Consider the following 70,651-nt stretch of genomic DNA (forward strand, 5'->3'; position numbering starts at 1 on the left):
AAATAATCATGGAAAAAATCTAAGAGCTGAAAACTTATGAGTATAAGAGAGCCAATACTCATAAAAGTATAGTAACCGGACTATATATATACATAGGCCATGGCTACTATACTATTATGAGTATCAGAGCCCTTTGTACTCACAAGTTGTTTTCAATGATGGAGCTTCCGAATCGACGATCCATTTCATTAAATATGATCGAGGGTATTTGAAACTTTTAAAGAATAAATTTCATAATTTTTCAAAATCATAATAAAAGTTATCAAGCGTGCATAAAATAAATAGTCAAAATTGAACGATGTCCTAAAATGGATGATCGGGGTTATTGATCTTTTATCTACATAGTAAATAAAATTTTCTATCAAAAATTCAATCAATTTTGATTTTTTACATAGTTAAACTAACAAGTGTCCCATATCGGCTGTTAAAAATTGTCAATTTTGAGATCTTTTGATTGTAAGGTAAATAATGTCAAAAAATTATAAAATTTGATTTCTAAAAGTTTAAAATGCATGCTCTAGATAACGTTTAACGGTATGGATCGTTGATTCGAAAGCTTTATCATCGAAAACGACTTATTAGTACGAAGGCGATCGTACTCATAAGAGTATAGTATCCGGACTGAGTTACAATATTGCATTGAGATATATGTATACACCGGGTGCGCGGGTGTGTGCGAAGCCACGGGAAAGACGAGGTGGCCCGCTTCCGCCTCCGCCTCCGCCTCGTCTCTGCCGGTCCTCTTGAAGGAGAATAAAAAAGAGAACGAGAGAAAAAAAAAAAAAAAAAAGAAGAGAAGAAAGGAAATTATAATAGTTAAAACAGTTTCTCTTAAAAAATATTCGGACCGAATTTGGCAATTCAGAATGAGGCCTATTTTTGATAAAATTCCCAACTAATCATTTTTTTTATGGCAATGGCTAAAAATGAAAAAAATATAAGGACTTGGTAAGCAATGTATTGGGATAATCAGGGACTACCCATCAAATTTACCCGTTTTCTTCGTTTCCCAAGCCTAATTGAGGTCATACACTGCCTCTATTAAGTCAACCAACACTCCTCTAAGGACTCATTATTAGTCAGGAACTCTCCGAGTCAAATTTCAGAAAAGTAATTAGAGGATGTCCGCGCCTTCCGTGTGCATTTGCAGAGGAACTCTTCGATCTACAAGTAATAAGGTGAGGATCTGATCACAATTCTTCTTTTTTTTTTTAATCTAGGAAAAAAGTACGAGTTGGCTGTTTATTCAAGTATAAAGAAAAAAAAAAAAGAAAAAGAACTACCGAAGAGAAGGAGAGAGAAGAGAGAGAGATTAGAGAAGGGGGGGGGGGGGGGGGGGGGAAGGAGCTAAAAGGCGATGATCACTTGTTAAACACCCAAAGTTTTAATGCCAACCGCTTAAGTTAGGGTATGGCATTTTCTTTTAAGAAGTGCATGCTGTTGATATTTTCGGCGTAATTCAAAAATTCCTAATTAACTAGTTGCAGAGTAAAGTAAGAAGAGATCAGGGAGAGAGTTTAAAAGAGTTAACGCAAATTGCGTGTGTGCTCCTGTTATGGATTTACGGGGGGCTGGTTTCTATTTTCTATTGTAATTTAGAATTGATTCCTATCAATATACTATAGCGGGGCTGCTATCAGTAATATAAAAATTCCTATATTTTCGATGTTAGAGCTAGCTACCAAAACGATGTTCGGTACCGTTGAATATGATATAGATCATTTAAACTATTTAGAAATTATATTTTATACTTTTTTAGCATCATTAACCAAACGATAAAAGTATCACAAAAGTTGCAGTCTTGATAACTAATATGGTGTGTTTGCTCGTTTAACGGTATAGAAGTGTTTAAATCAATTAATTTTTTATTAATTTTTTTAAAAAACTTTAAAATAAGATCTATACTTTAGATTTTGAATACAAAAATTGTTTCATCACTTTTTGAAAGATATTTATTATCAACTATTCTTTTTTGTCAACTCGACGGAAAAGAAACAACATCAAAAAAATATAAAATTTGAAAAATGGATAGTAAACTAAACTGTTAACTACAAATAGTGTGTGTGTGTATATATATTGTCACGTCCAGGATTATCATATTTTTCGGGGCAAGTCAACAGACCCGCCGTATATATAGAAATTATCCGTGTATACGAAGTGATAACTGTACCTGTAAACAAGTTATACCTACAACCAAGAGTATAGAGCTACTAGAACTGAAATATATATATAAAACAAAAACCATCCACTGTACACACAAAACCAACAGCACAATCTCGCTCCAGCGAATACAACTAACCATAACAGTGTGTACATGGCAAAATCTATCTACCTCTATAAGGGTACTTCGCTAGCAAAAGACCAGAGAAGGAAAGACTCTAGCTCGCAACTCCCTTGCCTCGGTCAGAATCCACAGCAGCAGCAGCAATAGACGGCTCTGCAAAAAGGTAGCAATAACTGGGTGTGAGAACTACTGCAAAACAGAGTAGTCCTCAGTGGGTACCGTCACCGACCTCAACGGCCCACCCACTTAGTCTACAGTAAGGTATACAAAGGTAGTAAAGCTGGAAGAAACTTTACAACTACATGCTACAATACTACCATTATCCAAACCAAGCTCACTGTAAATAAAGGAATGCATCACTAGCTACAACTCAACCTCACTGACCCAATCTCAAGGGACTGCCAAATGGCCCGTCCAGCCTGTATCCAAACTACACGGCACACCACCCACGGGGGTGGTTGGTCCAAGAAACTGTCCAAACGGGACTGCTGCGACATCAACGCAAGAAAAGCCTCACTCCGGAGCGTCACTCGTGGGCGCGACCCAATCGAGTATGCAAGCGTGTCTCTGCCGAGCTCAATCAGGCTCACACAGGCTATAGTCAATGCAAATGGGTCCAACTGGTCTAACAATTAAGACTCACGTGCCCTCGGCACTATCTAATACAAGATGTAAACATATGGGTCCACCGTCAGTCTCGACGACATCCGACAATACAAACAGCCTAACCCTGCTGTAAAATGAGCTCGACCCTTCAGCACAAGCGTAACCTCAAGCTACACAAATATAAGTATCCACGACGTGCTAACAGCGGTGATACAAAAGAAAAAAAGCTCCTAAAGCTAAATTCGTTAACATTTCAAAAATGGCAGTGTAGGTTTAGATTATTTTCTTCTAAGTCAAATCCCAGTTCAGCATGTAAAAATTTATCTAAAATCATTAACTTATGCTCCAAATTCAGATTCCATAAAGAACAAGCAAATCCATAAATTCGAGCTACTATACATTATAATTGAACAATAAACTACATGCTGACATTCTACGACTTAGAAGGAATTCCGACGATTTCGGTAAAAATTAACACACCTCGAACGCTCGTCCAACACCGGCTAGAAGTCGAAAGGAGAATTCCGCGCGCTCGCTCGACCTCCAACGGCTCAACCGGGACAACCCACGCACTTGAACGACCCTCCTACGATCGACTCCAATTAACTAAAGAGAGAGGAAGAAGAAGAGCAGTATACTGCCTCTCCAAGCTCCTTACGCAAATAAATAAGCTGAGCGTCGGTTGGAATGAACGATGTAGCGAAATGACCAAAAGGCCCCTTACCAACTCAAATCTGCCGACTGGGTACCGGTACTCAATTTGGGCACCGGTACCCGGCACTCAGCCAGCAAATCCCGCAGGCTAGGTACCGGTACTAGCCCGATGCAGTACCGGTACACAAGCTCGGTACGGGTACTTGCCAACAGGTATCGTTACTCAACAAAGAAAAATACAAACCCGAGAGCACCTAAATATGTAATTCCTCTGGGGTATCGGTACTCCTCTCAAGTACCGTTACACAACACTCGAAATCCTGCTTTTTATAGATTTCAGTGTTCGAACTCCAACTCTCACAGCTCTGAGTCCGTTTTCACGTCTATTTCGCGCCAAAAAGACTCCGACTCATCCCGACACTCTACAGATGTGTCGTCAAGCCACAAATGCTATAGTCAGTCCGACAGCTAAACCCTAGAGACACTACATTCTCCCCCACTATAAAAAATTTTGTCCTCGAAACTTAAAGTCATATCTCAACACGGTACCTCAAACAAGTAGGGGTAGGACTCCCGCATCACAGCCTCCGGCTCCCAAGTTGCCTCACACTCCTCGTGATTACTCCACTGCACTTTCATGTACAGTATGACCCGGTTGCGCAATTCTTTCGTCTCACGATTCAGAATTCGCACCGGTCGCTCCTCGTACCTCAGGTCCTCGCCTATCTCCAGTGGAGTGAAGTTAATCACGTGTGAGAGGTCAAACACGTATCTCCTCAAAGCCAAGACGTGGAACACATCATGACTACTGGCAAGTCGCGGGGGCAATGCAATGCTGTATGCCATTGGCCTAACTTGCTCCAAAACCTCGAAAGGGCCAACAAATCGTAAATTAAGCTTTTCACGAACTCCAAATCTGCGAATCCCTCTGGACGATAAGACTTTCAGGAAAACATGGTATCCAATCTGAAACTCTAAGTCTTGTCTCCTGGTATCAGGATAGCTCCTCTGTCGACTCTGGGCGGTCTCAATATGTCATCGCACAACTTTGACCTTTTCTTCTGCTTCCAACATAATATCAGGACTCAAAGTCTCTTCTCACCTACATCACTCCAAAGCAAAGGTGATCGACACTTGCGTCCATACAATGCTTCAAACGGAGCCATTCGAATACTCGCTTGATAACTGTTGTTGTACGCAAACTTAACCAATCTTAGGTGTCGATGCCACCTTCCTCCAAAGTCCAGGACACAAGCTCTCAATATGTCCTCTATAGTCTGAATGGTTCGCTCTGACTAACCACCTGTCTGTAGATAAAATGCCGTGCTGAAATGAAATTGCGTATCCAAAGCCGTCTGAAGGCTCCTCAGGAAATGCGAGACAAACCTCGGGTCTTTATCAGATACAATCGAGGTAGGTACACCATGCAATTTGACTATCTCATCCAAGTATAACCGAGCAAGTCGCTCCCTGAACCAAGTGGTCTGTACCGGTAGGAAGTGAGCAGACTTGGTCAGCCTGTTCAGTATCACCCAAATAGCATCAAATCCACCCTGAGCTCTCGATAAGCCCATGACAAAATCCATCGTAATTTGATCTCATTTCCATTCAGGCATTGGAAGATTCTAAAGCTTGTCAGTAGATACCCGATACTCTGCCTTCACTTGTTCGCAAGTCAGACACTGAGCCACATGTCTTCCTATGTCTCTCTTCATCCCATTCCACCAGAAGTGTGCCTTCAAATTCTTATATATCTTGGTTCTATCAGGGTGAACAGTATAAGGCGAGTAGTGTCTCTTTCTCAAAATCTCCTCTCGGACTCCTGAATCCATAGGTACACACAGTCGGTCCCTATATTGCAGTACTCCCGAACTGTCAACAAAGAAGTTCTCTACCGGTCCCCTCTCTAACTGCTCTCGGATCCTCAACAAATAAGGATCTTCACTCTGTTACTCCCTAATCCTATCCAACAGAATGGGCTGCAAGATCATAGACATCAGTCTCGCAGTGGTCCTAGGGGACACTACCTCAAGTCTTAATCACTGTAACTCCTCAAGTAAAGGCCTATGCTGGGTGATCATCATACTGAGTCTCTGCACTGACTTCCTGCTCAACGCATCTGCCACCACATTCGCCCTGCCGGGGTAATACTGAATGCTGATATCATAATCCTTCAACAACTCCAATCACTAGCGCTGTCTCAAATTCAATTCTTTCTGGGTGAACATGATACTTGAGGCTTTTGTGGTCAGTGAAAATCTCACAGTGCTCACCATACAGATAATGCCGCCACAATTTCAGAGCAAATACCACAGCGGCAAGCTCCAAGTCATACGTAGGGTAATTTTTTTCATAATCCTTTAGCTGCCGGAAAGTATAAGCAATCACCCTAACATACTGCATCAACACACAACCCAAACCATTGTGAAACGCATAGCTATAGATCACAAATTCTTTCCCCATAACTGGAAGGATAAGGATAGGAGCCGATATCAACCTCTGCCTCAGCTTATTGAAACTCCTCTAACAATCCTTACTCCAGATGAACTTAATTCCTTTACGAGTCAATCGAGTGAGGAGCGTGGAAAGCTTCGTAAAACCTTCCATGAACCGACGGTAATAACCAGCCAATCCAAGGAAACTCCTCACCTTGGTAACTGTCGTCGATCTGGGCCAATCTCGAATCGCATCAAAATTCCGTCCTAGCATGCTTAACTCTCTTAACCTTTTGGGCCAAGCCACCACCCAAAATACTTAAGCCACGTTAACAATTTAACCCTATTGTATCTTACATATAGGACTACCTGGGGTCTCACAACGGAGGCCTTCGTGCTCCTAAGCTGATTTTGACAATGAAGCTTCCGAATCGACGATTGGCTCCGTTAGACTTGATCTAACGTATTTGAAGTGTTTAGAAGATAAATTTTGCGATTTTTCGATATCATTTAACTAGCGATCAAAAGGGTTCAAAATTAACGACTAAAAATATAAATCTCACAAAAAGTGGTGATATAACACTAAAATTTTTTATCAAAGATATTGATCTTGCAGTAAATAGTATAAAGAATTTTTTATCAAAATTTCACCTGATTTGAATACTTCTACACCATTAAACTTGCAAACGACATATATCAGCCATTAAAAATATTGATTTTGAACCCTTTCGATCACTAGGTACATGATATTGAAAAATCATAAAGTTTATTTTCTAAATAATTCAAATATGCTAGATCAAGTCTAATAGAGCTGATCGTCGATTCGGAAGCTCTATTGTCGAAAACGGCTTAGAAACACGGAGGCCTTTGTGCTCCTAATAGCACACAAGACCTACTCTATATGTATTTATATACATGTATATATATATATGCAGTCCAACTGTGGTGCTTTTTGAAGCATCACTCTAATTTTTTAACCCTTAGATTAACCTTTTTGATCATTTTTAATCTTTGGTTTAATTTTATTATCCTAGAGGGACCCTGAAACCTAAGGAGAATATTTAATCCTCGGAGGATTACTTTCATTGTAATCCTACAATCCTTGATCTAAGGGGTAAAAAGTTAGAAATACCAACTTCTTTATGCTTTCGAAAGCATAGTAGGTTTACACTATATTCGTTTACACCGTTAAACTAGCAAGTATTTCATCGTTTATTAAAAATTATTAATTTTGAGGTCTTTTAATCGTAAGGTATAAAATGTCAAAAAATTATAAATTTTAATTTTTAGATATTTCAAATACTTTAAATTATGTTTAATAGTATAGATCGTTAAGTTAAAAATTTTATCATTAAAAATAATTTATGAGTACAAAAACAATCGCGCCCTTAAGAGGGCTCTCTCTCCCCCTCTCGCCGTACTCTCTAATAAGCAGCTCTTTGTGTTGTCATCGCCTTGGTCAAAAGTTCTCGTGACTATTTTTCTCTGACCATTCAGGAGGGTAAATGTCAAATTGCCCCCCATGGTAAAGCACTTTGTCACTTTGATTACCGGGTAGTACTATAATGTTATACTTTGCCTTCATATGGTTTAGATTATTTTTATTTCGTCGTTCCGTAGTTCAAAAAATTATACTTAACTATCTTGTAATTTAGTGTGTATTTCATTTTACTATCCTACGATTTTAAAATTTTTTTACTTTGCTATTCTATTTGACATGGAATTTTTTTTAAGAGATATTCTATTTGACATGGAATTTTTTTTAAGAGATATTCTATTTGACATGGAATTTTTTTTGAGAGATATTCTATTTGGCATGGAATTTTTTTTGAGAGATAAAAATTAAAGGGAGAATATTTAATATGGCTCTGAAAACTTTTAAACTATTTAATTTATACTTTTTTTTTTCAAATATACCCCTTGTATAGTTTTCCGTTATTCAAAAATATCTCCACTGTTAGTAACCGTTAACTTATCTCAGATTAAATCTCAGTTAAATTTCTAACTGAGTTTAAAAAAAATCAAAATATCCTTTTTGCCCCTAACTTAAGGGCAAATAAAAAAAGCTGATGATGGTAAATGAATATATTTGAAAAGATAAAAAATTAAAATATTTCTTTTGCCCCTATATTAAGGGCAAAAAGAAAAGTACGTGACGGTAAAAGGGTATATTTGAAAGGACAAAATAGTAATTTTACAGAGATAATGATTGTTGCTAACAGTTCACTAACAGAATTTTACTCTAGAGGTATATTTGAAATAACTTGAACGCTAAAAAGTTTTTTTAACATGCAATAGTAAAGTAAAAATACGCTGTACAGGGGGAATCAATTTGAAGTTTACCCTATTCAAAGACATTCAATATTTATCTCTTTTTTTTTCTTTTTTTTTTTAGAGAGATAGATAGCACGCTATCCGTTTCGTTTATTTCATTTAGAAATAAACTTAGCTAGAAATGTGAATCAGCTAGGATTCAAACTTGGAATCTCGGGTACCAACCACCAAACCCTTTGCCACTTGCTCTAGGGACGGTCGGTATTCAATATTTATCTTATTTGTACACATTGTATGATTGAACAAGCCGCATCAGGGCTAAAAGTTTATCTCTGATCACTTCAGCTCACTTCACCTCTGATGCACATTAAGGCCTAGTTTTTTTTTTTATTATTATTTTTTTAACCTTACAAACTTTACCTTTTCTTTAATCCTCGAATATACTTGACGATTATAGAATAAAATTCATTATATACTTTTAAGGCCATAAGTGCGTATTCTTTAGCAAATCCATTTAATGTTTGTGGCGTTTTCTGTTGGTACAAAAAGCAATATTCGATTGCATTTTGAGCTCATTGTAATTTAACGCCTACAATTACCAAGCCCTTGAATAATATATCCTTGTTTTTCTCTTTTCAATCTGATAACAATGCATTAATTGCCTAATCCAATATACATTGATCAGCAGCGTTTCAATTTAGGAGCACGATGGATGTTGCACGTAAGAATGCTCCTGCGTCGAACGGCGAATCCTCACATAGAAAAGGTATTACTCCAACCCAAAAACAATGATTCAAAAACCGGGTCAAGCCAGCCAGCTCAACCGGTCCGACCACGATCTAGTCTATAAAACGGTTCGATTCAATCCTTTGAGCCGAATAAGTCAAAAAAATTATTTTGAGCCATTCGAACTGGCAATTCAACCATTGACCTAGTGAATCACCGACCGTCCCTAGCGTTAAGTGGTAAAGAGCTTGATGGTTGGTATCCGAGATTCCAAATTCGAAACCTAATTGTTTCATATTTTCAGCTAAATTTATCTTTGAAAAAAATAAACGAAACGGATAGCATACTCCTTTCTCTCAAAAAAAACCATCGTACTAGTGAATCCGTCCGATTTTAATTGAACCGGTTGGATTTTTTTAATCAAGTCAAACTATCCAACGGCTTAAAGTCAACTTAGCTGATTTTATTTTCTATTAGCAAATATTAGTCTTATAAAAAGTATTAAAAACTTATATCTACTTGTATAAAAATCAGTATTTTATAATTAAGTACGATACTAAAATAAATAAATAAATAAGTATATATATTATATAATAAAATTAAAAATAATAATTAAATATTTTGACGTTATGCCGGTGTCATTGATTCATCCAATGGTTGATCCACTGGCGAACCAATTATCCTTGACCCAGTAACATTTCCGGTAGCTATTCAAGCCAGTTTTTAAAACATTTCCCAAAAAAGTGACCCGTCTCATTCGCAATGTGTTTGGTGATGCTGTTAGTGATCCTAATTCTGCAGGTGCTAAGTACATGATGAAGGTCCACAATGGACAACGGGTGGAAAAAGCTGAGAAGTATGAAATCAAAGAGAACAGGTACAAAGACAAGCACGAAAAACAAGCACATGTTGAGAAGCATGAAATCAAAGAGAACAGGTACAAAGACAGGCACGAAAAACAAGCACATGCTGAGAAGCATGAAATCAAAGAGATCAGGTACAAAGACAGGCACGAAAAACAAGCACATGCTGAGAAGTATGAAATCAAAGAGATCAGGTACAAAGACAGGCACGAAAAACATGCACATGCTGAGAAGCATGAAATCAAAGAGATCAGGTACAAAGACTGGCACGAAAAACATGCACATGCTGAGAAGCATGAAATCCAAGAGATCAGGTACAAAGACAGGCACGAAAAACAAGCACATGCTGAGAAGCATGAAATCCAAGAGATCAGGTACAAAGAGATCAGGTACAAAACTGCGATTGAGAAAAACAAGCACGAAGCCAAGCATGGAAATGAAAATTTGCACATTAAACTGCGTCTAAATTTGGAAATGCCAAAAAACACAAGGGATGCAAAAGTGGAAATACATGTACAACCCGAAGCAGCAATGCAGAAAGACAAGGCACAGAAAAAGAAGCTGATGGGCAACTGAGGCCAGCAAAATGTACGAACTCTGCAGGATGAATCATGAACTTTTTTCGTGCGGTTTAAATGGTTTAAATGTTGTGTAATAATTGAAGAGAGTTTGAACTTCTTGTGGTTTGTGGGGTAATATTTGGAGAGCTTGAATTGAACTTCATGTGGTTGCATTTCAAATAAGTTTCGAGTCGCTTGTAGAGCGCAGTGTGAACAATCAATGTACTGTGTGTTATGTCAGTGTTTGCAAAACAATGATGCTGTCAATGTACTGTGTGTTATCTCGTGTTCGCAAAAAGTGATGGTCTGTTTGGTTTGCATGATATAGTTGGTTCTTGTGTGGAGAGATATCTGGCAATCTTACGATCTCTTTATTAATTCGCTGTATTTTGGAAGTCTAGTTGATACGGCATGCCGACTTGTCAACTTTGAGAATATTAGGATATAGGGACGAACTTAATAAGTATAAAATTTATAGAAGAAAAAGATCTGTCTAAATGCATTTTCAGTTTATATCTTTTTAGATGCATTTTCAGTTTATATCTTTTTAGATGCATTTTCATTGTACATATACCTAGCCTCTTTTTAATGTTTCTTCTATCTTTTCTTTCTCAGTAAGTCATAATAGGTCTGAGGGTCTTCACTTGTAGCCCTAGCATCTTTAGAACAGTTCTTTGTCACCATGGTAGGTTAGATTGTAATGCTAGAGTTAAAATTGCAGTGTTCATACATGGTAATGAAAATTTGGGTGTTTTATACTCAGAGACGCGTGATTCATCGTATTTTAACAATGGGGATGTACCCTAGACTACTTATACATGCATATTTATGGTTCTTATTCTGCTACAAGATCAATAAGCACATTGATTTTCCAACTCTATATTCAATGAAGAGAACAAGGAAAGGAGGCAAGAAGATAGGTAGGCACCTTCTAAATCTATATTTCCATTGTACCCTACATTATAGAAGAAAAAGCATATTATACCAAATTCTATATCAGTTATCCATGATTTCTAGTTAAGTAACTTCAGACCTGATGAGGACAACGTCATTAACGTGGAACTGAGAGGGTACAACCAACTCCCTGTTTCACTATTTCACCCTACTTTCACCAAAACCAAAAGACAGAACTTGCGACTTACACCGAATGTCTATTTCATCATCCCCATCACCAACTACATCAAAACCAACACCCTGTTCGCGACGCGTTACAAGATATGGTTAGGACCCTCACTAGTGTATGGTTATTGGCTGGTTGATTGGGTGGTTCACTACAAAATGTGCATTACAGATTAAATTGCGAAGCAACATCTCTATATGCAGGGATAAGTTGGCTAAACCTGTCCGCATTTGACCTTTCCTAGACACCACAGAGCTGTATATGTCACGCCCGGATACCAGCGGAAGCATATCCGGCACGTGCACAGACCCGCCATACACCTGCAGTATATAAGGCGTCTACAAGAAGCAAGTCGATAGGAAGTAAAACAAGAAGTCCTATCCTGATATCAGAGCAAAATACAAGTCGATATACAACGAGTATCAAATCCAAGTCAAAATACAAAGAGTATACAATCCAGGATCTCAACAAAAAGGAGAAGTAACACTACTATAATCTCAACCCCGAAAGTAAATATACATCACGGGTGTACAAAAAGAATAGATACAATGGTGGTCTCTCTATATATATATGGACATCACCCTCGGCCGTAGCCCGAGTAGCAAGGTGATCGACTAGCACGCTCCTAGTAGTCCCTAGCTAGGCGCGACTTCCTTGCCACGATCCCTAGCCTCTCCTGTAACAGGCTCTGTAAAAACAACCACCAAAAGGGCGTGAGAACTATTAACAATAGTTCCCAGTGGGTAAGCCGCCAGCCTCGGCGAATTACACCACTAGGCTCGAGATGTACAGAATGGAAATAAAAGCAGTAATTTGCATGATATATTTTCAATGCTAACAATTCATAAGCCAATGTTAACAAATAATGAACATGTAAACAACATGTGATCATAGCATCAACAGTAATGAATCAACTGAATGATAGAAGCATGGCTACTACTATAAGCATAAACGTAGCATAAGTGTGTAAGTAACTACTGTACACTGTAACTGGTAATTATTCGTTACTGTCCAATTTTCCTTTAGCACTTTCCTTTCATTCACAGGGATCTACTCAAGGTAGTCCAGCTTGCGCCGCGCCTAATGGCCCCGTGGTAGTATACACTCCCCACGGCAATCCACTTCGGCACCCAATCCCGCACGGGCGAGCAACTGTCGCGTAGGCCAACTCCGGAGTGCCGGCTTGTAGGGAGCTACCCTCACAAGCGTGTGCGAATGAGCACGATGGCAAGCAAGCAAAGTCCATTATCCACATGTCTCAATTTTCATATTTTCACATACAAAGTTCAGAACCCTCGATCCTCTGATCGGAATATCAATACACAAATAGTAACAAAAGCTAGTATCCACTAGATTGTAAACATGTAAGGGTAAAGCTAAATCACATAGCATTATAATCTTTCCACTAGTATGGCACTATCAACATAGTCATGAGCATGTCATAGTTCCCTATGTTAGAGTCAAGAGAATGTCATGGTTCTCTACAAAGTCACGAGAATATCATTGTTCTCTACTCTACTAAAGCATCATTAGTATGTCCATTAGTTATCTTAACTAAATATGAACATAAACATAGGCATAAAGACACTTATGCATGAGTACTCTCTACTTCATAGAGGTTCTATTCAATCAATGTATACATATCAACACTATAATATAGTGACTCGTCTCAAATTCTGTATCAATCACAAAAACATACAACTGTATCAATTCTATAGTACATATAGAACATAGGGGAGCTTCACTTGCTCTGGTTAGGTCCGACCCACCTAGTACTAGGCTCCGATTATCCACAAGAAGTCCCACAACGGCTCAACGAAGCCCCAATGCTGCTGAAAAACGAACGTCAAGATCGGATTAAATCTACGGCCGAAATGTCCGATTTCGACCTAAATTCCACTTAGTACAAAGTAACTCTTTAAATCCCTGTTTTGGGACTAGTGTAATACCTCAAGAGACGCCTCCAAGAGCTCTCACAAGTCAGCTCACGACGATCCAAAGCTCGTTCGCACTCTCGCTGCGAACAACATCGAGACGGCATCAATATCAACATATATAGCAAATATAGTCGGAATCTTGCAAATTCAGTTTTCTAACTGAAATTCCTGCTTACCTCAGGTTAGAATACCTCCCAAACCAGCTTCAAAAGGTACAAGTTCAGCTCAACGAGGCTCGAAGACCTGCTGCGAAGAAAAAATCCCAATTTGCATCAATTCGCACAACTTAGTGCATTAAGTTCCGATTTTAGCTTCATAAATGGCTAAATATTCCAATTAAGCTTCAAAGTAGCTTATCCCAGGTCTAAGAAGGTTAATTCACAGCTAAATAATCCAATTTTAATTGCTGAAATCTCAGATTAAAGCAACTAGAAGCAATAGCTCAAAAGCAACACATAAACGTCTACTCGAACGTCGATAATGGAGAAAATCGAGTCGTTTACCTTCTCAAGCTTCCAACCAGCACCCTACTGGTTCAGGACAGCAAAGAGCCTTCCAAAACACTCCCTCACACGTGCACAAAGGTGCTGCAACACTCGCAACCAGCGAAGAATGCGCGCGACGACGAAAACGAGCGAAATCGGCGAATTCTTTGTAGAGAGAGAAAAACCCTAGAGAGAGAGAGAGAAAATGGTGCAAGGTTGCTTCTCTGGGCTCTAGCACACTCCAGCAAGCTCCAAGAGTCGTGCTGGGATCAAATAGGTAGGTGTCAAATGTGAAATTACGAAAAAGCCCAAGCTGCCACGTTTCTGCATTGTGTACCGGTACACCATAATGGCTGTACCGGTACACCAAGCAGAAAAGGCTGATTTCGCCCAATCAATACACTGTCTTGCTTTTAGCATTCCAATCATCCTCTAACTTATCCAAAAACTTGTTCTAACCTTTTAGAACATGTAGGAGTGATCCACACACCATTCCACACACTCGAACTTCGCAATTTGCGAAAGTCCAGTGTATTACATTCACCCATCCTAAAAAGAAGTTTCGTCCGCGAAACTTGTAATCACTTACCTCAAGATTCCATCGAGAATAAATAGGGATAATGCTCTTGCATTGCACTCTCCAGTTCCCAAGTGGCTTCTCGTTCCTCGTGATTGCTCCAAAGGATTTTCACGTAGGGTATCTCGCGATTACGAAGCCGTTTCACTTCTCGAGCTAGTATTCTCACTGGATGCTCCTCAAAGCTCAAATCTTCTTGTAAATCCACTGGAGTACTCTCCAATATGTGAGTGGGATCAAAAACATACTTTCGAAGTGTCGATACATGAAACACATTATGCACTCCGGATAGGTTCGGCGGCAAGGCAAGCCGATATGCTACGGGGCCTATCCGCTCTAACACCTCGTAGGGTCCAATAAATCGAGGGCTTAACTTTCCTCGAATGCCAAATCTTTTAACTCCTTTTGTCGGTGAAACCTTCAAAAATACATGATCGCCGACTTGAAATTCCAATTCTCGCCGACGTTTATCCGCATAACTCTTTTGTCGACTTTGAGCTGTCAGTAGACGTTCTCGCGCCAGTCGCACTTTAGCTTCAGCCTCTTGCAGTACATCTGGACCCAACACTAACCTCTCACCCACTTCACTCCAATGAAGTGGTGATCTACACTTTCTACCATACAGGGCTTCAAACGGTGCCATCTGAATACTTGCGTGATAACTGTTGTTATAAGCAAATTCAGCCATCGGGAGGAACTGTGGCCAACTGCCCTGGTAGTCAATCACACAGGCCCTCAACATATCCTCAAGGGTCTGGATGGTACGCTCAGACTGCCCATCACTCTGGGGGTGGAAAGCAGTACTAAAATCCAATCGGGTACCCAAGGCCTCCTGTAAACTTCTCCAAAAATGTGAAACGAATCGGGTGTCTCGGTCCGAAACAATAGAAGCAGGTACTCCATGTAATCGCATAATTTCATCAAGGTACACTTGTGCGAGTTTCTCTCCTGACCAAGTCGTGTGGATTGGAATAAAGTGGGCAGATTTGGTTAATCTATCCACAATTACCCAAATCGCGTCATGACCTGCTTGTGAGCGAGGTAATCCAACGATAAAATCCATAGTAATCCTCTCCCACTTCCACACTGGTATGGGTAAACTCTGAAGTTTTCCCGCAGGAAGTCGATGTTCAGCTTTAACTTGCTGACATGTTAAGCACTTAGCTACAAAGTCTGCAACTTCTGACTTTAAGCACTTAGCACAAAGTTCAACTTCCTTTTTCATTCCAGGCCACCAGTAGGTTAACTTCAAATCTTTATACATCTTTGTACTTCCAGGGTGTACAGTATACGGCGCCCGGTGTGCTTCTTTCAAGATTTCTTCTTTAATATCTGGATTGGCAGGCACACAAATTCTATCACCGAATTTTAGCAATCCCTGATCATCCACTCGAAAATCGCCAATTGGATCAACAGTGATCTTTGCTCGAATCTTTTGCAGGGATTCATCTTGAGCTTGCTTTTCTTTAATTCGATCGATCAGGGTAGGCCGCACCACTAATGACATAAGTCTCCAAGGCGTATTAGGAGCTACAACTTCCAAATTTAATTGCTCCATTTCCTTTACCAACAGGGATTGCATTGTTATCGACATCGCCAAATTTTCCGTCGATTTTCGACTTAAAGCATCTGCTACAACATTAGCTTTTCCCGGATGATAGAGAATGGTCAAATCATAATCCTTGAGCAACTCCAACCATCTACGTTGCCTCAAGTTTAATTCCTTCTGAGTAAACAGATACTTTAAGCTCTTATGATCGGTGTAAACCTCGCAACGCTCGCCGTAGAGGTAGTGGCGCCAAAGCTTTAAGGCAAATACCACCGCTGCTAACTCCAGATCATGTGTAGGGTAGTTCTTTTCATAATCCTTTAATTGGCGTGACGCATAAGCAATCACCTGGCCATTCTGCATTAGAACACACCCTAAGCCATTCAACGACGCATCGCTGTAAATCACATAGTCCACTCCAGTAACAGGCAGTGCCAGAATTGGGGCGGTAGTCAATCGTTCCTTCAGTTCTTGAAAGCTTCTTTCACAGGCTTCGTTCCACAGAAACTTAGCTCCTTTATGTGTGAGTCGAGTGAGAGGAGTAGACATCTTTGCAAATCCCTCTACAAATCTTCGGTAGTATCCCGCCAAACCAAGGAAACTCCGAATCTCTGTGACACTGGTCGGCCTAGGCCAATCTTTAATCGCTTCAATCTTCTGTGGATCCACAGCTATCCCAGTTTCTGAAATCACATGGCCCAGAAATGCCACTTCTCGAAGCCAAAATTCGCATTTCTTTAACTTGGCAAACAGTTTCTTTTTCTCGAAGTACTTGCAACACCACTCTCAAATGGTCTTCATGCTCTTTGTCACTTCGAGAATAGATCAAGATATCGTCAATAAACACTACTACGAATCTATCCAAATAGGGCTTAAAGACACGGTTCATTAAATCCATAAAGGCTGCTGGCGCATTAGTCAATCCAAAAGGCATGACTGTAAATTCATAATGCCCATACCGTGTTCTAAAAGCAGTCTTAGACACATCTTCAGGCTTAATCTTGAGCTGATGATAGCCCGATTGCAAATCGATTTTGGAGTATACTTTCGATCCTTGCAGTTGATCGAATAAGTCATCAATTCTGGGCAACGGATATTTGTTCTTGATTGTGACTTTGTTGATTTCTCGATAATCCACGCACAATCGAAGAGATCCATCTTTCTTCTTGACAAACAACACCGGTGCTCCCCAAGGCGATACACTCGGTCGAATAAATCCTTTGTCTAAAAGATCTTGTAATTGTGCCTTCAGCTCTTTTAACTCAGCGGGTGCCATTCTATAGGGTGCTTTAGAAATAGGAGTTGTCCCAGGGACAAGATCAATCACAAACTCCACTTCCCTATCAGGTGGCATGCCCGGCAACTCAGCTGGAAACACATCCCCGAATTCTCGCACAACTGGAATATCATCAATCTTGACGGTTTTTCCGTCGCTCACAGAAATGCTAGCCAAATAGGCTACACAACCTCTCCGAATCAACTGTCGTGCTCGCGAAGAGCTAATGGTCATTGCGAACAATGAACTCTGGCACCCTTTATAAACAAACTCCTGTTGACCCGGTTCCTGAAAGGTCACCGTTCTGTTCGTGCAATCTATGGTGGCATAATACTGTGTCAACCAATCCATACCCAATACTACATCAAACTCACCTAGTTTGTGTAGTGCCAATAAATCCACTGGCATGATCCAGTCGCCTACCCTAACTGGGCAGCGAGGGCAATACTCACAAATATCCAGGGTATGGTCAGGTACAATCACTCGTCCTAAATGCAAAGTGGGTACCAACTGTATGCTATGCAACTCGGCGAACTGCCGATCAATAAAAGAATGCGAAGCACCAGTATCAAATAATGCACGAACACGAATATCATAAAGCATAATAATACCTGCTACGACCTCCTGTGCTGCTGTGGCGCCCTCAGTCTGGGTGGCATACATCCGCCCACTCGAACCCTGCTGCGAACTCTCCGACTGCCGCTGTCCTGGTGGTCGCCTAGACTGATAAGGCGCTGTCGGGGTGCCCTGGCTCGGAGCTGAAGATGCAGGTGCAGAAGCTGACGAGGGTGCAGGCAAAGAACCTCTCGGGCACTCTGAACGAAAGTGGCCCTCCTGGCCGCAAAGAAAGCACCTGCCCCCACGCTGTGGACACTGTGGCGGTACGTGAGGCCCACCACAGATAACACAACGCGGCGGTCGTCGACGCTCGGGTGCTCCACGGGGTGCTGAAGATCCTCGACCCCTCGACTGTCCTGACTGTCCCCTCGGATACTTTGGCGGTCTCCTGAAGGCCTGCTGACCACTGCTCTCAGCTGCTGGTCTCTTGCCTTTGCTTCGATCCACAACATCTCTTTCCTTCATGATTTCTGCCCCCTTCTCAACAATCAAAGCCCGGTTCACGACGTCCCGGTAAGTGGAGAGGTTTGACGCCTGGACCAATCTGAAGATCGCAGGTCGCAAACCCACCTCAAAAATACGAGCCTTGTCCTCATCGTCTCGGACTACAAAAGGAACACAGTGCAGTAATCGAGAGAACTCTCGCTCGTACTCAGCCACTGTCCTGTCCCCCTGTCTCAAGTTCCTCAGATCCCTTTCCATCTGCCTCTTCACACTCTGTGGAAAATAGGTAGTCAACAACAACTCCTTGAACCTGTTCCACGTGATAGCAGACAAATCAGCACGGGGATCCTCCCGGATGTCCACCCACCACCTATAAGCCTCGCCATCAAGGTGGTGTGTCGCAAACCAAACTCGGTACCGCTCCTCAACAAAAGTGTCATAGAATAGTTTCTCCATATGCATTAACCATTTTTCAACCACCCAATGATCTGCTTTCTCCCCATCAAAGACACGAGGGTTGCAGCGACGGAATTCATTCAGTCGTTCCATCATCCGCTCTCGCTCCTCAACCCCCACCATCTCGGGTAACACTGTCCCAACTGCTGCTACAGGTACTGGTGGTGGTACTACTGTCTCCTGTCGGGTCTCTGCCCTCGGAGCTACTGGGGGTGTATCGGGTACCGGTGACTGTGCTCTCACTGTGGTGCCCCTCTCTGGTACTATAGGTACAGAATCCGGAGGTACAGAACCTGGAATCTCTCTATCGGTCGTCTGCCGCAGTAATAGATCCTCTAACCTCTTCATCCTGTCCTCCTGCCGACGCGCAGCGTCTATCTGCTGTCGTGCTGCCGCGGCCTGCTGAGTAACCAACTCTGTCAACGTCGCAAGCTGATCCTGCAACTCATGAAGCTCACTGGACCCCGACGTGACGGAAGTCTCTACCTCTTCCGCAGCGGCCGCCTCAGCCGCCCCGGCGGTTCCAGAACGAGTCGTAGGCATCTTGAACTGCAACACAAAAACAAACATAGGTCAATAAACCCTATACTACTGAACCCTCATTGAGGATATAAACCAGCTAATCAAGCGAAAGTAATGAAATGTAACGCCTACTAACTTCCGATGTCACGTTGTCGGCCGCCAACGTGACCCTCTGCAAAGTTAGTAGTTGCACATCCCGATCAAACTCCTACTATTCGGAGTTTATAAGTACCCAATCAAAGTACTTTCGCTAACAACAACCTCGACTAGACATCGTCTCTCACGAGCCTATCCTTATAGTCCAACCAGCCTAAGGTTTACAAGGTCTACTAAGACTCAACCCTAGGCTTCGTACTCAGCCACTGTCCTGTCCCCCTGTCTCAAGTTCCTCAGATCCCTTTCCATCTGCCTCTTCACACTCTGTGGAAAATAGGTAGTCAACAACAACTCCTTGAACCTGTTCCACGTGATAGCAGACAAATCAGCACGGGGATCCTCCCGGATGTCCACCTACCACCTGTAAGCCTCGCCATCAAGGTGGTGTGTCGCAAACCAAACTCGGTACCGCTCCTCAACAAAAGTGTCATAGAATAGTTTCTCCATATGCATTAACCATTTTTCAACCACCCAATGATCTGCTTTCTCCCCATCAAAGACACGAGGGTTGCAGCGACGGAATTCATTCAGTCGTTCCATCATCCGCTCTCGCTCCTCAACCCCCACCATCTCGGGTAACACTGTCCCAACTGCTGCTACAGGTACTGGTGGTGGTACTACTGTCTCCTGTCGGGTCTCTGCCCTCGGAGCTACTGGGGGTGTATCGGGTACCGGTGACTGTGCTCTCACTGTGGTGCCCCTCTCTGGTACTATAGGTACAGAATCCGGAGGTACAGAACCTGGAATCTCTCTATCGGTCGTCTGCCGCAGTAATAGATCCTCTAACCTCTTCATCCTGTCCTCCTGCCGACGCGCAGCGTCTATCTGCTGTCGTGCTGCCGCGGCCTGCTGAGTAACCAACTCTGTCAACGTCGCAAGCTGATCCTGCAACTCATGAAGCTCACTGGACCCCGACGTGACGGAAGTCTCTACCTCTTCCGCAGCGGCCGCCTCAGCCGCCCCGGCGGTTCCAGAACGAGTCGTAGGCATCTTGAACTGCAACACAAAAACAAACATAGGTCAATAAACCCTATACTACTGAACCCTCATTGAGGATATAAACCAGCTAATCAAGCGAAAGTAATGAAATGTAACGCCTACTAACTTCCGATGTCACGTTGTCGGCCGCCAACGTGACCCTCTGCAAAGTTAGTACTTGCACATCCCGATCAAACTCCTACTATTCGGAGTTTATAAGTACCCAATCAAAGTACTTTCGCTAACAACAACCTCGACTAGACATCGTCTCTCACGAGCCTATCCTTATAGTCCAACCAGCCTAAGGTTTACAAGGTCTACTAAGACTCAACCCTAGGCTCTGATACCACTATAATCTGTCACGCCCGGGTACCAGCGGAAGCATATCCGGCACGTGCACAGACCCGCCATACACCTGCAGTATATAAGGCGTCTACAAGAAGCAAGTCGATAGGAAGTAAAACAAGAAGTCCTATCCTGATATCAGAGCAAAATACAAGTCGATATACAACGAGTATCAAATCCAAGTCAAAATACAAAGAGTATACAATCCAGGATCTCAACAAAAAGGAGAAGTAACACTACTATAATCTCAACCCCGAAAGTAAATATACATCACGGGTGTACAAAAAGAATAGATACAATGGTGGTCTCTCTATATATATATGGACATCACCCTCGGCCGTAGCCCGAGTAGCAAGGTGATCGACTAGCACGCTCCTAGTAGTCCCTAGCTAGGCGCGACTCCCTTGCCACGATCCCTAGCCTCTCCTGTAACAGGCTCTGTAAAAACAACCACCAAAAGGGCGTGAGAACTATTAACAATAGTTCCCAGTGGGTAAGCCGCCAGCCTCGGCGAATTACACCACTAGGCTCGAGATGTACAGAATGGAAATAAAAGCAGTAATTTGCATGATATATTTTCAATGCTAACAATTCATAAGCCAATGTTAACAAATAATGAACATGTAAACAACATGTGATCATAGCATCAACAGTAATGAATCAACTGAATGATAGAAGCATGGCTACTACTATAAGCATAAACATAGCATAAGTGTGTAAGTAACTACTGTACACTGTAACTGGTAATTATTCATTACTGTCCAATTTCCTTTAGCATTTTTCTTTCATTCACAGGGATCTACTCAAGGTAGTCCAGCTTGCGCCGCGCCTAATGGCCCCGTGGTAGTATACACTCCCCACGGCAATCCACTTCGGCACCCAATCCCGCACGGGCGAGCAACTGTCGCGTAGGCCAACTCCGGAGTGCCGGCTTGTAGGGAGCTACCCTCACAAGCGTGTGCGAATGAGCACGATGGCAAGCAAGCAAAGTCCATTATCCACATGTCTCAATTTTCATAATTTTCACATACAAAGTTCAGAACCCTCGATCCTCTGATCGGAATATCAATACACAAATAGTAACAAAAGCTAGTATCCACTAGATTGTAAACATGTAAGGGTAAAGCTAAATCACATAGCATTATAATCTTTCCACTAGTATGGCACTATCAACATAGTCATGAGCATGTCATAGTTCCCTATGTTAGAGTCAAGAGAATGTCATGGTTCTCTACAAAGTCACGAGAATATCATTGTTCTCTACTCTACTAAAGCATCATTAGTATGTCCATTAGTTATCTTAACTAAATATGAACATAAACATAGGCATAAAGACACTTATGCATGAGTACTCTCTACTTCATAGAGGTTCTATTCAATCAATGTATACATATCAACACTATAATATAGTGACTCGTCTCAAATTCTGTATCAATCACAAAAACATACAACTGTATCAATTCTATAGTACATATAGAACATAGGGGAGCTTCACTTGCTCTGGTTAGGTCCGACCCACCTAGTACTAGGCTCCGATTATCCACAAGAAGTCCCACAACGGCTCAACGAAGCCCCAATGCTGCTGAAAAACGAACGTCAAGATCGGATTAAATCTACGGCCGAAATGTCCGATTTCGACCTAAATTCCACTTAGTACAAAGTAACTCTTTAAATCCCTGTTTTGGGACTAGTGTAATACCTCAAGAGACGCCTCCAAGAGCTCTCACAAGTCAGCTCACGACGATCCAAAGCTCGTTCGCACTCTCGCTGCGAACAACATCGAGACGGCATCAATATCAACATATATAGCAAATATAGTCGGAATCTTGCAAATTCAGTTTTCTAACTGAAATTCCTGCTTACCTCAGGTTAGAATACCTCCCAAACCAGCTTCAAAAGGTACAAGTTCAGCTCAACGAGGCTCGAAGACCTGCTGCGAAGAAAAAATCCCAATTTGCATCAATTCGCACAACTTAGTGCATTAAGTTCCGATTTTAGCTTCATAAATGGCTAAATATTCCAATTAAGCTTCAAAATAGCTTATCCCAGGTCTAAGAAGGTTAATTCACAGCTAAATAATCCAATTTTAATTGCTGAAATCTCAGATTAAAGCAACTAGAAGCAATAGCTCAAAAGCAACACATAAACGTCTACTCGAACGTCGATAATGGAGAAAATCGAGTCGTTTACCTTCTCAAGCTTCCAACCAGCACCCTACTGGTTCAGGACAGCAAAGAGCCTTCCAAAACACTCCCTCACACGTGCACAAAGGTGCTGCAACACTCGCAACCAGCGAAGAATGCGCGCGACGACGAAAACGAGCGAAATCGGCGAATTCTTTGTAGAGAGAGAAAAACCCTAGAGAGAGAGAGAGAAAATGGTGCAAGGTTGCTTCTCTGGGCTCTAGCACACTCCAGCAAGCTCCAAGAGTCGTGCTGGGATCAAATAGGTAGGTGTCAAATGTGAAATTACGAAAAAGCCCAAGCTGCCACGTTTCTGCATTGTGTACCGGTACACCATAATGGCTGTACCGGTACACCAAGCAGAAAAGGCTGATTTCGCCCAATCAATACACTTTCTTGCTTTTAGCATTCCAATCACCCTCTAACTTATCCAAAAACTTGTTCTAACCTTTTAGAACATGTAGGAGTGATCCACACACCATTCCACACACTCGAACTTCGCAATTTGCGAAAGTCCAGTGTATTACAGCAAGTTCCTTTTATCAGTTGATTGGAAAGTGGAGAAGATCCTTCAGATTTTGGGAGAAAGACTCTGCTTGGATTTGCCTTCACTATGACATGGCATTAAATTCACTAATATTACACTTCAGTTAACTGAGATTATAATCACAGGCTTGTTTGACATGTGTTTGGGGAAAACTTAAGAAGGAATTCACTTTGGGTAATAAGTTCCTTTTACCAGTTGATGAGAAAGTAAAACTGACTTCAAAGTTTTTGTGAGAAAACTCTCATTTGGTTTTGCTTTCATTATGAATTGTCATTAAATTCTATTTGTTCCATTCCTTTCGAGCCATTTGATTGCTTTTACCACTTTCAATTACTTGATTAAAAATACTATGGCAGGAGATGTTATCAATTAGATTTCAAAATTTTCAGGATGCGCCCAGAATCCAAGATGAAATTTCTGATCTTAATGACAGATTACAAAACAGGATGTGTAATTTCCACAATTACATGTATTTGCTATAGATCTTCTCTTAGGCGAAATATGTTATAACGATTAGTTCAAATTTTGCCAGGGTTGTGAAGAAGTATGACCACGACTTTCTTTTAACTTTTTTCCTTTTTTTTAAAAGTTGCTTTTGCATTATTTTTGTTTAGAGCTCTCTTAATAGCCATGATTGTATGAATTCTAGATATATTTTCTGTTCCACTGACAATAATGGATGTCAAATCATCCAGTTTGATGGCTTTATTGACCTTGATGCGTACGATACTATAGCCATGAGGCTTAGAGGTGATGGAAGATGTTATATATCAACTGTAAGTCTCGCTCATCATGACAAAAAGGACTTCTCATCACTTCTTTTCAATCTACTTTCTACATATATAAATTTAAATTGTCCTTTTGTTGCATTTTTTATTTGTTTTTTTGGTATAGATATACACGGAGAACTGGGTTAATTCGCCCGGACAGCAGGAAGATAATTCATGGCAAGCTTTCATTCTCGCACCCAAGGATACATGGCATATCGCAAAGGCTAGTTTTTATTCCCTGTCAAGACTTCCTATGTTTCTTGTCCAATACTGGAATGGAATCATTATGGAATTTCTTTTGCAATTTATGTGATTTCCAGTGCCAAAGGGAGAAGACACATGCATTCTAACATAGAGAACAAATTACTTATTTCAGATTCCTTTAGATCGATATTTGCCGACGTGGAGAGGAAACGTGATCGATGCCAAGTTAGAGATGAACCCATCCCGCATCGTCGGGATGTCTCTCTCCGTAAATGCAGAGGGTGGTGTTCCCGGTGCCAGGACCGGACCTGGAGACTTCAAACTAGGGATTGATTGGATTAAAGCTTTGAGAACTTAGATATCACGTTTTCAAATGCAGCTTTTTGTTTAAACTCGATTTTAGTTTGACCAACGAAAGATCTTTTCAGTAGAGGTGGCATGCCGGCAGGTTGGCTTGGTGTTTTTCGGGTCTCTATATGGTTGAGTATTGGTTTTGAGTCATTAGGTTCCGATTTTTCTCGGGTTTCAGGTTTTCCGTGGTTCAGATAGCCACATGTTTTGGATCTTTTCGTTTTTCGGTTTCTGGTTTGGATTATCTCATCTTCGAGTTCTTCTCTACTTCTGATTTCACTTTTACTCAGATTAGGTTTTGGATTATCTTGTGGCTCGGCTGCTTTGGGTCAATAAGAAATGGTCTTCTCCGCGTCGAGGTCATTTTCGGTTCCAGATTGCTCCAGGATCAGTTCATTGACTTCTGCATCTTTTTCTTTTTCTTTTTTTAAATCAATTTGTGAATTATGCGTCGAGCCGACTTTTCCCCCTCTGCCTTTCTGTGCGGAATTTCGAGGATTTTTCATATTTTACAGTTGTTCCAGTATGCCATCTAATGTATTGACAATGTACATCAACATGAGTTATCCAAAGAATAACTCCAGATCAAATGAGTTATGGGTGAGTTTTACTTTCTCTCATTTAATAATAATTGGTTCATTATCTGATGATCCCACCAAGGGAAGATATTTTGCTGTGGAATTTGGTGGGAAAAATAAACTAACAATTATGTCTTTGTCACCATAGTTCAAGCAAGGTGTATTCTTGTGACCTTTTTTTTTTCCCCTTCAATTTTGCCCCTCCAAAGTTCCTTTTTTTTTAATTATAGATATGAGGATGATATCTATGTGTACATGACAAATTTAGTTGGATAGGTTTCACTTGAGGTTCTCGAGTGTCTTAAACTTTTGGGATTGTTTTACTTTGATCCCCTCTTTGTCAGGAGAAATTTTATTTGTACATTCCAAAAGAAGAGTGTAGATCTCACGCCCCCCATCTTATGATTCATAAAAATTCAAATAGTTTTTGATAAAAATAAAAAAAAAAATTGATGTGATAAGTAGACAATTAATGGTCCTCGAATGAAATGGGTTTAAAATATAAACTCTACTTTGGAGTATACCAATAGCAGAGTATACCAATAGCGTTGTTCATTTGTCAATTGTCAGTTTAGGTAAAAAATGTATGGAGACCCCCTCACTTATAGGTATTTCTTGTACACACCCTTCAACTTTTAAATTTTGTGATTCGTGTTTTTATGCTAATTAAGTTAAAAATGTTATTAAATTTTATAATTCAAGCACCTATTAGCAGTTAATTAATTTAGCTTTATTCGGTATCAAGGGGTTAAAGCTATTAAATTCGATAAAATCAGCAATAAAGTATTTCTTTACCATTGCATAGTACTGCTTTATTCGAATCTTAAAGCATCGCAGAGTGGTATCTAAAGATGGGGAGATGCATGTCGCAAAATTACGCGTGATCAGAGTTTTTATGGAAGGAACTTTGCCATAAGTGCCTTTGAAAACCCTAACAATGCACCTAGTAAGTTGTATTTTAATCCAGAATCTGATGTAGAAAAACAAAGTTTAGAATCTAACCAGTAGTGAGAGAGAGAGAGAGAGAGAGAGAGAGAGAAAGCTAATCTGATGTAGAAAAACAAAGTTTAGAATCTAACCAGTAGTGAGAGAGAGAGAGAGAGAGAGCAAGCTACGTTCAATGTTTTTTAGAAATAAACTCAGCCAGAAATGTAAAGCAACTAAACTTTGAACTTGAAACCTCAGATACGAACGATCAAGCTTTTAGCTAACTGTGCTAGGTACGGTCAACCGAAACCTTCGGTCTTATCCACTGTGTTTAATAATCGAATCTCGCACGTCATGGATGACGAGCTTCTCGTTGTAAAATTACCTCTAAAAAGGCCCAATATATATTGTAACACTCCTCCAATCTCTCATACTTCCTTTTCTAAGTAGGTTATCAATAATCAATAACTAATATTAAAATCCTCTTACCAACCTCTAACACTCCTCCTAATTTAATAGATTCTTAAGAGTCTGAGGACTGAGATAGTTCTCATCCTTCCCGGAGGAGCAACTTCTTTTGCAGGTGAGCTCTCCCAACCTCTCCTTTGTGTTGCTATGCTGATCAACTCTGATATAAAACACTCTCCTTTTCCAATGATTACAGAAAGAAAAAAAAGAGGAGGATTTGTTTAGTTTTGATTTTGCGTTTTGATTTTGCGTTTATCTCCGTATCGAACCGATCTATGGGTTACTTGTCGGAAACTAAAGTCGAAGAATTCGAAAGCAAATACGACGATTCGGAAGGCATCTTCGAGATGGCATGGAGTCCTTTCTGGAGCATCCTCCCTCGCCCAAGATTTACCTTCCTAACAAGTTTCTCATTTCTGGATGATGATTTCGAAAGTGAGTGGGAGGTAGGTTGGCGCAGAACGCCGCGAATCAGTAAAAAGGCGGTTGATGCGATGCCAACGGTCGAGATCGATCGGTCGATCAACTGCCCGATATGCCTAGAAGAGTTTGCGATCGGCGAGGAGGCCAAGGAGATGCCTTGTAAGCATAAGTTCCACAGGGAGTGTATCGTGCCGTGGCTCGAGACGCATTGTTCTTGCCCTCTTTGTCGGTTTGAGATGCCTGCAGATGACCTGGAGGATTCGAACAAAAGCGATGGCATTGACGGTGATGGAGTCGAAGTCGACGGTGATAGTGGCAGAAGAGAGAGCAGACGTAATGTGAGGTTTGCATTCGTCCGCTCATTGTGGTCTCATGGCTACGGAAACTCTTACTGGAACGGAAGTGACGGCGGTGGTGGTGATGATCAAGTGGAAGGTGACGATGATAACGATAATGACGGTGATAGTGGTAGAAGAGAGAGCAGACGTAATGCGAGGTTTGCATTCTTCCCCTCGTTGTGGTCTCATGGCTACGGAAACTCTTACCGGAGTGGAAGTGACGGCGGCGGTGGTGATGATAGAGTGGAAGACAACGATGATGACGATGATGACGGTGTCGGTGGTGGTGATGGCAGAAGAATAGAGAGAGTACGCAAGGGGGGGCAAGGATTCGTGTCGTACGTCCCCTGGCGTTCTCCTCTTTTCTCGTGGTGTCGAAGCAACGAGAGCTTTTATCCGACAAGACGATCTTTTTCGTCTACTCCTCGAGGTAACTCTCTCACTAGCCTCATATGATTTGAAACTACTTGTTCATTTCTCTTGTTTGCCAAAGCTAAGTCCCAAGTAAGAGCAGGAGTAAGAACCAAAGTATTACAATCAACACCTAAATCCGGATTCCTACTAATATTCCTTCAAACTTTGGATTGAAGTTTTCACCCAAAACTTGAGACCAAAATCAAAGCAATTTCCATGGAAGTGGTCTTTATTAGTAGATCTGATTTTGATACTAACACATAGATTCATTAAACTTAACCACTATTTACTGACTAAATTTGACCGGATCCAATAAATCTGATCTCTCCCATTTAAAGACGGAAGGTAAATCACTTTTCGTTTTATATACCCCACATGAGTAGTTACATTTTGGCAAGAGATTTTTTTTATTATTTTCTATTAGTAGTCAGTCTTTTTTTTTTTTTTAAGCGTTTACACCTGAATTATGGCATTTATGAAAGGGCATTTTTCAGGCAAGTTTTCCTTGGATGCAACAAAGGGCTTTCCATGCAGAATTATTCCTAGTGTTTTCCAAGGAATGCACTCAAAGAAGGTAAATCATGCACATTTTTGGGAACATTTGATTTCCTTTGGTTGTACTGTATCAATGATCAAAGATAATGAAGGACTCTGTAACCTATTGAGGGTATTCCTCTTCATTCTATAACTTGTACATTGTTCTAAAACAAATCGGAGTTATTTAATGATTTTTGCATTGCAAAATAGTGCATTAGTGCCTGTTTGGGCTTCAATAGCATTGCAGAGCAGGGTTCTAGTGCCTATATGGGATTCAGTAAAAGTTCCTCTTTTTCGGAAAGCAATAACTAAATGCTTGGCAAATAAAAACTCTAGAGTTTTTGTTACGATAGAATGCCAAAATAAAATTCAAAAGAGCAATAAATAAAGGTAAAAGTAAAAGCTTCAATTTAAAGCTTCTGCTTCTACTAGCACAAAACTCTTATAAAAGTTGTTATTTTTCCGAGCAAATATATCTGTCATACATCACAAATATTTTGCTATAATATCGCCCTGACTTTCTGATCCATTTTCACATCACTTATTTTGCATTAACTAACGAAAATATGAAGTGATTTCTATAACCTACTGACACGAATTTACATGTTAATTGTTCAGCTTGGTGGCTTCCATGAGCTTGATGAATATAACACACTGGCCATGAGGACTAGTGGAAATGAAAGATGCTACAAATTAAATGTGAGTTTCTCACTTTTGAGTTGAATAATTTTTGGACTGATTTCTTATCTGGCTTTTACTTCCTTGCAGTTTGATAGATGTTAGGTTTTTCCCTGTGCAGATGTACAATGAGAATTGGGTTAATCCATCTGGAAAGATGGGAGATAGTTTGTGGCGAGATTCTGCGTTCGCAACAAAGGAAACTGATCAAAGTTCTAGTTTCTGATACTATGTAGGTGCTATAAATAAAGGGATGTGTGCTTTTGATTATATGTATTTCTAATGAAAAGGGTGAGACTACATTGGCTGCTGTGTACTCTCAGTACCATGAATGCAAGGTGTGCTTGTTGTGTGTTCTGTAATTTGTTTCAGAGGTATTTGTATTGTTTACAGTTGCATAAACTTTACAAGCATGTGTGCTGCCTTTTGTGTTTTCTTCTGAGTTGGTTTTTCTGTTTTAATCCTCTTTTTTTGTGAAAAATTTATAGATTTTTGTTCCCCTCCCCCCTCCCACATATCAAGGAATTTATACTTGCTAACAAAAAAAAAAAGAAAAAACATCCTTTCCACTCTTATACCCAATATCTTCTTACTCTGATCCTAATGATTTAGCGCATTTTTACTTTGTCACTCTATGTTTAAAATATTTCATTTTACTATCAAGTATTTTTATTCTTGTTTCACCATAAGGATCTGCAGCTAGTAAGGGTAGCAAATTGTTATGATTTGTAAAATATTGTATTATACTACCTAGTGGTTTGTACAATATAACATTTTACAATCCTATAGTTCATAAGTTATATCATTTGAGTATTCCATTTAATAGTTGATCCTTTCGGTGATACGAAGACAAAACGACAAGGTAGAAAAGTAAAACTATCCAGAGTAGAAGGTGGCAAACTGAAAATGCACTGCACCTTACTCTAATTGTTCTAAGGTACACCACAGTCGATCATAAAAAATGCCAAATATTCGATTCAATCATGTCAAAACCATCTAATTATCGTTAACACAGAGATATGCTCAACAAATTACATGCAATGTATGTCGCATTGTGTATCACCACATCCATTACAATGGCAATCAGAGTAAAGAGTTGCAAAACACATAGAAGACAAGAAGATAACCAACTATAGATTTCCATAAAGATTAAAAGCATAAGCATAACAAACTGAAAGTACTTATTGTTGAAAACACCACCAAAATGAGAAGATTCGAGGAATACAGATTTCCTATCTTCAAAACAAAAATAGTGTGTGAAATGCCATTTCACAAGCAAAAATAGGAAATCTACTACAGAAATAATTAAAATAAAACATATAGAGATGAACCTCCCAAAATTGTCCCCATAAGAAACTCCTTGGGTAAATCACTTCGTCACTTGGCCGTCAGGATCTTGATCACAGAAGCAATCCCAATCCTATGAAGGGCCACGATCGAGTCTCCAGGTTTACAGAGCCCCAGACCCTTCGCATGCTGAATCGCGAAGTCAAGTGCTTCTTCCGTGGCCTCTGTATCAGAAGCCTTTGCGGTCGCGGCACTCAATGTCGGTATTACCCCTCTCACAATAAGGCTATGCCTCGCTGGTGCCTCATCGCTACAAGTCCAGTCAAAAAAGTCCGTCTTTAATTCAGGTACCACCACCGACAATATCGGCATGGCAGGCCTATATTTAGCCACTAATTTAGCAGTAGTCCCTCCCCTAGTCAAAACTAGTATAAGCGAAGCTTTTGCTGAGTTGGCAGTTCGAACAGCTGACGAGGCAAGGCTCTCTAGTGGGCTCATGGGTACGGGCGCAGATGCCATGATATGTTTAAAAACCGACCCATAATCCACGTAGGATTCTGCTTGTAAGCATATCTTGGCCATCGTTTGGACTGCCAATTCTGGGTAGGCACCAGCAGCAGTTTCTCCGCTCAGCATCACGCAATCAGTGCCGTCCAATACAGCGTTAGCTACGTCAGTTGCCTCAGCACGGGTTGGGCGGGGTGACTTGATCATGGATTCCAACATTTGCGTTGCTGTCACCACCGGCTTTCCTTGGATGTTGCATTTGAATATCATCACTTTTTGGGCGTAGAAGATCTTTTCGATCGGGATTTCCATGCCTAAATCTCCTCGTGCCACCATGAAGGCGTCGGAGTTTGCCAGTATGTCATCAAAGTTAGCTACTCCCTCTTGATTCTCAACCTGCAAAAGATTGAATTGAATGTTTAACATGACTCAAAATGTGAGCAAGATCAAGTAATAAAAGCTGGGTTGATTGCAGCAAGGCCCACATCTTTTAGGAATTTTTCACTCGTCCCCCGACCTTTCAATTGTTAACAATTTCCACATTACAATCAAGTCTCTGTTTCGGTCCAATTTGATGGAGCAATTTCACCAAAAGAGTAAGTCAACAACATGCAAGCTCAGGAACCTGCTTACAGTTACAACAACTGAAAGGCTGGGGACCCAAACGAAACTGCACTAAAAGGTTGACAACCCATTGTGCAATTTACACAAAATGAATTCACTGAGGTTACTTGACTAACCTTGGACATCAACATGATTGACTTGGCATGTTCTCCGAGCACCTTCCTAACTTCCACCAGATCAGAACCTTTGCGTACAAAGGACAAAGCAATCATATCAATCTTATTCGGAACACCCCATTGTAAAATGTCCTCCTTGTCCTTCTCTGTTAGTGTAGGGAGATCAACAATAACACCAGGAAGATTCACATTCTTCCTCTCACCAAGTAAAGCAGAGTTTTCGCATCGGCATCGGACCAAGCCTTGTTCCTTATCACAAGAAAGGACGGTCAGTGATATGGTCCCATCGGCACAGAGAATGACACTGCCTGGCTTTAGATCATCTGCTAACTTTTTATAGCTCATTGATATCATGTTCTCGTCACCCTTAATGGTGTAATCCGTGGAGATAGTGATTTCTTGGCCTTGTTTTAACTGGATAGGTTTGCCATCTTTCAAAAAGCCAGTTCGGATCTCTGGACCCTGTGAATAATTAGATAGGTCAATCCATCTGTTGATTTTGTATTAATGAGATGATGAATCTCACATTTAAATTATGTAGAATAGAACTAGTATTCTGCTTTAGCATTTTCTGCCTTTATTAATTGCTTTAGAAGAGTCAAAAATAACAGACAAAAAGAAATGGTAAGCAGGGATGGCAACTGGGATTTCCACGTCCTTCATTTCTATATATGGAATCAAGTGTTTGCATTCCTTTTCGCAAGGATTTAAGTGCCGTGGTACGGAGTCGTGCTGGAAACTTACCGGCACGGTACGGTGCGTGCCTGGCCGTGCCGATGAGTGCCAGTCAAAAAAAAAAATTATGTGTGCCAACATGTAATGGCCTGAAATATTTATTTTTTTTAGCAACAAAATATGCCAATTATTTATTACATATTTTTATCAAATCTTTTGAACTTTATTAAGAAAATTACTTACTAATTTTGAGAATAGAGGATTTTGAGTTGTGCCATCAACACGGAGGCTATATCGTACCGATACGATATCTTGTTGGCACGATACGACACGGTAGATACGGCCTGTACCGATGGGCACTTGAATCCTTGCCTTTTCGATTCTCAAGAATATTTTTACTTAATTAGGATCCTTCTTGCGGACAGAAAATTATGTTTCGGAAAATTGTAGAAGGCAACAATATTAGGCAGGTGGCTAAAATAGCACCTAGGGGTTCATTTGGGTGCATATGGTAGACATGTTTGGTATAGCATAGACATAGTAGTAAATTAAGAATATTGAGGTCCAAAAGAAAAAGGGAACTTCCAAAGACATGCATTGAGGACATTGAAACATACTATGCATTTGAAAGTAAGCTAATAACCAAAAGGTATCCAACTGAGAAAATGAATAACCAAATTAAACTTATAACAATCTGCACACAAACTATAATATCAAAGTGCTAACGAACAAAAACATTTAAAAGCTTAACCCGCAATATTTACCCAAAATATGCTATAGTAAGTAGCCTTCACATGAACATATTACGCTTCACATGCAGTCCATGCAAGGCAATCAGAATATGATATCAAATGTATAACTACAAACATGAATCCATCACCACTATCTAGCACATTATCACGGGTAAGTATGATAGGTCACAGAATGATATAGATGAACTATAGGATAAGACAAGCAAGCTAATGATAACCTAGATATTAGCTGTGCGGGGGAATGAAAAAAAAAAAGGTCATATAATCTAAACCTTAATCACAAAATAGTATCGGTTGCTGTTATAGTTGAAAATAAAAATATTTCTCAATCAAATTTGCACAGGCACATATTAGTAGGAGATAAAGTTTCTTTGCTAACCTACACATGGAAAAATAACAATAGCCCTAATCCATATACAAACACTCCTAAGCACTTTTGTTTTTTTATGATAGTGTTTCTAGGCTTTGCCTTGCAACATAAGAAATATTTGGGTATTAAAAGGATGCATTGAAAAGCATAGATGGATACCAAATGTAAATACTTATATTGAGAATTCATGTTGATTTTAATTCTGTCCCACATCACGTGTAAAAGTTTTTTCATCGCATGCAAATATGTGATTAAAGTGTGAAATTCAAAATTACTCGATCAAGCGATATCACCCTACAACAAGATCAAAATTTCTATTTTACACATTATACCAATTTTACTCTCAAAATAAAAAACTTGACTACTAGCTGGTGATTCAGAGTCACATAAATTCTCTGTTTTGCAAATAGAAGTACATATAACAAGATTCCGTATTTATAAAGCATCAAAGCTAATGCTATCTGAGTAATCTTATATAAGAATCATACAGCACCATTAACAAGCAATTTTCCAAAATTTATATCGTCGACGGAGAAAAAACGTCACCTTCATAGCAAATATCATATTAAAAAAAATTTCTAAATAACTAGCCAAACTATGGATCCTATTTATGGCAGTTGAAGATAATCACATAACCGTCCCACCAAATTAAGCCGCAAATTCTCCAAAAATATCAAGATCATACCTAAATTTGACCAGGAAATTCAAATAAAACACAATATTAAGTAGAAATCCCTTTACGCGCTAAATAAAACGACAAAAAGCAACAAGAACAAGATTAACGTAGAAAATTAACAAAACCCGTATCAGATCCGGTCATAATTACGCCAACAAACCGAAGATTTTACACAAATCAAACATTACACAACAGCAAAAAAAAAAAAAAAAAAAAAAAAAAAAAAAGAAGAAGGATTACAAGGGCGCAAAAGAAGGGGAGAGCATCTTGATCCTCACCTTGGTGTCCAACATGACGGCGCAGAGGATCCCGGTGTTGTCCATGGCGGCGCGGAGGTTGTCTAGGGTTTCCTGGTGGTAGGCGTGGGATCCGTGGGAGAAGTTGAAGCGCGCGACGTTCATCCCGGCCCTCAGGAGCTTCTCGGCCATCTCCACCGACCTCGACGCCGGGCCCAGCGTGCACACGATCTTCGTCTTCGGCCTCCTCCACGCCCCCTCCGTCGCCCCCTCCGTCGCCATTGCCGATCCCTCCCCGAAACCCTAACCGTAACCCTAGCAACAAAACCCTAGAGAGAGAGAGAGAGAGAGAGAAAAGAGAGGAGAGAGAAAGCTATGTTTTTGGTCGATCGATCGACGAATCGAGCTTACATGGAGAAAAACGAAGCCGCGACGTTGTTATATAAATATTAGAGAACTGGGGAGGTGGGGAGGTGCGGTACGATGTTCCTGCGGAGCACGTTAAGGAGTGGGAGGGGTTATTTTGTAAATATGCTTAAGTACGTGGGGAACTGCGAAAGTTTACTTGTAGGACAAGTTTGACTTCTCATTACACTAGGAGAAATTTTTTGATTTCTTTTTTGTTTTTTGTTTTTGACTAAAATACATATAGAAAATCTCGTTCTAAATGTCCAATTTTTTATTTTTTTTCATACTTTTAAAAATCTATATTTTGTCCTTTTAAAATTTTAAAAATATTTTCAGAAGAATGCGGTGGTAATCGAGAAGGTAAAATGACCAAATTATCCTTACTTTTTCTATAAAAAAATAATTTTTTAATATATTTTTATTATTTTAAAAAATATTTTCAGTACAAATAAAGTTCTTTTGATCACGAAATTGTTCTATTTCAATTTCAAATTCACAATAATTTTTTATTTTTATTCTAATTAATTATTAACACATCAATTAATAAATAAAAAATTCCTCGTAGAATTGTTAAGAGAAAAATTATTCCACTTCAATTTTCAAATCTTTAAAAAGGTATAGTATGATCAATAATAAATCTGAATGCATATATCACATAATGACAAAATGTATCATTTGAATACATATCTAATTCAATCAATTAAATATCACTTACAAAATTTAATCATATATCTTTATATATATTCCTATAAATATTTCACCTAAATTACATGAAATTGAACTATGAATCTTTTTATATATAAATTATTTTATTTAATAAAAAATTATAAGTGCAATTTGTTTATACTAAAAAAAATTGGGTAAACTTCAAATACCATCCATTTGGTTTCGCACTTTCTCACCTTAGTACCCTGTGATTTAAAATGTATTAATTTGGTTCCTTATGATTTTATTTTCTCTTTTTGTCATCTCCTTCGTTAATTTTTTGTTAAATCACATAGAAAAAACTTCATATACGCTTCCTATAGTTTATCAAATATTCACTTTAGTACACTTTAATTTTAACTTTGTTATTAATTTAACGAAAAACATTAGTAAATTGGATAACAAAAAGAAAAAAATAAGACCACATAGTATGAAACTGATACATTTAAACTATAGGATGCTAAAGTGAGAAAGTGAGAAATCACAGGGGTGGTATTTGAAGTTTTTCTCAAAAATTTTAAATAGAACTTTTCTTATTTAATTTTGTATTTTATATTTTTTTTGGGAATAAAATTTTTATGTATTTGTAGAAAGGAATAGGGTGTTCCTGCGGAGTATTTAAAAGGGTTTGTAGGAGAGTGTGGACCACAATGTAAAATCGTCCGTATAATTTTTTGAATGCGACTTTCCAAGAAGAAACTTCTATTTTGGCTTTTTTTTTTTCTTTTTTCTTTTTTTTTTGCCTTTTCCTGGTGAAATGGAAGTTTGCAGTTTGTTTTTATTGCAACCTTATTTTTTTCGAAAAATTATTATATATATGATCATTTTTTTCCAATTGTTTGTGCAAAATTCAATTTAATTTGTAATATTCAAATTGAATATTCCACCAGTTGAATTTATATAAAATTATAGAGATAATTGCCTATATACTCTTCATGCGTTCGGAAATATCCGATCTACTCCTACTTCTTTTTTTTTTTCTAAAATACCGCTCATATGTTCCACCGTTATTCCAAAATACCCCCGCAGTTATCCCTGTTAAACATGGGTTAAATGTATACTATAGTTAAAACCTAAACAAAATACCTATTTTGCCCCTACCTTATTATACTAATCCCTAAGATTATCCTCTCTTTCTTTCCCAAATTGGTCGTCACCACCGGCTGGCTCCTCCACCACCACCGGCCGGCTCCTCCGCCTCCATCTCGCCTCATCTCCTCCTAGACCACCACCACCACCTCCCACACCTCCACCTCCAACACCACCCCTCCCGTCGCTCTCGTCGTCCTCCTCCACCGCCGCTCTCGTCGCCGTCATTTTCCTCCTCGGCCGCCTTGGCCGGCGCCGGGACCAAGAGGGCTGCAGCGCCATCGGACCCTTGCAAGCTCTCCGCTCCGGATCTGGCTGAAGGGCAAATAAAAAAAGTATTTGCTATATGAAGGGTATATAAAAAAAGTTTGTTACAGTACAAGGGTATATTAGAATGGACAAAATGGTAATTTTTCAGAGATAACGGCTCACTAACAGAACTTAACTCCTGGAGTATTTTAGAAAAATTTGGAACATAAGAAGGGTATTTTCAATATTAGCCTTCTAAGAGGGGTAAATAAGAAAATCGGAAACTTTTCAGGGGTATATAGGCAATTGCCCCTAAATTATATTTGAATTCACGCCCTTTTGTTAAATGTTCTATTTCGTAATTTTTCCCCACTATTTAATTCTATAACACAAGTAATGCGGCAAACTCTTGAAATAAATAATTTGCGCTTAATTTTGGACCCTCGATTGTTTGTATTCTATGAAAGTATTACTATTTGATAAAATGTTACTTGCGTGTAAGAAAAAGTATTATTATTAAATTCAACTCTTAAATGAAGGAAATTGAATCGATATATCTTTCTACATTCCTCCGCGTAGCAAAAGAAGAAACTATCATCGTAAAATTTATATTATTAAAGTACGCTCATTAAATCTGATCTGTTTATCACTACATACCTACTGTAGGTGCACTTTTTCAAATTGAGATAAGTGAATTTGCATCATAAATGTGCATACTCTCTGCTGAGATATGATACTAACGTTGTAAAATTTATTATTAAAAGTAGATATATTGAATTTGATCAAGTTCTATGGTGCCAGATTTCTATATATGTATTGATTTATGCCTGCTTAATATGTTGGGCTTTCCTAACTTTAAAAGCAACAGGTGTAGCATTTTTTTATTTTTATTTTTTGGTTGGAAAAATAATTCTTGTGAGGCAAACAACCAATTAGAAAAACAAATGAAAGGTTTTGAAAAGTGAGACATTGTTTAAGTAAGAGCCCACAAGAATGGGCATGACAAGTGTCAAAGTAAGCATTTATTTTGTGGAATGGAATGCATCTAGAAGGGTCATGCACCATTTCACATTGCCACCTCATTAATAGAGGCAACAACAACAATAATAATAATAATAAAAATAATAACCAAAAATAAGAGCAAAATGTGCAATTTATTTAATCTACTATTTCAATATTGCGAATTGGATTCTATTATATTTTAATCTGTTAAAAAATATGTTATAAGAATCAAATTACAATATCTTAATAGTACACAATTTATGGACCTTGATCTTAGGGGGTTATGTGTTTGCATTTTTTGTATGAGTAGAACTAGTGTGCTATTAGGAGCACGGGGGTCTCCGTACTTTTAAGCTGTTTTTTATGATGGAACTTTCGAATCGACGATCGGCTCCGTTAGACTTGATTTAGTGTACGTATTTGAACTAGATGAAATATAAATTTTACGATTTTTCGATATCATTTATCTAGTAATCGAAAGGATTCAAAATCAACAGTTGAAAATTAAAATCTCACAAAAAATTATGACGTAGTACTAAAATTTTCGATCACAGATATTGATCTTATTGTAGATATTATAAAAAAAATTTTCTATCAAAAATTTATCTGGTTTAGATGCTTCTACACCGTTAAACTTGTAAACGGTATATATCAGCCATTAAAAATTATTGATTTTGAATTCTTTTGATTATTAAGTAAATGATATCGAAAATTAGCAAAAAATTATTTTTTAAATATTTTAAATACGCTAAATTAAATCTAACAAAATCAAACGTAGTTTCAAAAGTTTCATCATCAAAAGTGATTTAGAAGCATTGAACATTGAAATCTTCGTGCTTCTAACAGTAAACAAGTCCTGCTCCTTTTCTCAAATAAGGTGTACTCATATTTGATCAAAAAATAAAAAAAAATCAAAATAGTACAAGACTATTAATGCATTGTACCCTAACATAAGCAAATCTAGGTGTACTCATATTTGATCAAAAAATAAAAAAAAAAATCAAAATAGTACACGACTATTAATGCATTGTACCCTAACAAAAGCAAATCTATGGTACCCACAGCATTTGTTTTCCTTGCTTTTTCTCCAAGCCAAAAACAAAAACAACAACGACAACAATAATTGTATTTTCCCACGGATTAAACCAAAACCTTGGGAGATAAGTTGGTGTCCGTACACCTGAGAGTTGCTTCTTGATCCATCATTTTGACCATTGACTCCTCCTTTTGAGGAAGGGTTCTTCAATTGTCTCTGTTTTTTATTAAATTTTTTTCCCTACCTTTTATGTCTTATTTCTGTTAGATCTCGATCATCAAAATTTTTATTAATTTTGATAAAGTAGATTACGTTTGCTCGAATAGATTATATATAATTTTAAAGTATTTTAAAAAAAATTTAATGACCCAAGTTCGAATCCTAGTTGATTCATATTTTCAGCTAAATTTATTTCTAAATTAAAATAAACGAAGCATATCTCTTAAAAAAAAAAAAAAGAATAGTAAATATGCTATAAAAGGCATAGGCATCATTTGTGAGAATTTTTTTTTATTTAAAAAGGTAAAGTTTGGGAACAATAAGCGCAAATTAAGCTGGTTTTTTTTTTTTTTTTTTTTCTAATTTGGATGGTTCTTAGTAGGGAGGGAGTTTATTCTGGGAATATTTATTTTATTCTAGAAGGAAGTGGAATATAGAGGAGACAAAAAAAAACTTAAAAAGGGCACAATTACAATTAGTGGGAGGAGAGGGTGTGGAAATCCAATAAGAAAATAGATAGCATAAGCACATGGTGAGAACGCCAACGCACACGGTTCCATGCCCTAATAAACAATAAAAAGTGGAGCACACATATTTGTATTTTTTTTTAAGAAAAAATATATATATATATATATATATTAATATATATATATAGTGAGGCTACTATGCTATCGGAAGCACACGGAGCCTTCCGTGCTTCCAGCTCGTTTTCGATGTTGCGACTTTCGAATCGTCGATCGGCTCCGTTAAACTTGATCTAGAGTATTTGGAGTACCTAGAAAATAAATTTTATTATTTTTCGATATCATTTGCCTAGTGATCGAATGGGCTCAAAATCAACAAATTTCAATGGCCGTAGTGAGCCGTTTGCAAGTTTAATGGTGTAGAAATATCCAAATCACGTGAAATTTTGATAGAAAATTCTTTATACTATATAAAACAAGATCAATATCTTTGATTTAAAATTTTAATGTCATATTATTACATTTTGTAAGATTTTTATTTTCAGCCGTTGATTTTGAGCCCCTTCATTCACTAGGCAAATGATATCGTAAAATCATAAAATTTATTTTCTAGGTCCTTCAAATACTCTAGATTAAGTTTAACGGAGCCGATCGACGATTCAAAAGTCGCAACATCGAAAACGAGCTGGAAGCACGGAAGGCTCCGTGCTTCCGATAGCATAGTAGCCTCAAAAAACCCTCCTGTGGTTTCGTAGTTTCTTACTTTGCCCTCCTGTGGTTTAAAATGTATCAATTTGCCTTCTTGTGGATTCTTTTTTCTCTTTTTCTTATCAATTTTATTATTTTTTTTCTTCAATCAGTGATAAAGTTAAAATAAAAGGGTACTAAAGTGAATATTTGATAAATTTAGATGAGTATTTGAAGTTTTTTGTATATAATTTAATAAAATATTAACGAAAAAGCTACCGAAAAGATAAAAACCAAACCACGTGGGGGAAAGTTGAAACATTTTAAACCACTAGGGGACAAAGTGAGAAACTACGAAACCACAGGGGGTTTTTTTGAAGTTTTCCCTTAAGTTTTTACAGGAGAATTTTGTTGTGGCTTTTTAGAATATATTAAAAAATTATTAAGTTCGGTACGAAGGATACAGTAACAAACTATTTTACTTCTGCAATGGCTCTCAGCTTCCTACATTTGAAGATAAATCAGTTTTCTAAATACGATAAAATGTATAGCTCTAAAATATTGAACCACTCATTATTATATGTGTAAACTGACTTATTAATTATATTTTAGATATCTTTTAAAGCGTACCAGCATCATTACTCGTCAGAAAAAAAAAAAAAAAAAGGATTTTTTGACTTTCGCTAAAACCAAACTTGACCCAACCCAAACTTTTCAAAGTCCATAGCCCAAGTGTGGGGACCGAATAATAATAGAAAGGAGAGAATGGACCTTTGAATGGATTCTCTGACTAAGTGAGAGAACCCTAAATTGAGAATCAAACTTACGTAAATGCAACTGCACGCAAGGTTGAAGAAAAATAGTGATAGACTATTATTTGGTATGTTGTAGTTGCAGTCAAATATTTTCTTTTTATTTTTATTATTTTTAGATAAAAATAGCTTGCTAACTGTTTAGTTTATTTTTTTTTTTAAAATAAACTTAGTTAAAAATATGAATCAACTAGGATTTAAACTTGAGACTTCAAATACCACAACCATCAAACTCTTTGCCACTTGCTTTAGGAACGGTCGGTGTTGCAGTCAAATGCTATCAGAATTTGAGACAAGGGACAAAGTGCTCAAATTGGACACAAACAACACCCCTCACTACCTTTCAAATTTTTTTCAATTTGCCCTTCTATTTTCAAAACACCATTCTAAATCCTAAATCTCCTAATAGAAAGCTCTAAAATTTAGAGAATATTTGGAAAAAAAAATGAAAATAACAAAGTTAATTTCATCAATAATCAGAAGTATATTAGATGTTTTTGAACCTTTGAAGGGTATATTAGAGAATATCTCAACTTGAAAGAAAAAAAAAAAGCACTCCCTCTGCTAGATATTACTAAACATGTTGAAGGAAAATAACTACTGCATTTTTTCCATTACAGGCATCTCTAATCAGAGCCGGACTCTATATATATGCTGTGTGAACTTCTAATTAAGTTGTTACAAGTTTTCTATAATTAATTGATTGTAAATTGCAATAATAAATCTTTGCGCGTTTTACATTGACGATGAAGCAAAATGCATAAACTTCCTTTGTGTCGTCCCATTTTTCTATTAATAGTCCTACATCGGATGAGAATGAAATTATGATTAGAAATATATAGGAATCATTGACTCATAATAATAATAATCATGATTAAATATTTTGGCCTCGTGATTTGGTCTCAACGATTTATTATTGCCAGTTGGGAAAGTCGTAATAGTTAGTATTAAAATTAACAATCACTAGCCAAAAATGCGAGATGAATCTCTGCTAATCCACAGCCTAAAAATAACATGTTAAATTAAGGCCTGAATGACATGACTAGCCAGACAAGGTTAAAGCGGTGGAGGATCTTATAATAAGCCCAAAACCTCTTAATTCGATTATAACATTTAGATTAAATTAGTTCTAAAACAAATAACCCTCGTATTAAGATGAAAATTATATGTTAGGGCCTGTTTGATTGGCCGAAAGTAAAGCATTAAAAATAGCATTTTTAAAAAGTGACGTCTTTATCTATTGTTTTATAAAAGTCGCTTTACAAAGTGGGCTGATAAAATGAAACTATAACTAAATCTCACTTTCTTTTTACTTCGGCTCAAAAAATTCAAAATACATCGAAAATGGAGAGTTTAGCTAAGAAGATATATTTGGTCTTACTTAAACTTTGAATTTATTTTTGAAGTTGAATTTCACTTTGAATTTGATTAAAATCATGATCACACTGTGAGTTTTATTTTTAAATTCAAATTTAACAAAAAATTTTTAAATTCAAAGTGACTTTATATTTAACATTAAATATTCAAAATTTTATTTTATTTAAAAATGAATTATAGAATTTAAATTCAGATCACGTTCTTAATTTCATTTGTAAATTCAAATTCAACATAAAATTTTTAAATTCAATTAGTGACTTCATATTTAAATATTTATTTCTATTTAAATTTGAATTCTAAAATTTAAATTTAATTTACATTTAAACTTTGAAATTTAAATTTTAATCAAATTATTTTTAGCTAAGAACTTCAATTTGAACTTTGAATTCAAATTGTTCTAACTATAAATTTAAATTATTGACTGAAATTTGAATTTAAAATTTATGTTTTTATGTTCAAATTCAAATTTGCTATTTATATTTAATTTCAATAATGAGTTTCAATTTGAACCTTGAATTCGAATTATGCATTCAAGCGTTTAGTTATTGTGATTTAAACTCAAATTTTAATTTAAATTTAGATATCAATTCAAATTGTGAATTCATATTTGAATTCAAAATTTTAAGATGAAAAAGTAAATTAAAATAAGATTCAAATTATAAATTTAAATTATGAATTCAAATTTAAATAAATGTTCTAATTTCTATGTTGAACATTTATTTTAGAATTTAATTTTAGTTATGAGTTATAACAAACTTTAAATTCAAATTATATATTTTAATTTAATTTTAGTTACGAGTTATAACTAACTTTAAATTCAAATTATATATTTTAATTTATGTCTTAAATTTTAACTATAAATTCAGCTCAGTTTAAATTTAAATTTAAATTTTAAAATAAAGTTTTGAATTCTAAATTTAAATTTTAAATTTTAATTTTAATTACGAGTATAAATCGTCCATTTATATTTTCACCTCTATAAAAATAATTAAAAAATTAAACTTACAAAACTTTAATTTCATATTTCACTTTATGACGAACCAAACAATCAAACTGAAAAAATCACTTTTGTAAAAACTCACTTTTACAAAAATGACTTTTTTTAACTTCAGCCACTTTCAGATAACTAAACATACTCTTAGGCTTCGTTTGGGATTGCGGGAAGATTGCGTCACGTGCGGTGGGAAACGACGTTAAAAAAATACCATATTTGTTTCCGTACGTAATATTGCGTTCCGCATATTGCGGTTAGTCGGTTACGATATATTTTCTGCGGTCTCATCGGAGAACGCAGAAACTTATCCCTATTTGCTTTTTTTCAACTCCATTCTATCTAATAGCGTTAGATAAACCTCAATACCAAACTAAGCCTTAGACTTAGTTTGGTATAGGCTTAGTTTGGTATTAAGGTCTCTCTAACACTATTAGATAGAATGGAATTGAGAAAAAAGCATATAAAGATATGCTTCTGCGTTCTTCGGTGGGACTGCAGAAAATATATCGTAACCGACTCATCGCGATATGCAGAACGCAATATTATGTACGAAAACAAACAGGGCATTTTTCCAACGTACTTTCTCACCGCACGTAACGCAATCTCCATACAATCCCAAAAGAAGCCTTAGAAAAGTATTATACTTGCATATAAAGAAAAGAAAACAAATACTACAAAAGCGAGCATTCCACGACATTGTAAGAAATTGACCATTGCAATAGTGAAAGTACTTGTCCTCGAATGCTTTTTCAAATGCTTTACATGAAAAAATAGATCAACATGTATAACTCAGACAATAAATAAGCATACGTATAGCATCACCAACAATCAATGTGACGGATATAAGTAAAAGCACGGCAATCAGGGGAGGTTATTCTGCAGCTATGCGTCAAAATACAAATGTAATAGGCTGAGATACAAAATTTTTGATGAGGAAGTGGAAAATATGTTATTATATTTGGTGCTCGCTTAGCACACTGCATCTTTATTCTTCATTGTCTTCGGGAAGAGTTGAGATTGAATCTCTCGTCGGACGATGCTTTTTGCGTTTGAGCTTCGGCAACGCCATTATCCATGAAGGAACTTCGCATCCTGAAGCTGCCATCACATTGGCTATGTTCCGTAAAAATGGTTTATCCTCTTCAGTGTAGAACGTAATTGCCTCCCCAGTTCTACCGGCTCTTCCCGACCGACCTAGAGGTATATAAATAACAGGTAAAGTTATTATCTCTATAATAGTATAATAGCCGCTATACATAGACCAAAATCTATCCCTTGTGAAAACATCATTCTAAGTGGCCGAAATCTAGGTTTAAATTTCAATTTTTGGTTCCTATAGTTCCAATAGTAGCATTCTACTTGGTTAGAGTAACTCAGGCATTATATTTCAAATTGTAGTTCTTATGGTTTCAATAGTAGCACTTTACTTTGTGAAGTTCTTCCACATAACAATTAAGTCCAGCTATTTTACCATTCTAAAAAGTTGCCACATCAACAACTTTAGATTTTGGACAAAAATGAAATAGGGAGTCAAACTATATGAACTGAATTTCTCATAATTTAAATTTTCCGGGTAAAATTTAGAATGAAGCCAAACTTCACTGGCTAAATTGTTACAATTATAACAATAACACTACAATAATCACATATCGAATAATGTGGAAGAGTGTGAGAGTCTTAAATATGGCTAGCACTCTCTTACTAGCAACTGAAGTTTTAAGCATTTTGAGCCAGTAGTTTGAACTCAGTAAATTACTAGTGCTAGCAGCTAGGCTGTAACATTTGGCATCATAGCAAGATTGATTGCCAACCAAAAGTGTAAAATAATTCTCACATTGCAGGCAATTTTGTACTGTGTACAATTAGGCCTGACAAGGATGTCAAAACCTAAAGCATGGTGTGTCAATTAGGCCTGACAAGGATGTCAAAACCTAAAGCATGGTGTGTGTGTGTGTGTGTGTGTGTGTGTGTGTGTGTGTGTGTGAGAGAGAGAGAGACTGTGTGTGGATAACGTGGGAGATGTGAGAGTCTTATATGTAGCACAGTGTTTGTGTGTGAGAGAGAGACTGTGTGTGGATAACGTGGGAGATGTGAGAGTCTTATATGTAGCACACTGAACTTCTGCAAATTGCGGAGTTCTAGTGAAAGAATAATGCTTTTTACAATTTTGAAGGATTTGACTGAGTTTGGAGAGCCTAGCAGTGTTTTCGAGGCTTATTAAGCGCGAAAATGGACTCCGGAGATCAAATTATGCAAAAGTGCAGTATTTGTCATGAGTACTGGTACTGGACATAGGGTACCGGAATTCAGTTGTGAATTGGTTTGGACAGCTCTCGGGTTTTGCAGAACTCGACTCTGTGTACCGGTACTGGGCTGAGTATCGGCACTGCATTGGGCGAGTACTGGAACACAGTAGAAAACAGGATTTTCCAGCGTTTGGGTTTTGCGATACTGGACCTTTGGTACCGAAACTGACCACCGAGTACCGATACCCCAACCCGCGTACCAATACTCAATGCTGCAGAATCTGTTTTTGAGCAGGATGCAATTTCTGAGTTTTGAGGGGCCTTGGTGGATATTGCTACATTATGTATATGTACCCCTTCACCCCTCACTTGTTCTCAGTTGGCCGAGGATGGAGAAGGAGAGAGGTGAGCTTCTCTCTCTTTTACTCTTGAATTTCTTCTCCAAAGCCTTTAATTTTTGGGTTTTGATCTCTTTTTCTTCCTCTCCACCATGAATGCTTGCACCTTGGACCTTGGAAGGAGCTTGGATTTGATGAGAAGAGCTTGTTGGAGGACTACACTTCAACTCTAGCACTTCATGGCTTAGTTTGGAGCTCTAATTTAGGTTAGTGGTCTTTCTATAACCTCTAATCATGAGTCTTGCATGAGATTTGGAGAAAACCTAGTTTTTAAGAAACTAGGGTTTGTTTTAGGACTTTTCTTTTGAAAGCTTTTTGGATGGCATTGATGGGTGTAGAACACTCTTTTATGTTGGATTTGAAGCTTCTTGGCTTTGATTTAGACTTTGGACAAGTGCTACTTGATCAAGGTAATTTTCACTTATTTTTATGCTTGATTTTTGGTGAATTTTGTGGTTAGCTTTTTAGAAGCTCATAACCTTTTTGGAATTTTTCTTAAGGTGCTAGAAGTCGTGTGGACAACTTCAATCGGGAAAACGATCAATTTCGAAGGGTATCTGGTGGGTTTGACCTCACCGAAATAGCTGAATTCCCCCTATGTCTCCTATATTGTTATAGGGTTGAAATTGATGCATATTCATATTATTCATGACATGCTAAAATTTTTGGATGTATGATGCACATATGTAACATTTGGAAATTGACACTCTATGTAGTAGAGGTAATATGACATACTCTATGTGGTAGGGCATATTGTGTCATATGTTGTATCAAGTTCCTCTTATACAAAAATATAGGAATGCATGTTAAAGATAAATTATAATATCATATGAGACCTTATATAGCTAGCCGAATTATTGGATTCCAATTTGCATAGCAATCAATGTACTTCTATAGGTTAGGGTAAACATGACATTTGGCATGTAATGACAAGATGTAGAGCTATATATGTTACACTTAATCTAGTGAACAACTAAGTTGATATCATGGCATTGGACTCAACCAAGGATGAAGGTGCCGCCCCGTGCCGTACGGCACGGGACGTGCCGTAACCGTGCCCCCAAGAAGGGGGCACAGTACAGGGGGGGGTCTCGGACCCCCCCTGGGTGCCGCGGCACATGCCGCGTGCCGCCCTATTTTTTTTTTCTTTTTTTTTGGTTTTTTGGCTTCTTTTTTTTTTGTTCTCTGGGATACAGAGCCCTCCCCCGGCCATCTATATTGCCTTTTTTTCACTTTTCTTTTATTTTTTTGATATTGTGTTGTCTTTTTGTCAACTTTTTTTTTTTTCTTTTTGGCTGGTGCCTTTTTTTTTTTTTTGCCTTTTGGCTTTTTCTTTTGACTTTTTCTTTTTTCTTTTGTTAAATTAAAAATTTATAATTTAACTTCTTATTTATCAATATAAAAGCAAATTTTTAGTTGACAAATTCGATCCATACCGCGGGGGACAAAGCCCCCCGCACCCCCCCTATTGGCTCGAGCCCTCCGCTTCCACCACAGACATCCATTTTTTCTTCGCAAATTATTTTGTCAAAATTTGTCGCACCGCGAAGTTTTCGATGAATCAGGAGAACAAAAATCAATCTCCTAAACAAATTTTGATCAGATATTTTTTAAAAGAATAAAAAAAAATATAGATGTAATTGTGGTACTATTCTGGTTGTTCTAATTATTATATACTTCCTAATCGAATCAATATATAGATTTTGAAACCTTTTTAGAAAAAATAAAATTTTCTGTCATTTTATCTGTTATAATTTTTTAAATTCTAAAAAAATTATAAACAAAAGAATTTTAATTTCTATTCTACATCAAGTATAGTTGTACTTTATATACAAAATGCTTACATGCATGTTAATTGATGAGTATAATAAGCTATACATAGCAAAAATTAATAATAATTTGTCTAAATCTTTCAAAATAACATTATAAAAACTTATTGGAACCACAAAAACTTAAATAAATCCATGCCAAAGCGTGCCAGTAGGAGGTCGTGCGTATCTGTCGGCACGCAAGCGTGCCACGTGTTGGCACGCAAGCGTGCCCGTGCCGTACCATGTCAAGGACGTAACGGCACGCCCCCGTGCCACGGCACTTTAAACCTTGGACTCAACCTCTAGGTTGTTATATGAACTTCCATGTTTTAGACATGATGAAAGAGTTTTCTACACATTTGAGTGTATAAATGGCAAACGCATATACTTGCTTGATTAAATGAAAGGTGGTTGCTTGCACAACAATTTTATACCCCGTGTAGTGGAAGTCTATGCAGTAAGGCATATGCATGACACGCACTATGATTTCTATGGACATCCTTGTAATTCATTTGGATATAACATTAGTAAATGACTCTTCTTATACTATATTGGTATTAGAATTGGTGAAACCCGTTAGAGTCTTGAATGAAATGTGGACTTTTACAAGTTGAGACACGTTGCATATTGGTAGAGTCCTACCAAGTTAATTGAAATGAAACATGACCATTATGTATAGTATCCGACCTTGAGTCGATGATTGAGATTTCATGTTTTAGACATGATGATTGTGAGATGTGGCCCTTGGACATGATGTTTGTGATAACGCTTGCTTGTCATTGTGCTCACTCGCACAAGCTTGTGAGGGTCGCTCCCTACAAGCTAGCACTCTAGAGTTAGCCTTTGGAACGACTGATCGCTCATGTGGGATTCGGCGCCGACATGGATTGTCGTGGGGAAGGCTCATTCCTAGCAGGGGAATGTTGACTACCACGGAGCCATTAGGCACGGCATAGGCTGGGACGTTATCACGTGTAAATCTCCCGTTAATTGGGTAAAATTTAATTAATCTTGTCATTAAGATGGACATATTAGTGGGCATTTACCTTGTGACACAAGTTGATGCATACCTAGTAGATGGACATACTAGTGAATGGTTACCTTGTGACACTACTTCATGCATTCATAGTAGTTGGACATTCATGTTGGTCATTGTTTGCATTGACAACCTTGCTTATGTTAATTAGTATAGAAATGTAGCTTTATGATGACAATAGCTATTTGATTATAATGAAAGACTTTCTCTTTAACTATGGCTTATAGCTTAAAGATGGACAAGCAGGTAAATTGCATATACACCACTTGTGCATGTGAGGGTAGAAAGTTATATATTCATGTTAGTGAACATATCATGTAGAGGCATGTCTATAATTGAATATGTTCAATTAATTGTTGCACTTACGCTTACTACATTTTATACTATATTCATGCCTCAGTTGACCTAGTGGTGTATTTCGCCACTCTCGGCAGCTTACCCACTGGGAACTATTGTTTAATAGTTCTCACCTCCATTGGTTGATTATTTTTGTTTCAGAGCCTTCCGCAGCGGGAGAGGCTAGGGTTCGTGACAAGGGGTTAGTGACTAGCTAGAGCCTCCTCAGTGCCGCTATCGATGGACCCGTAGACGTCTTTCTTTTAGTTTAGTTGAAAGGTATATAATTATATTTTATTCGAGATTTCTTAGTATTCAAAATGTACCTTTTGTTCGACTTGTTGTATATCTTGTATCATGTATGTGTAGTAGAATTATATTCTCGCTCTGATTACCGTGTTTAGGATTGATTCCTACTTCTTTCTATGATCGTTGTAGACGCCTTGTGTACACCGGGGGTGCTTGGTGTACAACGGCGGGTCTGTGCACAAGCCCGGTGAGCTTCCGCTGGAATCAAGTGCGTGACACTTATATATGGCTATCATTGTATTAACAACAGGGCTTAAGTACTATTGGCCGACAATTTTGGCCGAACAAGTTGTTAGTAGTAGTGGCTCGGTCATTACAAAACCTTGAGGACAAACTATGAATCAAGGTAAAACTTCAGTCACTAAATTTGTATTTGATCCTTAAATCTAACTCTTTATAGAAAAATGACCTTGGGATTTCTAATAACAAAAATAACTTTATGAAGACTGATCAAGCCTACCATTATGCGTAACCACCAGTCACAATCATATCAAGGGTCTAACTGGCTAAACATCCCTAGGCGGTATAATGATGGAAGAGCATAAGGATTATGAGTCACATTGCATACCTATCCGGTGAATATAAGCCGCAGCTGACTCGGGAAAATCGTAGTTTATAACACAATTGATGCCCTTAAAGTCCATGCCACGTGAAATGACATCAGTTGCTATCAGAACCCACGTCGTTCCTGCTCTAAAGTTGTCGACAGCATCTTCTCGCTTAGTAAATAAAACAATAAATTCATGGAAAGAAGTTAGCATAATTATCCAGCAGTGATATTTTCAACTCGAAAAAATGCTGATCAAATATACCGTTAAGTCATCATACAAAATAAAATACCAGCTAACATTAAATTAGAGTCTATTGAAGAATCTGAAATTAGAAAACATCAAATATCAACACGGTGGATACGGCATGTGCCGATGGGCACTTTAATCCGTGCTGCTTAGTTCCACATAGATCGTCACAGTGGATTATATAGCATATTGTCATTTACAGATACAAGATTTATTTGACAATTTTGGTACAGATGTTGTTAATATTATCAAATTAAATTGGCTATATAATCTACTATAACCAACTATATATTCTAATATATCTAATAATACTAAATCAAAATTATTTTATATTTATGCTAATTTACAAATTCTAATTGGAATAGAAGAGCTTAAGTAATTCTAGATTATATTAGTTTGTTCATAAGATTAGAATAGACTAAATTAGATTAGGAACTTAAATATAAAATATAGATTAAATTAGATTCGATATCAGAGTACATTAAATAAGGTAATTTTAGATTAGAATTTTTAAACTAGGTTAGATTAATTTAGGTAATTTGGAATTACGTAAATCGAATTTAGTTAGTTATATTCTATTATTTTTAATACTGTAATAGACAATTCTAGATTAGATTTGATAACAAATCACAAAAAAAATAAAAAATCAGCACAATACTGTGTCGGATACTCCAGCGGGTATCGTGTTGTCTCATGCGATACCCACTGGGTATCGTGGCATGGGGGTCCTGCAAGAACACCCCCCCCTACCGTGCCCCTATCTTGGGGGCACAATACGGCACGGGACAACACTTGAAACCCTAATTGTACCCTTTTCAAATATATATATAAAAAAACTAGAATGAAGAACTTAGGAACTAAGTTAATAGGGGCAGCATAAGAAATTAACAGGTGAGGGGACAAAAATGATCATCAAAGTACCTAGAGGGGGACACATTTGAAAAGGTAGTGTGTTCTTTAACTAGATATTGGTAAATTCAAGTGGTCAAATAATAAATATTAGAGGCATTTTTGCACAGATATAATCAACTCCGGGATATGCTTTAAAATGTAATTTTTCTTTTTATAAATAGTACCTGCTGCTGAGTGAGGTCCGCATGAATCACATCAGCTTTAATGTCATCAAATGCTAACTCCTTGTACAGTTCCTTTGCTCTTTCTTTGCTTTGAACAAACACCAATACTGGAGGATTTAGAGACTGCATGGAAAAGAAAATTAAAAATTAAAAATTAATTAGCATTTCGTAAATGAAACTTTGAACAGCAAACAGCAAAATAATAAAATAAAAATAGAAACTGCCTTCTCCTAATGCTGCATTAGTGATGCTAAAACTCTCCACGTGTTCGTCAAAGATTTAGGTAGAACAGAACTTAACATCAGCTTCAATAAAACAGTCTTATATGAGTTAAAGGAATTCATTGATCAGACAATTAAAGAACACACCTATAACAGAGAATAACATAAATGATCTCATATTACTTACTAAGGGCCTATTTGGACATCGGCACATCTTTCATGGTGATAACTTGTGTTGTATAGTGTTTGCTTCAGTGCTCGCTATTCCTTCATATCAAGTTTAGGCAACTTCCCAATTCTCATGCCTCTCGACATTCAACTACCAAATGGTCCCTTAATAAACAACAGGAGCTATGCCATAAAAGTTATTCTCGTACGCATTCAGCCCTAGAGGGTCCATCAAGACTGGATATTCAACAACCACAAACTATCCAAACAGAAAAAGCAGCAGAAAAGGTTGTTGTTGAAGAATAACAAAATTACTTCATTCGAAATACATCATTTTTTTGGTCTTAAGTATGAGCATAAAATACCAAAATACACTAGCATGACTTCAGAAGTAAATGTGGAAAAAACTAGACAAGGATAAGAAGCATACTTCAGTAAAGCTTTGACGAAGTGCAAGAAGCTTTCCCTTCTCACTTCCAGCAAAAATCAGTTTTTGCTTGATCAACTCGGAAGCAGAATTCCTGTTAGAATGTTTCAAATATAAGGCTTAAATAAACAACTGAGCAGAAAAGTACACAATAGACGGTACTCAATTTCTACAATCAGGAACTATATTGTGAGAGAAATGCTATGAAGACATGCATAAATGATGAACAAAATGGAATTCAGGTGTGAGTCTGATGGAAATACTCACTTTCTACCCACAATGACTCGAACTGCATCATGCATTATTGAACGCGCAAGTTCTTCAACAGAATCAGGCAAGGTGGCACTGAATAAAGAACGAATAATTGAAGGATTCGAGCAAGCTTTAACAACAGAATCAATCTGCTCAACAAATCCAAGCTCAAATAGCTTATCTGATTCATCCAAGACAAGGTACTCCACCCTGCAGCAAGCAACAAATAAAGGATTAAATTTTCTAACCAAATCCCTTTTTCTTCATCCAACTCTAATATGATAAAAAACCATAAGGTCAAAAATACTTAGAACGTAAGAGATGTGATTTACCAACAATATTTACAAGAAAGAGTAACTTTGACAAATTAAAGAAGTTCAGCAACATCTATCAACTAAATATTCATGCTGGTTTCACAGTTGAATTCAAAATAATATATGAGTATACGGTAATCGACCTTACACTTCGAACTCAATAAACTCTGTAGATTTTTCTTAAATGTTTGAAATACTTGAATGACTCGAACAACAAGTTCACTTTCGAAACAAAGTAATAGAAAATGACATTAATGATCAACATCAAAAGAACTGTACCATTAGTTATATGGCAAGAATATCATTAGGTTGCTTGTACGCAAAAAGAACCAGGCATGATTGATAAGATTCAAGGGAAATAGTTACTGAGTTACAAATAGAAAGTTTGCCTTTCAAAGCAAGATAAACTACAGGTAAGAGAAAATCTAAACATTCTAGCATTTTGAAGCATAAGAGATCATATATAGATTGTTCCTGAATCTTTTATAATACGGCAAATAAAAGAAAAACTAAGAAAGGATCTTTCAAAGAACTGATACTTTTAGCACAAACCTACTTAAATTGAGCTTTCTTTTCCTCAAAGCAAAGTCCAACCGCAGTGGAGTTGAAACAAGAATGTCGCAATGCATTTTTTCAAAATCACCAGATCGAGATAGGTCCTTAGTCATTAATTTGATATAAAATTTCCTTCCTTTAGCCAACTTCTTACACTCTCTTGTAGTTTGTGCAGCTAATTCTCGCGTAGGGCAAAGAATCACAGCTTTTACACCATCCTTAGTTCCTGGCTGTTAGCAGCAAATTAGACTTAAAGTATGCCCAGTGTCTCTCTTATGGATAATACCCAAACTGAAAAATACTACCTTAATTTTCATAAGGATTGGAGATAGAAAAGCCAATGTCTTGCCAGAACCTGTTGGAGCACAGGCGAAGCACTCTTGCCTCTGCAATATATCAGCTAAAGTCAAGCTAGTTTTCTACAGTAAACATAAATTATCCCTTTTTTCTTTGGAACGGAGGACTCGAATATTAAGCACAAGGGAGCCAGCGAAGTAAAAGAGCTTACTGAGAGGAGCACTGGAATAGCCTGCCTTTGAATAGGTGTAGGTTCTTTAAATCCAAGTCCAGATAAGTTCTGCAACAACTTGGATTTGCAGCCATACCTGTCCAATTAATAAATTATGAAATTAACAAGCTTTGTAGCATACCAAGTTAGAAAACTAAATTTAGGAACTTCATACCCAAGAATGAAAATTTCCTGCATTGAATACTGCAGAGTGGACAAGAGCAAGTGGAAAGGGAGAGAATATAATAAAGAGCTCTATGGAGGTACAAATATTAAAGAATAAAATGACAAAAATGAAAACAATGACATAACCAAATAAGAACACATAATATTACTGATTCATCATCATTGAAATATATAGCAGGCTGCCACTGGTCGCTAAACAAAATTTGATTATGAGTTGCAATGTTCAGTTTAAAGAAAAAATCTGAGTCGGACTTTTGATCTCAGTATGCATCTCTCCCATGTAAATGGCGACAAAGATATATGTAGAAGATCCAACATTGTTGCACATCCTGAAATGTTTGTAGCCTGCTAAAGCTTCATTTGTTCAATTCATTCAAATTGTAAGTTTTATGTGTCAATGTTGCATTATTAGCACGTCAGAATAAATTAAGCTACAAGAGTTTTGAGCGTTCTTTCGTTTCAACGAAAATTTCATTTAGCGAACATGCATCTATAGATCAACAATGTTTTGAATCTTACACTTAAAATTGTTCTCTAGCAAATTCAAAGACTGTTGGATTGTTTGCAACATAAATGAATCAGAAAACCCAATTGTTCCTATGAAATTGAATCCTAAGTCTGCAAAGTACCATTTAAACTAAGAATTTAAGTGCTGTAGCACATGGTCGTACCGGAAACTTGCCAGCACGGTACGGCACAGTGAGCGCCAGGTGATGCCGATGCGTGCAGGTCACAAAAAATACATGTGTGCCGACACATAATGACATGAAATATTTATTTTCTTTAGCAACAAAATATTCTGACTATTTATTATGTATTTTTATCATACCTTTTGTTGAGAAAATTACTTACTAATTTAAAAAATAGGGGGTTTGAGCTATGCGGTCGGTACGGGGGTTGTATCGTGCCGAACCATATGCAACATTCTGAATAAATTTTGCAACACCATGTGGGTTTTGAGTCTGTCACCACCAAATACTATAGTATGCTTGTCACGGACTAGGTTCATTGCTTTTCTTACAAGTTACAAAATTTGGTGTATATAGATTTGATTTATGTCTACTTTTCAACTCGGTAATATTCCTGATAATTATTTTTGGATAGAATAGAGCCACAATAAATTGATAACGTTGACACGGGTGGTAGAGTATATAAGGATTAAATAACATTGGTAGAGTTGATAGCCTATTAGAGCAAGATGGTAGAAGGCCCGTTTAGCCAAGCTATCGAGTGTAGTGTGGTTGAAAAGGTGCTATATAAAATAGTGCGATGTTATTGAAACAAATGTAGATGGTTTGTCTAATTCAGCTATAAAAGTGTTGTCTACTTTTAAATATAAAAATATAAAAACACCATTCTCTACCAGCTTAAGTTTTTAGAGAAAAACGGTTGTTTCGCATTATTTAATATGGTATCAAAGCAGGAGATCCTGAATTCAAGTTACACCAGGCTCCTTGCATAATTGATTTACTTCCATTTAATTCGAGTCCACGTCATGGCCTATCAAAAGTCTCGAGCCCAAACGTGAGGGGGAATGTTAAATATAAAAAATATAAGAACACCATTCTCTACCAGCTTACGCTTTTAGAGAAAAACGGTTGTTTCGCATTATTACATTTGGCATAGAAAGATGTTTGGAAAAACTCTGTTGAAATGCTATCAACTATTGCGAAGTGTATTAAAAATTTTTTTTATAAATATAAAATTGTATTTGGACCCCTCTACTATATGCCATTTATATGAAGGGCTTAAAACTTTTTCTTTTGGTTGACATCCCGTTTTTCAATAATTTTTTTAAGGAAAAAGAGTACAAAGGCCCCTCATTAATGCGCTACAATAGTAAAGCATACTAAAATATTGATTAAGGTAATCCTATGAGAAAGAAACTAAGTTGTATGAGTTTGTCTCTACCATTTAGGTAAGATTTAAATTTTTAATTTGTTTTTCTTTCAAACTATCCTAATTTAAATAATGATGTTTTCGTTACAATTCTTAGTTCATATCTATACCCATGCTAAAACCTTTCAATTTTTCACTTTTCAAGCTTCAACAGACACTTCAATAATGCTAATTGGAAAAAATGAAAGGTCGGTCTCCAATAAGTGTACATAACATGGGATCTCTTAATATTCAGTTGATTTGCCAATGGCATTTACAACATATAAGATTCGTACATAGGTGTGTTGTCACAATTTTATGCTGTAGAGAATTAGAAATACTAATGTAGATGGAAAGTTGGAAATGACCCAAAATGGTTTAGAAAGAAACCTCCGATAACAACCAAAACCAGAGAGAGAGAGAGAGAGAGAGAGAGAGAGAGAGAGAGAGGCAAATCAACACCACAGGTAATACCAACCCTTGAATCATAATATCCACCTTGACCAGCTCACTACAACCCCATGCAAGGATTGTCGAGCCAGTAGTACGGGCATTTAATGTGCCAACAGCACGGCACACCACGCCAGCGCACGCCCCATTTTATATGTTGGCACAGTTAGCAAGAGCTTATCGGCACAGGCAGCACATGCCGACTGTGCCAGATGGTGCCAACTGGAATGGCAATCCTTGACCATATGTCAAAAATATTTTACACAAGAATTGGTCAGTAATATGTTCCTAACTTCCAGAAGCAACTACCATATGGTTTTGAACGATCAAATTTGAGAAAAAAACATATTTTCTATCAGCGTTATGTAATTTATGACCAATTAATCTTTTGCACATCTGAATTTAATTAGGTTTATATTTCCAACTTTGTGAAAATCTTCCACATTTTTAAAAAATATCAGAGGTCTCAAAAGGTCATCAGAACCTTTTTGGATTTCATGATTTTGAATCCCTCTTTGATTTACAACTCAATAATAAACTACTTTGATAACATCCTATGCATAAGAATTAAGATATACGATACGTGATACAGATGCAGTTGAGAATGGTTAAGATTGGGTTCAGGCATCAGTCCTGAGGCTCCCAAAATAAATATTCACAAAAGATAAAGCCAACAAAAAATGCAAGCCCAAAAATGTCAATTGTCAATGCCGTTTTCAGTAGAGCAACACGAAAAAGTCAAGTTCTAGCATATAATTCTATTTTCCAATATATAGTGCAAAATAACTATCTTGAATAAATAGACCATTAATTCTTACATATAAAAGAATCTTTGCAATAATATTATGCAAAACAAAAGATCCCTACTAGTATTAGATCAGCATTGCACTTGTTCCTCCTATGGAATCTAGTAAAAACATTATCAATCCAAAACATATCACAAATATCCAAAATTAGTAAATCAGCAACACTGCAGCTAACGTGATGAACAACAAAAACCAACCTTGAACTCAGTTCTTCAAAACTCTCAAGCGGTGCAGGAACATTATAACCTGAAATATGAATCCCATGCTTCTTCCGCAGAATCGAAGCTCTCTGTAACGCCACACCAACAACAACAAAATCCAAATTAAAACGAAATCTTTAGCCAAAAAAATAGAAATTAAACAAGATACTCAAATCAGCAACTTGGCCGACCTCGATCTCCCTTGCCAGTTCCTTCCTATGAGTATTAGAGCCATCCGCTTCCCCGGATCTAGGGTTTCTCACAGAAGAAACGGATCCAGAGCACCCGAACACGTTGAAACCCTCGACGATCTCCGCGGAAGCGGAGGATTTGTCCTTCCGCTTCCTCTTCTTCTCCTTCTTCTCCGGCGACCCCGGCGGCTCTGCTTCTTCTTTTCTGGCATCCTCCGGAGGCGGCGGCGGCGGCGGCGGCCGCGGCTCCTTCGGCTGTAGATAAAGATACATAGAAAGCGATGTTACGAAGAAGAAGAGGAAGAGCAGAACCAGGGTTAGGGTTAGGGTTAGGGTTTTGTTTTTTTGCCTTGAAGCGGGCGATGTCGGAGCCGAAGCGCTTCCGGTCGAAGTGGGTTCCGGCGAAGAGAAGTGACGACGCCTTTTCCATTCGATGAATTGCTTTCTCTCTCTCTCTCCTCTTCTCTCTTCCCCTATTTCCTGACAATCCGTAAAACAAACTTTTCGAAAAAATTTCTTTACGACCGTACAAACGCCGAAAATTTAGTTTTCCACTAAATTTTTTTTTTTAAGATGCTTTTCCCACGAAACAAATACACCCTAAAAAAAAAAAAAAAAATTTACTACCAACCAAATATTCGAAACCCATTTTTCAACAGAAAAAAAAATTTCAAAATGCTTTACAAAGGGCATGTTTGGTTACTCGAAAATCGGCGAAGTGAAAAAAATTATTTTTACGAAAGTAACTTTTACGAAAGTGACTTTTCAGTTCGATTGTTTGGTTGGTATAAAGTAAAAAATTAAAACTATGATTTTATAATTTTTTAATTATTAAATTATATATAAAAAGGTGAAAATATAAACAAACTACTTATACTTACAATTTAAATTAAAAATTTAAATTTAAATTAATATTTAGAATTCAAAGTTATTTTTTAAAATTTAAATTTTAAACTTAAATCTGAGTTGAATTTATAATTAAAATTTAAGATATAAATTTAATTTACAATTTGAATTTAAAATTTAAGTTATAACTTAATAATTAAAATTAAATTTTAAAATAAAAGTTCAACAAAAAAATTAGAATTTAAATTTAAATTCTAGAATACAATTTAATTCAAATTAAATTTAAATTCAGAAAAAAAAAAATGAAATTCAAATTTAAATTTAATAAAAATTAGAATTTAAATTTAAATTAAATTCAGAATTCAAATTTAAACAAAATAAAATTTAAATATTATTTAGATTTAAATATAAATCAAACAATCTTGAATTTTAAAATTTTATATCGAAATTTTAATTACAAATAAAATTAAAACATGATCATATATTTTAATTCAAATTTAAAGTGAAATTGAACTTAAAATTTAACCCTAGAGGGCCCAAATGGCTAAAAATTTACAATGGCCTAAAAATTTACAAGCACCAATCAATTGATACTTTTAAAAGCATAGACCTCAATTCTCTCAACTCTTCATCTCTATATATATATATATATATATAGAGGAGAGAGAGTAGGGGAGGGTTGGGAGGACATGTGTCACTCCAAGGTCCCCCAAACACTCCTTTAATGTAGTAGAAAGAATAGAAATAGATATGTATTAAACCAAATAAGTCTCTATCATCTATAAAAATATGCCACTAGCTTAGGTGGTGAATCATTTAAAACTAGAGGAGGTCCGTACTTTGCAGCAGATCGATAGTATTCTAGTCAATCAATATATATAATTATTAAAATTAAAAAGTTAAAAAATTATAATAAAAAATTTAAAAAAATTAATAGTCTTTTATGCATTATAAAAACTAATTTTTTTATTAATAATTTTTAACTTTCAATATTTGTTGAGTTAAAGTATTCTAAAAATTTCATTTAAAAATTTGATCAAACTTGGTAGTTTTAATAGTTATTCTATAAATAAAATTTTTAATTAAAAAGTTCAAATTGGAGGACTTATTCTAAATTATCATATATATTTGGTGCATATATATATGCATGGTGTATATATATTATATATTATTATATATATACCTGGTGTATATTAACACACTATACACCATAACTTATATTAAAAGAACTAATATCTAATATCAAAATTTAATTAAATATATCTTAATTATAAAATTTAATAAATTAATTATATCTACTGAATTAAATTTCAAAATCTCTATTAAAGCTTTAAATTATGTTGTGTATGTTTTTATATACACTAAGTGTAGAGAATATTTAAGAGAGTGCAATAATAAATTTCAAAAAAAAATGAGAAATTTTTGCTTGCATAAGGTGTATACTAATATTTTATACACCATAAAATTATATTAGATAATGAATAAAATATTTGATAATTAATATTAACGATTTTTATAATTTGATAGAATTGCCAAATTACCAAATTATATATTTTATAGATTTTTAAATATTAATAATTAAAAAATAGGCTTCGTGTATATGATATTTTCGTAGACCGGAAGCATGCAATGTGTATTGTTGAAGTGGAGAAGAGAGAGAGAGGAGGACACATGTCACTCCCATGACTTTTGATATGACCCGACTCTCAAATTATATATTTATCAGTGAAATGCCCGCGCGATGCTGCAGATATAAAAATATTTTTATAATAAATTTTATTTTTTTAATATTTTTATATAGTTTTATAAGTCTAATTATTAATTAAGTAAAAATTATATAAAAATAATTTAATCCGTAAATCTATTTAAATAAAAGTCATTAAAATTGGTATAGCGCAAAGTAATTTATACAACAATTTATTTTATAAATATTTATATGAAAATAATTTGAGATAAATCTATCAAAATAATTAAAAAATCAATAAATAGAAGAAAAATAAAATTGTAAAAGAAATTGTTTAATAACATTAATTATATATACACAGAAATATACTATATTTCTAAAATTTTACTTCTCAAATTTAAATACTGTATTTTTTTATGCAGCGATATTTTACATGATTTAAAATGCATCTATCAGGTTAGATTTTATTACGCAATTTATTACACTTATTATTAATAAAATTAATTAATTATATTATATATAATGAATTATTAATAAAATTAATTAATTAATTTCATAGAGTTTAGAGCTTTAATTTTAAATTTTGAAGTTTAAAATTTGAAAATAAATATTATAAATTAAATTTAAAATTTTAAAATTTGAAAGTATCAAAATTTTAAATTTTGATATCAAAAAATATATATACACCCTATGGTTTCCCCAAACCCTCCTTTAATGTAGAGAAATAGATATATATAGTATAAAATCCGCACTTCGCTGCTGCGAATAAATAAAATTTTAATTAATTAATATATAATTATTTAAAAATTAAAAATTAAAATATAAAATATATTTTAAAAAAATAAAATATAATATATTCGAAAAAATCGTTAATTTCTCAATATCAAAATATTTGTCAACTTAATATTAAAAATTAATTAGAATTTACATTTTATTTTAAAAAATGAAGAACATAATATATAGAAAAAAATCATTTATGTCACGCCCCGGATTACACGTTCTCCAGGCACGCCGACAAATCCACAGTATTAAAATATAAAATATCATTTATGTCACGCCCGGATTACACGTTCCCCAGGTACGCCGACAAATCCACCGTATACAAAGAAATTTTTCCTGTATACGAAGCGACGGCTGTACCTGTAGACCATACAATACTACAAAAAGTAGTATAGAGCTACTAGAGTAAACAGAAGCTAAACAAACAGAGTTCCATATATATAGTCCAATACTAAAAATATAGAGTTACTCGCACTGGCGAGTTAAGTATACTATGTACATGAACTCAAACAAAACATCTACCTGCAGTAGGGGTACCTCTAGCTCGGCACGTCTGGTAGGGCTCTAACTCGTGACGCCCTTGCCTCGATCCTGGTCGGCAACAGCAGCAGCCGAAGACGATGGCTCTGCAAAAATAGGGGATAAAACAGGGCGTGAAAACTACTGTAAAAATAGGTAGTTCTCAGTGGGTGCCGCCCTCAACAATATCGGTCCACCCACTAAGTCTACAGAAGGGAGCAAAGATAGTAGTAAATGCAGGAATAAAATCTACCGCTATGAATCACTACACTACCATGCTCTACACTAACCAACTTTAGGAAATGTCAAATCTGACTCAATCCAATCGGGACTGTATGCATATCCGTCCCTGGGACTATGAACACACCCGTCCCTGTCCAGTTGTGACTATCCAGCTACCTCCACACTATTAATCCGTGGAGAGTAAGTCCAACCGGCATGAGCGACACCAACGCGAAAGCACAGCGCCCGTCTCCGGAGTGGCACTCGTGGGAGCTACCTAACCGAGTATGCAGCGTATCTCTGTCGAGCTCAATCAGGCTCTCAAAAGCCAAAGTCAAATAACTGACTCAAACTGGTCTAACAACCAACAGGTAACGTGCCCTCGGCACAATTCGACGCCAAATAGGCGATACGGGTCCACCGTCAACCTCGACAGCACTCAACAGTCCGGAACAGCCTGAACGCTACTGTAAAAGTACACTCGACATCCCAGCACGAGTGTAACTGAAATCTAAACTATCTGGGATACCCACTAAGAGGATACTGCAACAGTAAAAATTTATACAACGGCCCCTATAGCTAAATCAGGTAGTTTAAGCATATGACGATCATAATCGCGAGTTTTCTCCTAAGACTCATCCAAGTCCAACATGTATATATATCCAAAGATAATAACCAAGGCTCCAATTCAGATTATTAATCATAGTAAATCAATGAACCGAGCAATTACTACACACAAAATAATTCCACGAATGCATGTCGACTATATAGGCACTTAGAAGTAAACCGATGATTAACCCACCTAAAACGTAAATCCCTGACAGTGAAGAAGGTCACCGGAGTCCCTGTCAAGCTCGGCGCAGCTCCCCGAACCAGCGACAACAATGCTCCACGGATCTAAACATAGAAGCCCACAATAAGCCTCGAATCTGCCCAAAGCAACAACAGCAGAGAAAAATAGTGATACAACCAAGCTAACCTTCACCAAATTCGGCAAGTAAAGGCTTCGTGGATTCCTCTCGAAGTCCCGAATCCAACGAACCAAATCTCGTCAAAATCCGACGCTCCTACGCCGAGAACGAGCCAAAACGCCAACGATCAATGCCGAAAAATCTGCAAATCAGCACATAGCTCGAATTTGATGATGCTTGGAAATGAAGAAGCAAATCGACGGAATACCCACCTCGACAGCGACTAGCACCAGGGCGATGTCAATAACGGCGAAGATCTATGCTCGCCCGGCCTCCTTGCGACACAACGGCGGCGAACGTACGCTCGAACGGCTTCGCGGTGCGACGTCGACGGCGAAACCTCCACCCGAGCTCCCTCCTTGGCTCACGATCGAAACTAGAGAGAGAGGAGTAGAAGGACAGTACAAACTCTCTCTCTCAGCTCTACATAAGCCTAAATAGAGAGAGAGGGAAAGGGTGACACGGACGAGGTGGAAAAAGACCAAAAAGTCCTCCTACCTACCCTGACGTACCGGTACATGGGCTCGCGTACCGGTACAAGAAGCCAACCCGAGACCAGTTTGCGCGCAACCTGTGCGGTGCACCGGTACACGATGATGGCTGTACCGGTACAGCAAGCAAAAAATCAGCTTTTTTGTAGATTTTCTTGCTAAATGCTGCTCTCGCGTCGCACAGAGTCCGTTTTGCGTCTATTTCGCGCCAACGTGACTCAGACTTGTCTCGACACTCTCCAGAGATGTCGACAAGCCTTCACTGCTGAACACCAAGGGTCTCACAGTTTACTTCTCAATATCAAAATATTTGCCAACTCAATATTAAGAGTTTATATTTCAAATAAAATAATTTTAAAAAAATTTAAAAAAAGTTAGCTCATTAGAAAGCAAATTAGAGGGTAAAAATTAGTGTACTTAAAAAAAAAAACTGCTTCTCTTCTTTTTTTTCTTTTTTTTTTATTTGCTTTGGAAACTATAGAATGGTTAAAAGTTAGTAGGAAAAAAAAAATAGAAAGGCAAAAAAAAAAAAGAAAAAAAAAGGCAAGTTAGCCAAAATAATTGGTCAACAAAATCAGTCCACAGATGCGTTTTGCATTCCCCACAGACAGGCTATGCATCTCCTCTCTCTCTCTCTCTCTCTCTCTCTCTTTTGTTTCAAAAATATGCATCCTCTCTCTCTCTCTCTCTGTTTCAGAAATATGCATCTCCTCTCTCTCTCTTTCGCTTGTTTCAAAAATATGCATCTCCTCTCTCTCTCTCTCTCTCTCTCATTTGTTTCTTATATACTCAACCCCTTGTTCCCCTTTGCCTCCCTACAACTCACTCCCATCTCCACAAACTCTCAAAACCCATCTCAAAAATCCATTCTCAACCAAAACCCAAAACCCAAAATATTACTCTTTTGTTCATGGAAACCACGTTCTTGTTACTTTATTTAGATTTAGATGACCCTCCGAGGGTAAAACCAACTCTTAATCCGCGGGTATGGGCGGCAGCGACTTCGGACGACGTTTGGACGGCATCGGCGAGTACGGCGGCAGCACCTCGAGTTGCTGGCGACGTCGATAGTGGATGCGGAGGCAACACCTTTGGGCGGCGTCGGCGGGTTCGGCGGCAGCGGACAGAAAAGGAGATCTAGCACAGTTCCCTTTCTTTTTTATTTCTATATATATACATTTATTTATTTATTTATTTATTTATTTATTTTTAACTTTCCTTCTTCTATCTTCTCTTGCTCTTTTTTCTCTCTTTTTTTTTGCTTTTATTTGTTTTGCAACAGAAAATGTGGATTACCGCACAGTCGCCTCCCGCCGATTCTCCATGTGATTCCATGTGTGCGATGCCCATATCCCCCTCCCCGATTCGAACTCTTTTCTCGAGCTATTTATAAAGCCCAAGCTTTCGAAATCAAGATATTTTCAGATCTTAAAAAGATCTGGGCAGAGGAGAAGAGAGAGATAGAGAGAAGGGGAAGGTTTTTAATGTTATTTACTTGTCTTGGGAGGGGAAGGTTTTAATATTATTAATATTTACTTGTCTTGGGAAACCTTGGGACCAAGAGATTTTTTTTGGGTAGGAGAGAGCTGTCTTGAAAAATTTTAAAAATATTTGGAAAAAAGAGAGAGGATTTTTTTGAAAAGGAACTGGTTTACTCTTGGGAAGGAGCTATGAAGCCAAGAGATTGTCACGTATGCATCATATTATTTTTTTATTTGTGGAAAAATGAACCATATCTGAAAATTGTTTGAAAAAAAAAAAAATCTGAGAACAATTTTTTTATTCGTAAAAAAGGAAATGCCGCCACGTATGAATTTAGAACCATCAATTAGTATATTTGTATGGATTCTTTTCTTAGTTTGAAATTTATTTCTTATTTTTTTATTCTTTTTTAGAAATAAAATTAATTAGAAATATAAATCAACTAGGATGCGAACTTGAGACCCTCGGATACCAATCACTAAATCCTTTGCCACTTGCCCTAGGACAATCGGTATTCAAAATTTATTTCTAATACAACGAAATGAATTTATTTCTAATACAACGAAATGAATAGTATGTCTGTTTTCTCCTCCCTCCCCTCAAGAAAAAATAAATAAAAGAAAAGAAAAGAAAAAGTGTCAAAATTATAGATTTAGAGTGTCATTCTACAGTAGATTAGAGTTTTGGGGTATTTCTGCGATTATTCCCTTTTCATTTTGGTAACATTCTCCGATCAGAAAAAAGTCTAGAATAATGCGGAGCACGAAAACCCTAGCGGCGGCGGCCGGCGCTGGATCCATCTAAGCATATTGAAAGTGGATCTTCCTCAAAATTGTCTTCTTATGAGAATCGCAACAACAAAATTTTAAATAATAAAATTACTATTACAGCAGCTATCTCTAAAATTATATTTTTGTTAAAAATAAATAACATTTAGGCCTCAAATGACAAATAGTATTCTACAAATACAAAAGTTATTTTAAATTAAATATTTATTCAGGATGGAGTTGGAAAGAAGCTCAAGAGATTTTTATTTTATTTTTTTTGCCTTCCCATTTGGTGTGTATTAGGGTAGCTGCTCCACCAGCCCTGAATCCATTTGCATCCCTAAAACTATACTTCTATTTGAATTTTTGACAAATCTATTAAAATCCTTTGTAAATAATTCTACTCAAACATAATTTTGATATTAAAAAACCCATCCACACTCTCCAACAAATTAAGACTTAATTTAATATTGAAATCAAACTGACGCTATTAAATAAAATAGAGTCAGAAATATATCGTAACTGACTCATCGTGATATGCAAAATGCAATATTAAGTATAGAAACAAACAAAATATCTTTCCATCGTATTTTTTCACCGCATGTAATGTAATCTTTCCGCAATTCCCCACAATTTCAAACAAAGCCTAGATTTTAGGCTCAAATAATATTTGAAAGCATAACAATACAAGCTAATCAAAAGAAGAAATCCAACCGTAGAAACAAACACGCAGGAATGTTTTGGTTTTCTCCAATTTCTCATAAAATTATACAGTTTATTACTTTCCCACTTTCTCAATCTTCTCAAATGAAAATTAACTAGAAATAGCAAATATTTAAAGTAACAACAAGGCACTAGTTGTGTGAGTGAGCTGTTTTGAATGATGCTACCATTCAAAACACAATGCAACTAATGGCCCGTTTGACTTAGTTTCTGAAAAGTGATTTGTGAAAAAGTGATTTTGGTTTGAAGAAGTGATTTTGGTTAAAAGTTGTAAAGCGTTTGGCTGAGTTTAGATAAAAGTGATTTTTCTTAAGTAATTTTGCAAAGCTGTTTGCCAAAATTTTTTTGATGTTTGCATAAATTAACTATTTTATTAAATTTTATTTTAAAATAATTTAAAATATAAATTTGAATTTGAATTAAAATTAAAATTTTTAAATTTCAAAATTATACAAAATTTCAAATTTGATATTTTAATTAAAAAAATAATTTAAAATTTTTAAAATTTAAATATTTAAAATTTAAAATAATTATGAAATTAAAATTTAAAATTTAAAAATTTAAAAATTTAAATTTAAATTTAAAAATATAAATAATTAGGAAATTTAAAATATAAAATTTTAATATTAAAAAAATATCATTTTAAATTTTAAATTCCAAACTTTAAATTTAAAATTTAAAATTTAAAATTTAAAATCTAAAATCTAAATTTAAAATTTGAAATTTAAAATCTAAAATCTAAATTTAAAATTTGAAATTTAAAATTTAAAATCTAAATTCAAATTTTGAAATTTAAAATTTAAATTTAAAAATATTAATTATGAAATTTTAAATATAATATTTTAATATTTAAAAATATAAATTTAAATTTTAAATTTCAAAGTTTAAATTTAAATTTTAAATATTAAAATTTAAAATTTAAAATTTAAATATTAAATTTTATATTTTAAAATTTAAAATTTAAATTTTGAATATTTAAAATTTATTTTCAAAAATTTAAAATTTATATAAAAGGGTATGATAGAATTGTGAGTAATGGGAGAGGTATTATTAATTATAAAAGGGTATGATAGAATTGTATTGTTTGTTTAAGGGTAATTTCGATATTTTAGTAAAAAAAAATTTAAGTGGGGAAACAGCTTATGCGGGAATCAATTTTGAGAAGCAGGTTTTTTCAGCTTCTGCTTTTGGGGGTTGAAGAATCAGTTTTCAACTTTTAGAAAGCAGAATCAGATTTTTTAGATACCTTTATCAAACACTCTATTGGGCCTAAAAGTGATTTTCAGCCGAAAATCACTTTGAAATAGCTAGGCCAAACAGGGCCTAAGTTGCATTCCATGTGTATATGTATTAAACCAAATAAGTCTCTATCATCTATAAAGACATTCCACTAGCTTAGGTAGTGAATTATTTAAAACTAGAGGAGGCCCGTGGTTTGCAGCGGATCGATAATATTCTAGTCAATCAATATATATAATTATTAAAATTAAAAATTAAAAAATTAAAAAATTATAATAATAAAAAATTCATATAGTCTTTTATGCATTATAAAAACTAATTTTTTTATTAATATTTTTAAACTTTCAATATTTGTTGAGTTAAAGTATTCTAAAATTTTCATTTAAAAATTTGATCAAACTTGGTAGTTTTAGTAGTTATTCTATAAATAAAATTTTTAATTACAAAGTTCAAATTGGAGGACTTATTCTAAATTATTATATATATTTGGTGCATATATATGCATGGTGTATATATATTATATATTATTATATATATACCTGGTGTACATTAACACCTGGTAAAAAAAATTATTATATATATATCTGGTGTATATTAACACACTATACACCATAATTTATATTAAAAAACTAATATCTAATATCAAAATTTAATTAAATATATCTTAATTATAAAATTTAATAAATTAATTATATTCACTGAATTAAATTTTAAAATCTCTATTAAAGTTTCAAATTATGTTGTGTATGTTTTTATATACACTAAGTTTAGAGAATGTTTAAAAGAGTGCAATAATAATTTTCAAAAAAAAAGGAGAAATTTTGCTTGCATATGGTGTATACTAATATTTTATACACCATAAAATTATATTAGATAATGAATGAAATATCTGATAATTAATATTAACGATTTTTGTGATGTGATAGAATTGCCAAATTATCAAATTATATATCTTATAGATTTTAAAATATTAATAATTAAAAAATAGACTTGGTATATATGATATTTTCGTAGACTGGGTGAATGCACATTTGAAGTGAAGAAGGGAGAGAGAGGAGGACACATGTCACTCCCATGGCTTTTGATATAACCCAACTTTCAAATTATACTAGTGAAGAGGCCCGCGGTTTGCAGTGGGTAGAAACCGTAATAGTATCTCATTTGGTACATCTACCGAAAGTATCTCACTGTAGGCGGCAGATATGAACCCGACGATGCCTTCTCCGGCAATGGTGATAGTGACGGCGACGACGATCTCTCCGACCGCGGCGGAAGAAGTAATTGGGCGCGCATTTGTCAGAGAGAGAGAGGGAGAGAGGGAAGGAGGCGATGGTGTATAGCTAAAGATGAGAGATAGAGAATTGATGAACAAATCGGAGATAAAGAATTGAAAGTTCGGTGAAAGGAGGAAAATGGACAATAATGAATAATTGGAGATAGAGAGGTTAGGATCGTAGATAGTAGTAGGACCATTTAAATATACTAATTGGAAGTTTGGTAGTGGAACCATTTACATTAATTGAAAGTATAGTGGAGGGAAGGTAGTGGGACCATTAAATTCACTAATTGAAAGTTTGATTAATGGGACCATTAAAATGCATATTGAAAATTTAGTAAGCATGATGAATAATTGGAGATAGAGAGATTGGGATGTAGTATGACCATTTAAATATACTAATTGAAAGTTTGGTAGTGGAACCATTTACATTAATTGAAAGTATAGTGGATGAAAGGTAGTGGGACTATTTAAATGCACTAATTGAAAGTTTGGTTAATGGGATCGTTAAAATGCATATTGAAAGTTTAATGATGGAAAGAAGAAGAGTCATATACTATTGAGGGTGAAGAAAAACTTGCCACGTGGTAACAAAGATTGAGGATTCATATAGTTTAATAGATATTTACTAATATAGAAATCGCGCTTTAATGAGGATATATAAAATTTTAATTAATTAATATATAATTATTAAAAATTAAAAATTAAAAATTTAATCATGTTCCATTCAGAAAAAATATTAATATTGTTCTTCTCAATATCATAACATTTACCAATTCAATATTAAAAGTTTAGACTAAAAAATAATAATAATTTTCGCTATAAAATTAAATAACTATATTTTATTGAAAATTTTGCATAAACTACACATTAGTAATCGATTACATGGTAGTTAAACAAATGATAGCTAAATATTATAGCTGAAAGGATCTCTCAAGTCAAATAAAAATCCACATTTCATCAAAGGTAAGTATGAGGTAGTTCAACTCTTATCCTCCATAAATCTTTTTTTATACAAATCAATATAACATAAATATACTAACAATTAGATATTTATACATTTAAAAAATAATTAACTGTTTGAATCAAAAATATAGATTAAAAAAATCCATATAAATATATAATTTGATGATTTTTGTTGGATATTTTGCCCGGAACTGAGAAAAAAAAATCAAGTGAAATATGTGGAAAGATATTAATTTTAAAAAAAATAAATCGACCGTAGGGCAGGATCGCAGTGTTGTGGTTATAGATTGGGCCATCTATGACCAACACTTTGAATCGATCAAAGCTGGAAGGAGCACGATAGCTAATTTAAGGAGGAGTAAGAGAACTTGAGCAAAGCTTTTGAAATGGCTTTCTCCAAACTTCAAAAGCTCAGTAATTATTGTATGTGGTATAAGATTATTGCTTATAAGAAGATGTAGAATGTCATTACGTATAAGAGAGTTATACAAAGAGAAAAGTTATTATCTCTTGGGAAGGTGAAGAAGTTTCTTGGGGAGGTAAAAAGACTTCTTGGAAAGATGAGAAGAATTATTACCTTTAGTAAGGTGAAAAGGCCTCTTGGGAAAGTGATACAAATTATTACATTTTGAAAAGGTAAAGAAGTCTCTTGGGAAGGTGAAAAGGCTCATTGGGAATGTAAGAAGAACTATTATCTTTGGAAAGATAAAAAAACTCTTGGAAAGGTGAGAGGAAAGGTGAAAAGGCTTCTTGAGGAGGTGAAAAGCCAAAGAGATAGTTAGGAAAGAGAGAGTCTTGGTGAAAAGGCTTCTTGAGGAGGTGAAAAGGCAAAGAGATAGTTAGGAAAAAGAGGCTTAGGGAGAGCCCGACGTAAGCTCTCAAAAACCATTAAATTATGTATTTATATATATGGATTCTTTTCTTTCGTTCGAAATTTATGTATTTATATAAA

At 36.4% G+C, this 70,651-nt stretch overlaps 6 protein-coding genes and 2 long non-coding RNA genes across 15 annotated transcripts; 3 read left to right on the top strand and 5 right to left on the bottom strand.

The window, feature by feature from the left end:
* The first annotated feature begins 1,124 nt into the window (after positions 1-1,124).
* On the top strand, positions 1,125-10,727 carry LOC109705842 (nucleolar protein 58-like). 3 transcript variants are annotated; one of them, XM_020226626.1, is made up of 3 exons: positions 1,127-1,178; positions 8,942-9,019; positions 9,781-10,727. In XM_020226626.1, exons 2-3 carry the CDS (start codon positions 8,962-8,964, stop codon positions 10,416-10,418), a joined length of 696 nt encoding a protein of 231 aa, XP_020082215.1. In that variant the 5' UTR covers positions 1,127-1,178; positions 8,942-8,961; the 3' UTR covers positions 10,419-10,727. The 3 variants fall into 3 exon arrangements, with proteins under 3 accessions (XP_020082217.1, XP_020082215.1, XP_020082216.1); XM_020226627.1 differs by having other exon boundaries at positions 1,159-1,178; positions 8,939-9,019; XM_020226628.1 differs by lacking the exon at positions 8,942-9,019 and having other exon boundaries at positions 1,125-1,178.
* A 2,340-nt stretch (positions 10,728-13,067) lies between these two features.
* LOC109705838 lies at positions 13,068-14,736 on the bottom strand. 2 transcript variants are annotated; one of them, XR_002214937.1, is made up of 5 exons: positions 14,534-14,736; positions 13,963-14,130; positions 13,636-13,702; positions 13,472-13,539; positions 13,068-13,354 (listed from the first exon to the last, which is right to left on the bottom strand). It is a non-coding gene; the product is annotated as an uncharacterized LOC109705838 (long non-coding RNA). The 2 variants fall into 2 exon arrangements; XR_002214936.1 differs by lacking the exon at positions 14,534-14,736 and having other exon boundaries at positions 13,963-14,322.
* Positions 14,737-19,743: 5,007 nt separating this feature from the next.
* On the bottom strand, positions 19,744-20,669 carry LOC109705837. Its single transcript, XM_020226618.1, has 2 exons — positions 20,648-20,669; positions 19,744-20,538 (listed from the first exon to the last, which is right to left on the bottom strand). Exon 2 carries the CDS (start codon positions 20,530-20,532, stop codon positions 19,897-19,899), a length of 636 nt encoding a protein of 211 aa, XP_020082207.1. The 5' UTR covers positions 20,533-20,538; positions 20,648-20,669; the 3' UTR covers positions 19,744-19,896.
* Positions 20,670-23,596: 2,927 nt separating this feature from the next.
* Positions 23,597-25,672, top strand: LOC109705840 (probable complex I intermediate-associated protein 30). Its single transcript, XM_020226623.1, has 3 exons — positions 23,597-24,371; positions 24,490-24,588; positions 24,742-25,672. Exons 1-3 carry the CDS (start codon positions 24,234-24,236, stop codon positions 24,925-24,927), a joined length of 423 nt encoding a protein of 140 aa, XP_020082212.1. The 5' UTR covers positions 23,597-24,233; the 3' UTR covers positions 24,928-25,672.
* A 1,130-nt stretch (positions 25,673-26,802) lies between these two features.
* LOC109705839 lies at positions 26,803-29,716 on the top strand. 4 transcript variants are annotated; one of them, XM_020226622.1, is made up of 5 exons: positions 26,803-27,008; positions 27,090-28,084; positions 28,551-28,642; positions 29,224-29,304; positions 29,374-29,514. In XM_020226622.1, the coding sequence occupies exons 2-5, from the start codon at positions 27,169-27,171 to the stop codon at positions 29,386-29,388; spliced, it is 1,104 nt and encodes a 367-aa protein (XP_020082211.1). In that variant the 5' UTR covers positions 26,803-27,008; positions 27,090-27,168; the 3' UTR covers positions 29,389-29,514. The 4 variants fall into 4 exon arrangements, with proteins under 4 accessions (XP_020082211.1, XP_020082208.1, XP_020082209.1 ...); XM_020226619.1 differs by having other exon boundaries at positions 26,813-27,008; positions 29,405-29,716; XM_020226621.1 differs by having other exon boundaries at positions 26,817-27,008; positions 28,563-28,642; positions 29,405-29,716.
* A 677-nt stretch (positions 29,717-30,393) lies between these two features.
* Positions 30,394-34,927, bottom strand: LOC109705845 (pyruvate kinase, cytosolic isozyme). Its single transcript, XM_020226630.1, has 3 exons — positions 34,569-34,927; positions 31,818-32,279; positions 30,394-31,473 (listed from the first exon to the last, which is right to left on the bottom strand). Exons 1-3 carry the CDS (start codon positions 34,806-34,808, stop codon positions 30,661-30,663), a joined length of 1,515 nt encoding a protein of 504 aa, XP_020082219.1. The 5' UTR covers positions 34,809-34,927; the 3' UTR covers positions 30,394-30,660.
* A 9,337-nt stretch (positions 34,928-44,264) lies between these two features.
* Positions 44,265-58,271, bottom strand: LOC109705841 (DEAD-box ATP-dependent RNA helicase 57-like). Of its 2 annotated transcripts, XM_020226624.1 has the most exons (11): positions 58,083-58,266; positions 57,734-57,988; positions 57,540-57,631; positions 54,023-54,119; positions 53,820-53,900; positions 53,512-53,744; positions 52,661-52,855; positions 52,397-52,487; positions 51,578-51,700; positions 50,273-50,423; positions 44,265-44,762 (listed from the first exon to the last, which is right to left on the bottom strand). In XM_020226624.1, the coding sequence occupies exons 1-11, from the start codon at positions 58,161-58,163 to the stop codon at positions 44,554-44,556; spliced, it is 1,608 nt and encodes a 535-aa protein (XP_020082213.1). In that variant the 5' UTR covers positions 58,164-58,266; the 3' UTR covers positions 44,265-44,553. The 2 variants fall into 2 exon arrangements, with proteins under 2 accessions (XP_020082213.1, XP_020082214.1); XM_020226625.1 differs by lacking the exon at positions 50,273-50,423 and having other exon boundaries at positions 58,083-58,271.
* A 3,340-nt stretch (positions 58,272-61,611) lies between these two features.
* On the bottom strand, positions 61,612-62,989 carry LOC109705846. Its single transcript, XR_002214938.1, has 4 exons — positions 62,968-62,989; positions 62,764-62,897; positions 62,587-62,681; positions 61,612-61,669 (listed from the first exon to the last, which is right to left on the bottom strand). It is a non-coding gene; the product is annotated as an uncharacterized LOC109705846 (long non-coding RNA).
* Between the last annotated feature and the right edge of the window lie 7,662 nt (positions 62,990-70,651).

This window comes from Ananas comosus, unplaced genomic scaffold (assembly GCF_001540865.1).
Source record: "Ananas comosus cultivar F153 unplaced genomic scaffold, ASM154086v1, whole genome shotgun sequence".
Lineage (NCBI taxonomy): Eukaryota > Viridiplantae > Streptophyta > Magnoliopsida > Poales > Bromeliaceae > Ananas > Ananas comosus.

Bases quoted from the DNA above. Each gene is read 5' to 3' on its own strand.
- LOC109705842 (XM_020226626.1), top strand. From the start codon at position 8,962: ATGGATGTTGCACGTAAGAATGCTCCTGCGTCGAACGGCGAATCCTCA. The intron at 9,020-9,780 runs GTATTACTCCAA...CTAATTCTGCAG, and splicing joins CGAATCCTCACATAGAAAAG to GTGCTAAGTACATGATGAAG.
- LOC109705837 (XM_020226618.1), bottom strand. From the start codon at position 20,532: ATGCCTACGACTCGTTCTGGAACCGCCGGGGCGGCTGAGGCGGCCGCT.
- LOC109705840 (XM_020226623.1), top strand. From the start codon at position 24,234: ATGAATTCTAGATATATTTTCTGTTCCACTGACAATAATGGATGTCAA. The intron at 24,372-24,489 runs GTAAGTCTCGCT...TTTTTGGTATAG, and splicing joins GAAGATGTTATATATCAACT to ATATACACGGAGAACTGGGT. The intron at 24,589-24,741 runs GCTAGTTTTTAT...TACTTATTTCAG, and splicing joins ATACATGGCATATCGCAAAG to ATTCCTTTAGATCGATATTT.
- LOC109705839 (XM_020226620.1), top strand. From the start codon at position 27,169: ATGGGTTACTTGTCGGAAACTAAAGTCGAAGAATTCGAAAGCAAATAC. The intron at 28,643-29,223 runs GTAAATCATGCA...TTAATTGTTCAG, and splicing joins AAGGAATGCACTCAAAGAAG to CTTGGTGGCTTCCATGAGCT. The intron at 29,305-29,404 runs GTGAGTTTCTCA...TTCCCTGTGCAG, and splicing joins AAAGATGCTACAAATTAAAT to ATGTACAATGAGAATTGGGT.
- LOC109705845 (XM_020226630.1), bottom strand. From the start codon at position 34,808: ATGGCGACGGAGGGGGCGACGGAGGGGGCGTGGAGGAGGCCGAAGACG. The intron at 32,280-34,568 runs GTGAGGATCAAG...AATTATTCACAG, and splicing joins CCGTCATGTTGGACACCAAG to GGTCCAGAGATCCGAACTGG. The intron at 31,474-31,817 runs GTTAGTCAAGTA...AATCTTTTGCAG, and splicing joins CAATCATGTTGATGTCCAAG to GTTGAGAATCAAGAGGGAGT.
- LOC109705841 (XM_020226624.1), bottom strand. From the start codon at position 58,163: ATGGAAAAGGCGTCGTCACTTCTCTTCGCCGGAACCCACTTCGACCGG. The intron at 53,901-54,022 runs GTAAGCTCTTTT...GATATATTGCAG, and splicing joins CTATTCCAGTGCTCCTCTCA to AGGCAAGAGTGCTTCGCCTG. The intron at 52,856-53,511 runs GTTTGTGCTAAA...TGCTTGCTGCAG, and splicing joins AGAAAGCTCAATTTAAGTAG to GGTGGAGTACCTTGTCTTGG.